The sequence below is a fragment of the Salvelinus namaycush genome, chromosome 22, assembly GCF_016432855.1.
Source record: "Salvelinus namaycush isolate Seneca chromosome 22, SaNama_1.0, whole genome shotgun sequence".
Lineage (NCBI taxonomy): Eukaryota > Metazoa > Chordata > Actinopteri > Salmoniformes > Salmonidae > Salvelinus > Salvelinus namaycush.
Genome location: NC_052328.1, coordinates 21,007,629 through 21,075,940, shown reverse-complemented (window position 1 = coordinate 21,075,940; position 68,312 = coordinate 21,007,629). Strand labels below are relative to the sequence as shown.

The 68,312-nt window shown below is 41.4% G+C and overlaps 2 protein-coding genes across 3 annotated transcripts; one reads left to right on the top strand and one right to left on the bottom strand.

Moving 5' to 3' along the window:
- The first annotated feature begins 38,630 nt into the window (after positions 1-38,630).
- On the top strand, positions 38,631-40,340 carry sfr1 (SWI5-dependent homologous recombination repair protein 1). Of its 2 annotated transcripts, none has more exons than XM_038960570.1 (3): positions 38,631-39,006; positions 39,332-39,730; positions 39,852-40,340. In XM_038960570.1, the coding sequence occupies exons 2-3, from the start codon at positions 39,344-39,346 to the stop codon at positions 40,041-40,043; spliced, it is 579 nt and encodes a 192-aa protein (XP_038816498.1). In that variant the 5' UTR covers positions 38,631-39,006; positions 39,332-39,343; the 3' UTR covers positions 40,044-40,340. The 2 variants fall into 2 exon arrangements, with proteins under 2 accessions (XP_038816498.1, XP_038816497.1); XM_038960569.1 differs by having other exon boundaries at positions 38,632-39,001.
- On the bottom strand, positions 40,241-61,210 carry cfap43 (cilia and flagella associated protein 43). The gene is made up of 36 exons (XM_038960184.1): positions 60,105-61,210; positions 54,187-54,440; positions 53,970-54,066; positions 53,696-53,866; positions 53,389-53,539; positions 53,091-53,235; positions 52,727-52,809; positions 52,199-52,315; positions 52,031-52,105; positions 51,699-51,847; positions 51,464-51,567; positions 51,209-51,361; positions 50,754-50,917; positions 50,383-50,547; positions 50,001-50,131; positions 49,600-49,780; positions 49,084-49,194; positions 47,858-47,983; positions 47,601-47,705; positions 47,389-47,505; positions 47,052-47,246; positions 46,309-46,515; positions 46,102-46,191; positions 45,793-45,873; positions 45,479-45,607; positions 45,240-45,359; positions 45,034-45,141; positions 44,429-44,515; positions 44,246-44,334; positions 43,948-44,158; positions 43,519-43,631; positions 43,135-43,294; positions 42,805-42,969; positions 41,016-41,096; positions 40,753-40,906; positions 40,241-40,517 (listed from the first exon to the last, which is right to left on the bottom strand). Exons 1-36 carry the CDS (start codon positions 61,208-61,210, stop codon positions 40,342-40,344), a joined length of 5,871 nt encoding a protein of 1,956 aa, XP_038816112.1. The 3' UTR covers positions 40,241-40,341.
- Positions 61,211-68,312: the final 7,102 nt, after the last annotated feature.

The window sequence follows — 68,312 nt, the reverse complement described above, 5'->3', positions numbered from 1 at the left end:
TACTTCTAAAGAAGTCCATGAGGTCAGCAGTCACGTTGCCGTAAGCCCCAATGACACGGCTATACCCGGGAGGTCCAGGAGGCCCAGGGGGTCCTGGGAGGCCTTGGGTCTCCCAGGAGCCTCCTCGCTGGTGACCCTCAGACAGGAAGTCCTGCAGTAAGCCCTGGTCTGGAGTAGCAGAGGATAGACTGTTTATATACTCTGTTTGTACCTAAAAGGTCACAGCACCGTCTAAGCCACAGTGCCAAGTCAATCAAAGCCTCAAACCCAATCAAGTCTCAGCACTTATACTGTAGAAGCACACAGTTACAGAGACACACTATTGCTAGTCATTCACTCACTCTTGATGTAGTCTGTCACTCTCAAGGCAACATTGGAGTAGTCTAGTGGCTCTGTCAATCTCCCAATGTCACTCTGGCGCTGCTCAAGGTCAGAAGAGTAACGTGGGTCACTCTGGGCATAACTCTGACGGTTAGTCTGAACCCCACCAGGTTCTCCAGGGTCTCCTTTGTGACCACGGGGACCCTGAGACCCAGGAGGACCTGGTGGGCCAATGAAGGAGTGCCGTATACTGTCACCTGGGAAATAACACAACAATAGTTAATGTGATGTAGAGTGTCAGGTTAATGTCTATTCCAATGGATAGGGAAGAGGTCAACACACTGCTGAGGTACGCCTGGAGCTCTGTGCGGATGCTTTCTCGCTGGTAGTTTCCGATGTTTCTACTATCTCCATAGGAGACTACTCCGTGAGAGTTCCCTGGGGGCCCCTGAGGTCCTGGGGGGCCGGGTGGGCCTGGAGGACCACTGTACCCAGAACCTGAGATGAGACAGATGTCAAACCTTCATGGTCTTTGTCTACTGAGAGCAGAAGGATGGAGAACCTCTTAACTGAACCAGACTCACTTTGGAGGTAATGCTGGACGTCCTCTATCCTTAAACCCCCTGAGGCTGAGCTCCTGTAAGATGACCCTCCTGGGGTACCAGAGGGGCCTGGGGGTCCCGGGATACCTGGAGTACCAGGAGGACCAGGGGCTCCAGCAGAGCGTCCAATCATCGCACGGAATTGTGAATCTTAGAAAGCGGGAAAGTAGGAAGAAGACAAAGAGTAAGCAGTAAATCAAACATGTTTAGATGATCATAAACACAAGATACCTCTGTAAACCCCAGAGGGTGAGGTCTTACTTTGCAGGAGTGCGGAGATGTCACTAACACCGCTGGAGGAGCCAGGTAGCCCTGGAGCCCCGGTTGCACCCGGAGGTCCAGGCTGCCCACCACCGATCCCGCGCTCTATAATAATAATTTAAAAAACACCATCCACAAGGTGAGAGATTGAAGCCTGGTCCATAAGAAACCCAAAGACATTCATGTTACCCATCCTGTGCGTGTGTTTTGCTCCAGTAGCCCCTACTTACCGTTCATGATTCTGAAGACGTAGGTAGCCACTTCCTGTGGGTCGTAGTTTGCCGTACTGCCTCCTCTGGCTGCTGGTCCTGCTGGGCCTGGAGGTCCGGGTGGGCCCATTACGTATCGCCGTACGTCATCCCCTGAACCAATCAGTCAATCAGTCAATTGTAAGTATTTGTATGTTTTTTTATTGTCCCAAACATAGTTTTTACAGGTTTTTCTTTTTGTACATTCTAGACACATATTACATACATGGCACTTTTTTTCACAGTAGTTACGAAGTAGAAATTACATAGTATACATTATATATTGTGTTTTCAGTCATAACTATCAACAGTAAGTTGCTATGGATAAGAGTCTGCTGAATGACCATGTAAGTACTCACTCTGTAGCATGACAATGAGGTCGTTGACAGACATTGAGGCAGAACCAGAGCCAGACCCAGGAGGTCCTGGGGGGCCTGGAGGACCCTGAGCACCACCGCCGAAGCCTGATCCTGAACCTGAAACAAGACAGTACAATCATTAGGCTGCTTCCACTCTTCCACAGAACTACAAAATTGGACAGGAAATGAACTTACGCTGCAGATAAGCGATGACACGAGAAGATATGTCCTCCACAGAACTAGAGGATCCAGAGGATCCAGAGGATCCAGGGGCTCCTGGGGGTCCAGGGAGGCCACGGGGGCCGGGAAGACCAGAGGACATACTCCTAGCATTAACTGCAAAGGACAACCAGCACAGGTTAATCTAAGTAGAGTATAAGGCAGCTCTGTCACTATATTTCATATGGGAATTATTACTTCATGACTTAGTGTTCAATGCGCCTTAGAAGAAGACTCTTACTTCGGAGATAGTCGTTGACATACTGACGCAGATCAGGAGGAGCGGAGGCTATGCCTGGAATGCCTGGGTGTCCGGGAGGACCCGGTGGACCAGGAGGACCTGGGAACCCTGGGCTGGCCGCCACAGTGCCTGTCAGAAATTAGATAATTAGATACAATAGTCTTTATTTAATGAGAAGTATCTGCATTCATGATATGGTCAGCTATTTAAAGTTGTGCACATTGCTTCAAAAATTGTTGTTAAGTATGTCTTGATGATCTAAGTTTGTCTAATGTTGTGGGTGGAATTTTGACAGCAGGTCAAAGATGAGTGTTTACCTCTTGCAGAGCCAGGAAGACCAGGAGAACCGGGAATTCCAGGTTCGCCTTGGAAATGTGAAGAATAAGACAACTAGTTATTTCAAAGACTGAGTCTAGACCTGCTACTTTTACAGGTACCACAACCTTCAGAAGCTCAGTGTATTTGTTCCTAATTACGATTCCCAAGTGTTGGTAGTTTACCTTTCCGTCCCTCTGGTCCAGGAACCCCTGGAGTCCCTGGGGGCCCAGGTGGCCCATGTGTTCCACCGTATGGTACTGCTGTGTGGAACAAAAGAGCAAAGCAATTCATCAGAAATCTTTTGTTCTACTATACATACTTCTAGACTTCTGCCCGTTAGACTATGGTCTATAGCAGTGGTTATCAAACCTCTCCTCTGGGCCCCCCAGCCGTTCCATGTATTTGATCTATTCCAGAGCTAGCACCCCCTGATTCAACTTGTCCACTTTTCATCAAGCCCATGACTAGGTGAATTAGGTGAGCTAATTTAGAGATGAGCTAGTCTGTGGGTCCCAGATGAGAGGTTTGAGAACCACTAGACCAGTGGTAGACTATGGTGGGCCACAATAAATTCTCATTACTGGGTCAATAACCTCCTGTATCAGAGTTGGTCATGTTTTTTTTTCAATCGCTGTTGGCTTAGCCTTGAGTTGGACCAAGATAAGCTCACCTCTTTCAGAGCCTCCTCCTGGTCTTCCTGGGCTCCCTGGTAGACCAGGCTGGCCTGAATCTCCTACAAGGGAACATGGGACACAGGGATGAAGGACAGAGGATTAGCATTTCCAATGGGAACAACCAATGTGGATCTAGATAAGTAGTTCATTCTGTTATATGAATTGATTTCCACCAAATGTAGCTTTTTAGATTGTAGGGGGACAGACCACGTACCTTGGTATCCTCTTGGTCCTGGTGTACCTGAAGTAAGAATATTTTTAAATACTTTTAGATGAAGATCATAGGACTAGGAGATTACGTTTGTGATGATAAACAGAGCCAGTTTAGAGTATGCTGTCAGTATGCATCTGTAATGCCTCTGACAGGCAGGTGAAAGGTGTCTGAAAGGCTTACCAGGTGATCCTTTGGGCCCAGATGGCCCGGGAGGTCCAGGGGGTCCAGAGAAGAATGTTCCTGAAAGAATTATAGTGACAAGCACAGCATTACAATGCAGCCAAAAAAAGCTCTAGAGAAATCTTGGGTCACTTCTTTAACTCGATTGCGTTATGGGTTTGGTCATGTAAGTCATGTTGTTACGCACCTGAATTGGGTACAAAGCTTCCTGACTCTCCTTTCTCTCCTCTAGGACCAGGTCTGCCATATCCTGAGAGGCAGAAGCACCAGGAAAATCATACGATGACATCAAGACTCAACATTTAGCCAAATCAAATAAAAAAATACATCAGTAACTTGTGTATTGTTGATTTTCATTCTTAACATGGACACACTTCTCACAGGCTTACCTGGCTCTCCTGGGGGACCAGCTGGTCCTGGGAGTCCTGATCTTGAGTCACCTGCACGTCCAGGGGCTCCAGGGGGTCCAGGGGGACCAGGGGGACCTGCTTGTGCAGCAGCACTGAACTGTCCTGGATGAGGACATCAAGAAGAACCATGAGGTTACACAAGCATCTGACTGTTTTATCCGCAACGTTATGTTTCACTGTGTTGGACTTGAGTGATACTTTTCAATGTGTGCATGCTTGGGCAATAAGGCAAGCATTGCTCGAGTCCACAGTGTCTTCTATAACATGCCATTTACATCAAAAATGTTGATTTGGTTGAAAAAATATGAACTTATCCTTTAATTAAATTATAAGCATCATTGTAATGAGTACTCACTCTCAGCTCTGGATGAGCTGACGGTTTCACTGGTTTTCACTGAGATACCTGCCTCTCCCTGGAGTCCCTGAATACCCATCTCACCCTTCAGCCCTCTCTCACCTTTAGGACCTGGGGAAATAAGCATACATACAGTATGTCCAGGACTCTTGGCCAGAAAAGAGATAGCATGTATAAGACCAATAGTTTAGCTATCCACAGATCCATAGATTATCTGACTTACCAGACTGGCCAGGAAGACCAGCAGGGCCAATGGGGCCTGAGGAGATTGAAAAGTTGTATTAGAAAACACTGTTGTGTTATACATGTCATTCATATTGACCAAAACAACATAGGTTTACAGCTAATTAAACTACGTACCGTAGAAACTACATGGTATCACTATTACAACTTTGTTATGTTGGGGTTGTGACAAACCGCAGTGCTACAAAGCTAAACAGGAAGTCTATGTCTGACCTGATAACCCTGGGGGTCCGGCTTGACCGGGTGGTCCGGGGCTTCCTGGGGGGCCGGGGATGGCCACAGAACTGGATCCCCCTGAGGAATCACCACAAGCAGTTTTAGGTACACACTGACAGTCATACAGATGTATAGCTACTGTAAACACATCACCGCTGTTATGCAATAGTCAACCGGTTACCTGCATTGATGATTCTTCCTGGTTCTCCTGCCTGACCTAAAAGAAAGTTACACAGTCATCACAATATCAAAGTTTAGAGCCCTCCATTTTCTAAAAACAACGTATAGGAGTCAGCTGTTTTACCCTTGGCTCCTGGTTGTCCAGGGTTCCCTGGTATTCCTACAGTGGGAAGAACACTTTAGATGAAAACTGATGACAAGAGTGATGAAAAGACTTCACTTGAGCTTGTCGTCATAATTCTGTTACTACACTAAATCCCAACTGCAACAACATACCTGGTGGCCCTTGAAGCCCAGGTGTTCCTATAGGGAGAAAGATCAGTTAAGATACATTTCAATCTTCTCTTTCAAGTGGATACAATGTGATCATTTTCTGTAGAAAAGCCAAGTCAGGATGAACAGGAATGTAAATAAGAGAGGTGTTCAGGGAATATTGAGCGTGACACAGTAGCTTACCTGGTAGGCCTGAGTCCCCTGCAGGCCCAGATGGACCTCTGATCCCTGGTAACCCAGTAGGACCGTGATCACCTGAGGATGACATCATCATTATATAGGCCTATTGTACATAACACTTGACGTATTATTTCCTGTCTTTTTACATAGAACATATTATTCCCTCTACCTCTTTGGCCTTTGTCACCATCAATTCCAGGAGTTCCTGTTTAAGAATTAAATAAATGTATTAAACCACGTTAAGCTCTAGAATGAGTTTGGGGAGAATGGTAGAGATTCAAAGCGCAGCCAGCCACTCACCTGCAGATCCTTTGGGTCCTTTCTCTCCGGCTGGTCCTGGCAAGCCTGATAGTCCTGGGTCACCTGAGGGAAAACACAGTTGATTGGAATACAGTACTGTCAATGCCACATGCTGCATCATGGGTCATTTAAATCCTGAATATGTTGCTTGGGATAAAAGTGCTTTTCGTATATCTATATCACGCCAGCTACGCACCTGCGGCACCACGAGGTCCTTTCTCACCATGGTCACCTATTATAAAAAATAAAGGTTACTACTTAGCTACTGTATATCATATGGAAAATACACAGGCATGTTACTGACTATCTCTTAGTGGCAGTGGAGGCTGGTGGGAGGAGCTATATGAGGACAGGCTCATTGTAATGGCTGAAATGGAGTGAATGGAATGGAGTCAAACATGTGGTTTCCATATGTTTGATGACCTTTAAGTTTTTATTGAAGACTCATCTCTTCAGTAGGTCCAATGATTGAGTGTAGTCTGGCCAAGGGGTGTGAAGGTGAACGGAAAGGCACTGGAGCAACGAACCATACTTGCTGTCTCTGCCTGGCCAGTTCCCCTCTCTCCACTGGGATTCTCTGCCTCTAACCCTATCACGGGGGCTGAGTCACTGGCTTACTGGTGCTCTTCCATGCCGTCCCTAGGAGGGGTGCATCACTTGAGTGGGTTGAGTCTCTGACGTGATCTTCCTGTCCGGGTTGGCGCCCCCCTCGGGTTCGTGCCGTGGGGGAGATCTTTGTGGGCTATACTCGGCCTTGTTTCAGGGTAGTAAGTTGGTGGTTGAAAATATCCCTCTAGTGGTGTGGGGGCTGTGCTTTGGAAAATTGGGTGGGGTTATATCCTGCCTGGTTGGCCTTGTCCGGGGGTATTGTCGGACGGGGCCACAGTGTCTCCTGACCCATCCTGTCTCAGCCTCCAGTAATTATGCCGCAATAGTTTATGTGTCGGGGGGCTAGGGTCAGTCTGTTATATCTGGAGTATTTCTCCTGTCTTATCCGGTGTACTGTGTGAATTTAAGTATGCTCCCTCTAATTCTCTCTCTCTTTCTCTCTCTCTTTCTCTTTCTCTTCTCTCTGAGGACCTGAGCCCTAGGACCATGCCTCAGGACTACCTGGCCTGATGACTCCTTGCTGTCCCCAGTCCACCTGGTCGTGCTTCTGCACCAGTTTCAACTGTTCTGCCTGCGGCTATGGAACCCTGACCTGTTCACCAGACGTGCTTGTCCCGGTCCTGCTGTTTTCAACTCTCTCTCTACTGCAATGGCTGTCTCTAACTCTGAATGATCAGCATTGCTTGATGTTTGGGGTTTTATGCTGGGTTTCTGTATAGCACTTCGTGACATCGGCTGATGTAAAAAGGGTTTTATAAATACATTTGATTGATTGAAAATTTGATTGATGCATTTGACACTGTTTAATTTATTCCATTCCAGCCATTACAATGAGCCCGTCCACCTATAGCTCCTCCCACTAGCCTACACTGCTTAGCGGTCATGGATAGATCAATGTTTTCCCCTGCCAAAAGTAAAACAGCACAATAGATTGTGTCTCTATGTTAACACATAATTCCTAAGACATACCTTTGATTCCCTGAAATCCAGCAGGACCCCTCTCCCCTGTAGCAGAGAAAATGCATTATTGAACAGTTCAATACTCGTATTCATTAATTCAATCAATGATCACTGGATCAATTAGCCCCACATAATGTAAGGACATACTGTACCCTTCGGACCAGGTAGTCCTGATTCTCCACGGAAGCCTTGAGATCCTGGTTGGCCTAGAAGCATATACACAGAACAAGGTTTTAACCTTTCACTGAATGTGCTGTGGAATAATTCCAAAAGGCCAATGCACACTTAATTCAAACTTTCATGTAGGCTACTCAGAGTTTATATCTCAAGTTAGGATTTAGCCCTAAGTGAATGAAGGAGACTGACCTGGCGTACCAGGAGTCCCCGGAGCACCCCCTGAGCCTGGAACAGAGATTTAGAAAGGAGATTAGAAACCTGATAGAGTGTATGCAATACCCTTCATTTTGAAATACACTTCAGAAGCACAATTTTGTATGGCCACCCTCAGTTTGACATTGGTAGTATACTGTAAAAAAGCCAACTTAACCAATTGCTTAATCAGCGTTATTCTGTGAGTTGAGGGAGACTTAAAAACAGTGGAAGCTGCTGAGGGAAGAGCGGCTCATAATAATGGCTGGAATGGAGCAAATGGAATGGCATTAAACACCTGGAAACCATGCGTTTGATGTTTTGGAAACCATTCCACATATTCCGCTCCAGTCATTACCACCAGCCCGTTCTCCCCAATTAAGGTGCACCAACCTCCTGTGCTTCAAAAGGACAAGAATCAAGCTAATGTGTTAAAGTTTGTTTACTCAACAAACTCTGCTCGAAGTGAGCTGAATATGAAAAAGCTGATTGAGTAAAATTACAAATTCATGTTTGCCTTTGAAAGGCAACGCTGTAAAAAAGCCATTCTTGACCAATGGCTTAATCAGCGTTATTATGTGAGTTGAGTGGACATCAAAAGGACAATAATTTTAGCTAATATGTTAAAGTTTGTTTAATCAACAAAGATCGACGTGAGCTGAATTTGAACAAATTACAGGAATTACTAATTCATTTTTGCTCAAAACCACAAAAAAACACGCCCATCATTATCATATTTTCCAGCATACTCTATTGCAGGTTGGTTTTCAGAATTGCTTGTTTCAATACCTGTCTTTTTGTGTGTACATTGATTGGTTGATTAATCTTATGCTACACAAACATAAATACATACATTTTTCTAAACTAATCCAATCTGTTAGTAGTTGCCGTTTATATTAATCTTCTCAATGCAGGTTGAGGGGGATTAAAAGCTCCAGTTGTTGGATATCCTCACGCTGGCTGGATTCCAATAGGAATAACCCATCACTTTGTAAGCCAACATAATGTGACTTGCAGGTTTGATGTGGACTGTAAAAGAGTTTCAGACCACTGGGTTAGGTGGGTCAATTCAATGTCTATTCCACGTTGGTTCAACGTAATTTCATTGAAATGATGTAGAAACAACGTTGAACCAGTGTGCCCAGTGGATAGGATCTCAAAGAAAGACCTTATGATATACAATTACTATACCAAACATTAGGAACCCCTTCCTAATATTAAGTTGCACCCCACCGACCCCACCTTTTGCCCTCAGAACAGCCTCCATTCGTCGGGGCAAGGACTCTACAAGGTGTTGAAAGCGTTCCACAGGGATGCTGGCCCATGTTGACTCAAAAGCTTTCCACAGTTGTGTTAAGTTGGTTGGATGTCCTTTGGGTGGTGGACCATTCTTGATACACACGGGAAACTGTTGAGCCTGAAAAACCCAGCATAGTTGCAGTTGACACAAACCGGTGCGTCTGACAACTGCTACCATACCCCGTTCAAAGCCCCTTGCATTTTGTCTCTTGCCCATTCACCCTCTGAATGGCACACATACACATTCTATGTTTCAATTGTCTCAAGGCTGTAAAATCCTTCTTTAACCTGTCTCCTCCTCTTCATCTACACTGATTGAAGTGGATTTTACAAATGACATCAATAAGGGATCATAGCTTTCACCTGGATTCAACTGGTCATCTATGTCATGGAAAGAGCAGGTGTTCTTAATGTTTTGTATAGTCAGTGTATGTAATGTATTGTCATGCATTTTGCACTGGGAAATATGCAAATGAGTTTGAATAAATTCTCAAGTTAAATTGTATGTTCACTCAACCTAAAATTTTAAGTTGAGTGAACATACAATTCAACTTGAGAATGTATGTTGGTTCAGCTATATGCCCAGATGTTGAGCCAACTCGCAATCCTGTTGCAGCTGGTTTCGTTACAAATATACTTTGAATCAATATTTATTTTACAGTCTATCAAACTCATTCCACGGAGGGCCGAGTATCTGTGGGTTTTTGCTCCTCCCTTGTACTTGATTGATGAATTAAGGTCACTAATTACTAAAGAACTCCCATCACCTAGTTGTCTAGGTCTTAAATGAAAGAAAAAAGCAAAAACTCACAGACCCTACTGTAGGTCCTCCATGGAATGAGTTTGACACCCCTGGTCTAGAGTGAAGCGCTACTGTGTTTATGATCCTCTCTGAGACACACAGTCCCACTCATAGCCCTACCTTTGGGCCCAGCCGGGCCGACTGGACCAGCAGAACCAAGAGATCCTGATTCACCAGGAGAACCTGTGAGAACAAACCCAAATTGATGATCATTTAACTATTTTTTACCTGGAAAGTGGACCATGTAAGTATGCAGTCTATATAAATTAGGAAAATCTAAATTCACAACCTACCTTTATCCCCCTTCTCTCCAAACCCTGAGGGTCCTGGCTCCCCTCTGGGCCCTCCAGGCCCCTCTCGGCCTCTGAGCCCTTGTGGCCCCTCAGCTCCATGGTCACCTACACACACACATGCACATGTATAAGCATACACATAGTTTGACTTGTAACCCACTTGTTTAAATGGGTCCATATTAGCTTTTTGATAAAAGCTGGTTACAAAATGAATCAACACAAGTAATAATTTAAAAAAGGGTTAACGTTATTGTACCTTGACTTCCTTTTTGTCCTTTGGGTCCTTCGTGTCCTGGGTGACCAATGGCACCTGGAGGACCTGAAGTCAAAGGTGAGAGGTCAAAAATGTGTGACATAAGTACCAAGTTATTCTTAAAAGTCATACTGTACTGTCAATTAAACTAGTACTGAATCAGCATAATGGTAACTTCCACATTATACCCATTGTCCTTACCTGGCAGTCCTGGGAAACCATTGTCACCTGAAACAAAGAAAATAAAGTTTACACACTTGGTGACAGAAAACTTCAAATTAAAGTACAATAAATACATTTCTTTATATAAGTCTTAAAAAAACAAACCTTTAGTTCCATGATTCCCTGCTTCGCCTGAAGCAAAGTAAACAGAATACATGAAACAAAGCAGAAAGAGCATTGAGACAGAATAACTCCTTAAAGTATCTGTGTAGAGACATAATTCTTTGAATATCCTTGGATTACACAATTGTCTCCATTGTTTGTACTCACAAAATACACATACTGACAATATTTTCACAAGAGATCTTACCTTTAGTTCCCGGCTCTCCTCTGTCCCCTTTCATTGAAGAGGTAAGAAGGGCTGTGAAACAAAATAAGCACAAATAGGGGGAAAAAATGAATGCTCAGTGAATTCAGTAAATATTTAATGTACATATACCATAAATGGTGAATGTATTTCTTATGTTCGAGTTCTAGTCATGTTCATGTGTGTACAATACCTCTGAATGACTGAGACTGCATCTCAGCTCTCAGTAGTTGCTGGATGGTCCTCTGGAGGCCAGCATTGTCCGTGTGCCCGGCGATGCCAGTGCCCGTGCCAGTGCCAGTGCCCATCCCCATGCCCAGGCTGGTATCCAGGTTCAGGGTGTTGTCGGAGCGGGCCGCGCCCCCAGTGTCCATGTAGGTGCCAGACTGGGGGTTGTGGATGTCGTTATTGGAGGCTGACAGGCGGCTGGTGTGAGCAGCGGTGGAGGTGGACTCCAGAGCTGCCACTCGAGACTTCAGATTCCTCACGTCCTCCGCTGTGGAGGGACACAGAGTGTGAGAAATGTTTCTAGAGGTAAAGATGATTGTATACAAATTCACTATGTTCGGTATCTCTACATGTTTTGACTATATTGTGTGCATTGGTCCTAGTTACATCTTAATTATACAGATGTAGGATCTTAATTTAATCACTCTTTTGTTGCAGAGAGCTTCGTGATTTACATAAATGAACTGAAAACCAGCACAAACACACGGTTTTATTACAGTTTTTTTCAATTGCTAATATGCATTGGTCAAAACTGAAGTCACAATGTCAAAACTCTTCACACAGTAAGTGAAAAAGAAGTGTATGTGGACCAAACTGTGAATAATTTGTCATTGCTTTCACACAAAATGCATTCAATGACCACATTCTCCGAAATCCATGAACTCTTTTCTCATTCATACTCCACCACCTGCAAAACTATATATTTCCAGCACATGTTTTCAAATGCAAACACACTGTTTCCAAAACTGTTAAAAACACATTCAAAACAGAATGATGGCAAATGTCGCGCAGTTCTGCAGTAAACATATAAACATATAGAAAATCTCAGCAGAATAGTTGATCATTCCAAACACAGCTGATTGCAATTTTAGCTGAAAGCCTACCCAAGTGTCCTGTTCTTAGTCTCGATACCAAACAGGCAAAAGAGGACGGCTTCAGAATAATTTTGTTTGGAAACATGGATCAAGGAAGACAGGTTGGTGGGGAAAGAAGAGTGGCAGGGAGAGGGAGGGCAACGGAGAGGAAGACAGGTTGGTGGGGAGAGAAGAGTGGCAGGGAGAGGGAGGGCAACGGAGAGGAAGACAGGTTGGTGGGGAAAGAAGAGTGGCAGGGAGAGGGAGGGCAACGGAGAGGAAGACAGGTTGGTGGGGAAAAAAGAGTGGCAGGGAGAGGGAGGGCAACGGAGAGGAAGACAGGTTGGTGGGGAAAAAAGAGTGGCAGGGAGAGGGAGGGCAACGGAGAGGAAGACAGGTTGGTGGGGAAAAAAGAGTGGCAGGGAGAGGGAGGGCAACGGAGAGGAAGACAGGTTGGTGGGGAAAGAAGAGTGGCAGGGAGAGGGAGAATACGTGGAGGACAAAGGAGAGGAAGACCAAGAGCGGTGGTCTCTGATGAGATAAGGGCCACAATTTTTGACCATGTTGTAAACCATGGTCTCTCTTTGAGAGAGGCCGGTTTAAGGATGCAACCAAATCTGCAGCATTCAACAGTTGCATCAATAGTATACATTTTCCGGCAAAGCAACAGGTGAGATGTGCATCCTTCAATGATAATTGAACTACATACTACAGTACAATACAGTATGTTCACATTTTTACATGTACTTACATTTAGAAATATATTGATTGTTTTGTGTTTTTCAGTAGGATCCAATGGTTGCCTCCCACAGGAGGGAGAGGCAGAATATTATCAGATGGGCAGGAAATTTCCATTGTTGACATGGTAATTGGCAACAATACAATAAAACGGCGGGAAATTCGGGACAGAGTGCTGGCAGACTAGATCATTTTTGAGAATGTGACTACGGTCAGCACAACGACAATTGCCAGAGTCCCAGAGAAACATAAAATAAGGATGAAGCAATTGTACACTGTACGCTTTGAGAGAAACGTTGAACCTGTGAAAGAACTCCGGTATCAATATATCCAGGTAAAATGTTGGTTCAATAACCAAACAGGATACACAGCTATTCATAATGTCAAGTACTGTAAAACTGTGGATTTACTGTATTTTAGAGAGTAATGGAGATGGAAGCCAGGCAAACTGCATATACATTCATCTTTGTGGATGAAGCTGGATTCAACCTGGCAAAAACACGCCGCAGGGGAAGAAATGTGATTGGACAGAGAGAAACCGCGGATGTCCCAGGCCAGAGAGGCGCTAACATCACAATGTGTGCAGCACTGTCCAATGATGGTTTGCTTTTACACAAACCACTCATTGGCCCCTACGATACAGAGGCTCATATATTTTCTGGATGACCTGCATAATCGACTTGTGCCGGCGAAGGAGAGAGGGGCAAGAAACTCCCCTACCTTCGTTGTTGTGTGGGATAATGTGGCATTCCACCACTCTGCTGCAGTCACAGATTGGTTTGCTGCACATCCCAGGATGTCAGTACTATTCCTGTCTCCATACTCCCCCTTCCTGAACCCCATAGAGGAGCTTTTCTCTGCTTGGAGGTGGAAGGTTTATGACCACCATCCACATGACCACATGTCCTTACTGGATGTGTAGACACTTCTCCTGAAGACTGCCAGGGTTGGATTAGACATTCCAGAAGATACTTTCCAAGATGCATCGCCAGAGAAGACATAAGATGTGATGTTGATGAGAACTTGTGACCAAATGCAGGAGAGAGGGAGAACTAGAACCCTCACAGTACTGTACAGTATGAGTGATTATACTATACATGTTGATGAGAACTAGAACCCTCACAGTACTGTACAGTATGAGTGTTATGTACTACATGTTGATGAGAACTAGAACCATCACAGTACTGTACAGTATGAGTGATTATACTATACATGTTGATGAGAACTAGAACCCTCACAGTACTGTACAGTTTGAGTGATTATACTATACATGTTGATGAGAACTAGAACCCTCACAGTACTGTACAGTTTGAGTGATTATACTATACATGTTGATGAGAACTAGAACCCTCACAGTACTGTACAGTATGAGTGATTATACTATACATGTTGATGAGAACTAGAATCCTCACAGTACTGTACAGTTTGAGTGATTATACTATACATGTTGATGAGAACTAGAACCCTCACAGTACTGTACAGTATGAGTGATTATACTATACATGTTGATGAGAACTAGAACCCTCACAGTACTGTACAGTTTGAGTGATTATACTATACATGTTGATGTGAACTAGAACCCTCACAGTACTGTACAGTATGAGTGATTATACTATACATGTTGATGAGAACTACAACCCTCACAGTACTGTACAGTATGAGTGATTATACTATACATGTTGATGAGAACTAGAACCCTCACAGTACTGTACAGTATGAGTGATTATACTATACATGTTGATGAGAAGTAGAACCCTCACAGTACTGTACAGTTTGAGTGATTATACTATACATGTTGATGAGAACTAGAACCCTCACAGTACTGTACAGTATGAGTGATTATACTATACATGTTGATGAGAACTAGAACCCTCACAGTACTGTACAGTATGAGTGATTATACTATACATGTTGATGAGAAGTAGAACCCTCACAGTACTGTACAGTTTGAGTGATTATACTATACATGTTGATGAGAACTAGAACCCTCACAGTACTGTACAGTATGAGTGATTATACTATACATGTTGATGAGAACTAGAACCCTCACAGTACTGTACAGTATGAGTGATTATACTATACATGTTGATGAGAACTAGAACCCTCACAGTACTGTACAGTATGAGTGATTATACTATACATGTTGATGAGAACTAGAATCCTCACAGTACTGTACAGTTTGAGTGATTATACTATACATGTTGATGAGAACTAGAACCCTCACAGTACTGTACAGTATGAGTGATTATACTATACATGTTGATGAGAACTAGAATCCTCACAGTACTGTACAGTATGAGTGATTATACTATACATGTTGATGAGAACTAGAATCCTCACAGTACTGTACAGTTTGAGTGATTATACTATACATGTTGTTCTTGTTTGTAATTATTATTGCAGCCCTGAAATTTCAAGAATAATTTTTTTGTATCAACTTTTTATTTTTCACAAGTAAATTACTATGTGCAAAGATATAGAAAAATAAAGGCTATTGAAACAAATTGCTGCATTTCTGATTAATTCTTGTTACATATACCTTAGTACAGTCAATAAAGTGAAATGATGCTATTCGTATTCCATAATCAAATACTGATTTATGTGACAAATCATTCAAAGTTCAAAGAGAAAAGTTCATCATTGATGTAATGCTCCCTGTTAGTGTTTTGAGGTCAGTGTGTTATGAGTGACAATGTATGTTTTCTGAGTGAGAATTGTTTTGAAAAAGTGGCATCAGTATTGACCGATGCTTGTTAGCAATTGAAAAAAACTGTAACAGTATTGCACTTTTAATGTAGCCTACTTTTGTTCAGCTAATAGCCTAACCAAACGTTCAAATCCTGTTGCTGCAGGATTATTTTACTATGACCATACTGGTCAAATTAGGATCCTACATCTGTAGGTCATAAGGTCAGGGGAAACTCTTGTCCCTAAGCATGACTGACCCAGGGCAATGAGTCCAAAGAGCAGGCCCAGGAGCAGCAGGGAGAGCAGGAGCAGTCCTAGCAGCCACTTCCACCAGGAACAGCAGGAGTCCTCACACCCACAGCAGCCCCCACCTCGTCCTCCGCTGCTGTAGTAGTCCCCCTCTTTTTGGATCTCTGACAGGGAGGGGGAACAGAGAATATGATGGATGGGTTATGGATGAAGTGTGAGATACAAATGGCCAACTACTGATATATTTAAATCACAAATACCTGCATATGTTGCTTTGTCTTTTGTTGACACTAGGGGTGATCCATCTAAGGGATAAAATGGTGATGTATCAGCAGCAGTCTCTGCACTGTGTGTGTGGACGTTTTTAATTCTTGCCACTAGGGGGGTGCCATTTCGACATAGCACAAATTGGTCTCCATATTAAACTGCCTCTTACTCAATTCTTGCTCGTACAATATGCATATTATTACTACTATTGGATAGAAAACAATCTCTAGTTTCTAAAACCGTTTGAATTATGTCTGTGGGTGAAACAGAACTCGACTTAGAGCAATTTTCCTATGTGTATGTAATAATGCAGAATTTTACTGGCTGCTCTCAGACCTGTGTATTAATTTGCCTGTCCTCTATTGGTTGAGATGCACTGCATACGCCTTCCCCTGGTTGTTAGCGAATAGGGAGAGTTGAAATGGAGTCGCTACGTAATTCAGAAAGTCTATAAATTGGTTGGAACCGAGGTGACCAACCTTTTGGATTCTCGCGCTGACGCACAAAGGGTCTTGGCATGTCTTTTTAGAAGCTCCCGTTTTAGCTCCTATATATATCCGGCTCTGTTTTTATTCGATATAGGCTTTAAAGACATCATAATCTTGTTATTTTAAACCGATTTATATCAGTTTAGGTCAGTATACTGCAATTTTCGGGCATTTCATTTTGTGGCGTTGTAGGAAGTTGAGTATCTCTCTCTCGAATTCCATTCTGTACTGCTAATTACAACGTGGAAGGAAACATTCTCCAACCCAGCAACGATTCTTTTGGCCAACGGACACCTTTACCAAGATTCTGATGGGAGTTCAGCTAATAGTAAGTACTATTTATGCTGATAATTCGTGGTTCTGTTGAAAAAGTAAAATGTATCCGACGCCATTTTTTTCAGTGTAACGTTGCGCTATAGCACCATGTATTGCACCCAGTATTGCGCAGTAAGGTTAATTTTAAAAATGTAATTCAGCGATTGCATTAAGAACTAATTTGTCTTTCAATTGCTGTCCACCCTGTATTTTTTAGTCAAGTTTATGATTATTTACTGATTAGACTAGGTGACGCTCCAAGATGGCGACCGACATTTTCTGTCCAGCTTGGCTTACTTTTCTCATTGTATAACCACGATTTTTGTGGCTAAATATGCACATTTTCGAACAAACTCTATATGTATGTTGTAATATGATGTTACAGGAGTGTCATCTGAAGAATTCTGAGAAGGTTAGTGAAAAAATTAATATATTTTGGTGATGATAACGTTATCGCTCTCTTTGCCTTGAATCAATGCTCGGGTAACGTTTGCACATGTGGTATGCTAATATAACGATTTATTGTGTTTTCGCTGTAAAACACTTAGAAAATCTGAAATATTGTCTGAATTCACAAGATCTGTGTCTTTCCATTGCTGTGCGCTGTGTATTTTTAAGAAATGTTTTATGATGAGTAAATAGGTAATACACGTTGCTCTCTGTAGTAATTCTAGTCGCTTTGGGGAGATTTGTGATGGTGGCTGCAATGGTAAACTAGGATTTATACCTGAAATATGCACATTTTTCTAACAAAACATATGCTATACAATAAATATGTTATCAGACTGTCATCTGATGAGGTTGTTTCTTGGTTAGTGGCTATTTATATCTTTATTTGGCCGAATTTGTGATAGCTACTGATGCAGTAAGAAAATGGTGGAGTAAAAAAAAGTTGTCTTTTGCTAACGTGGTTAGCTAATAGATTTACATATTGTGTCTTCCCTGTAAAACATTTTAAAAATCAGAAATGATGGCTTTATTCACAAGATCTGTATCTTTCATTTGGTGTCTTGGACTTGTGATTTCATGAACATTTTATTTTATGATATCCCTGTAACTTTAGGCTAGGCTATGCTAGTCAGCTTTTGTGATGGGGGGGATCCCGGATCCGGGTTTGGTAGGTGTTAGAGGTTTTAACTAGCTATACTTGTGGGGATCAGAAGTTCCTACAAGAATAGTAAAGAAACAATTTGACCAACTGGGGACGTTTTTAAATTTCTAGGGGGTTTAGGGTTAAGGTTAGAATTCGTGTTAGGGTTAGAATTAAATTGACAGTTAAGAGCTAGAGTTAGTTTTAGGATTAGGGTTAGGAGCTTGGGTTTGGTTTAGGGTTGGGTTTTCAGGTGTGTGTGTGTGTGTGTGCGTGCATGTGTGTGTGTGTGCACATATAAACATGGTGCTTACAGTATGAATTGGACTCAATTGACTTCAGAAGGACTGGTGCAGTCTCACTGTAGCTGGACACCATTTTCTCCTTCTTTAGAGAATCACCAGACAGTGAACCTGTGATAATATACACATAAATTAATATCACATCAACATTAAAAAGCAGTGAATACTCCGATATTGAATGAGCTGTCTTACCCCCAACACTGCGAACACTGCTAGTGAAGTGTTTTCCACTGTCTTTAGTCAGGGTGAGCACCTCAGTATCTCTCTTGACTGGAACATTCTCCTTCTGCAGCACAAGGTACTTTAAGTCTTTCCTGTATGCGTCATCAGTGTGAGACCTCAAAGCGGACACTGGGGAAAAACAAATAGTCCTTTAAAAACATAAGTTGCCATAAACATGGTTCTCTAATTCAGTATCACGAAATCTATACATTAAGTTCAGCAATCCTCTAAACTCCAGACTTACTTGCAGAGGTTGACACTCCTGTGCTGACGAGACCACCACCATTCGATATGTTCTTCTGCACCCCATATCCTGCTTACACACACACACACACACACACACACACACACACACACACACACACACACAGTGTTTTTTTTTTTTTTTTTTTTTTTTGGGGGGTGGATCAGCTTAATATTGCGGAAAGAATGTTGCTTCCAATGTAATTGTCTGCATCATTTCCAATCCCCCATATTTTTTTGGGTAAATATATATATCCATTCACGTATGCATACATATACACATATATACATACACATACCTACATAGACATACATACTTTTTTAAAGAGTATACCTTTATTATTATTCCCCGCAAACCCTACCACCGATCCCCCAATTGGAGTAAACTGATAAACATTTCTGTTTTTACCTTCAATTTATACATCTTATACACATTTTACAGACACAGTCTACTTTATAATAGTTCTCTCTTGTTTGTTCTTAGTCCTTCCTCTATTTCTGTTGTCCATCCAGTTTGATTTCCACTTGTAACTGTGCTATTTCACAATAGCTCCGCACCTATACACATTTCACAGATCCCGTATGCCCTACATTGTTTATCTTGTTATTAGTCCCACCCTTCAGCTCCACTCAACCTTTCCCATCTATCTTCCAACATCATCCATTTCGGATTTTTATTTGCCATATATTTTTCAACTGTGCTGTGATGCTTCACAAAAGATTTGAATCTTCCTATTCTCATAGCTTCCACGGATTGTAAATTAAAAATAAACATTTTTGCTAAAATAATTATTATATTATTGATTGATTGACTATGGCTTTTCAAATCCCCCAGTATTGCTATCTGTAGCGTTAGTTCTACGCAAATGTTGCAATTCTTCAACCATTCCTGGACCTGTGACCAAAAACGAGCTACATGCGGACAATACCAAAATAAATGGTCTAATGACTCTGCCTCCTCACAGCAGAATCTACAGAGCTGGGAAGATTGTATCCCCCATATATATAACATTCTATTAGTTGCAAGAATTTTGTACAATAATTTAAATTGAAAAATTCGAAGTTTTGAATCCGGCGTTGTTTTGCGTATCAATTCATACACCATGTGCCATGGAATGGGTACATCGAAAATCTCTTCCCAACTATTTTGCAATTTATATGGCACAGCTGTAAGTTTTTTGGTCCTTAAATGAAATTGGTATATGTTTTTATTTATCACACTTTTCTTTAACCATTTATGTTCTTTAATATAAGGCCGACATACAAGTTCCTTACTTTTATCCCCTTCCACCTGCCTCTTCCATTTTTGTGGTAATGCTGCAATTAATTGGTTGTAATTTTGGGTAGAGCAGACATTTCCATATGTCTGCGTTAGCTGCATGTGTGACATTACTCCACCAGTCCTATTTATGATATCATTCACAAAAATTATACCTTTTTTAAACATTTCTTCGATAAATACAGTTTTTTTATCAATTACTATATTTGAATTTAACCACAAGATTTGTTGTACTATTTGTTCCGTCCTTTCAGGTGGATTAAACTGAAATTGCAACCAACTTTCTAAGGCTTGCTTAAAAAATAAAGATATTTTGGAGATTATTTCCTTTTCAAGCAACCGAAAGTGAGCAGGTGTAATCTGAATAAAGGGAAAAAGGCCCTTCTTGAACATAGGATGAGACATTCGTACCAATCTACTAGAGAACCAGTTTGGATTTAAGTATAACTTTTGTATGACTGATGCCTTTAGTGAGAGGTCTAATGCTTTAATATTTAATAATTTCTGCCCTCCGAATTCATATTCGTTATATAAATAGGCCCTTTTAATTTTATCTGGCTTGCCGTTCCAAATAAAATTGAATATTTTTTGTTCATATAATTTAAAAAGCAGGTCACTAGGTGTAGGCAAAACCATAAGCAAATAGGTAAACTGTGATATGATTAAAGAGTTAATCAGGGTGATTTTCCCACAAATAGACAGGTATTTTCCTTTCCATGGTAGCAAGATCTTATCTATTTTTGCTAACTTTCTATAAAAATTTATTGGAGTGAGATCATTTCTTTCTTTTGGGATTTGTATACCGAGTATGTCCACATCACCGTCAGACCATTTAATTGGTAAACTACATGGCAATGTAAAATGTGTATTTTTTAGTGATCCAATACGTAATATGGTACATTTATCATAATTTGGTTTTAATCCAGAGAGGATAGCAAATATATCTAGATCCTCTAAGAGGCCGTGGAGAGATTCTAGTTGTGGTTTTAAAAGAAAACATGAATCATCAGCGTACAATGACACCTTAGTTTTTAGGCCCTGGATTTCTAATCCCTTAATATTAATGTTTGATCTAATTTTAACAGCTAACATTTCGATGGCAATAATAAATAGATATGCCGATAGTGGACAACCTTGTTTTACTCCTCTAGATAGTTTAAAACTTTCTGAGATGTAGCCATTATTTACTATTTTACACCTAGGGTTACTATACATAATTTTTACCCATTTTATAAGAGATTCCCCAAAATTGAAATATTCTAGGCATTTATATATAAACTCCAGTCGTACTTTATCAAAAGCCTTTTCAAAATCAGCTATGAAAACCAGGCCTGGTGTCCCCGATATTTCATAGTGTTCTATTGTTTCCAGTACTTGCCTTATATTATCTCCAATGTATCGTCCATGTAAAAAACCTGTCTGATTAGGATGAATAATATCTGACAAAACTTTTTTTATTCTATGCGCCAAGCATTTTGCTAGGATTTTTGCATCACAACACTGAAGTGTAAGAGGTCTCCAATTTTTTAAATGGACTGGATCTTTATATATACCACTTGGGTCCTGTTTCAGTAATAATGATATCACACCTTCTTGTTGCGTGTCTGATAATCTATCATTTATATAGGAGTGGTTAAAACAAGCTAATAATGGTCCTTTGAGTATATCAAAAAAATGTTTGTATACTTCCACTGGTATGCCATCCAGTCCTGGAGTTTTCCCATCCTTAAAGGCCCCAATTGCATCAAGTAGTTCCTCCTCTGTAATTAGGCCTTCACATGAGTCTTTCTGTACAGATGTTAATTTTACATTATTATTAGGGAAAAAATCCATACAATTAGTTTCAGTTAGTGGAGATGGAGGAGCCTGAAATGAAAATATATTCTTAAAGTACTTTACTTCCTCTTTCAAAATATCATTTGGTGAATCATGCGTGACTCCATCATTTGTAACAAGTTTTAATACGTTTTTTTTGGTAGCATTTCTATATTGAAGATTGAAAAAGAATTTGGTGCATTTTTCCCCATATTCCATCCAGTTCGCTTTATTTTTGTAATATATTACACTGGATCTTTCTTGAATAAGTTCCTCCATTTCTTTTTGTTTTTCCTCTAACTTATTCTGTGCCTCTATGGTACCGTTTTTATTGTTATCTAACTGTACTGTTAGTCCTTCAATTTCCTTTGTTAATATGGACTCTTTTGATCGAAATTGCTTTTGTTTTATAGATGAGTACTGAATTGCATGGCCTCTAAAGCCACACTTAAAAGTGTCCCATACAATATGGGGATCTGCTGTACCTATGTTATGTCTAAAAAAGTCAGTTATAAATTCTTCTGTCCTAGTTCTAAACAATTTATCATCTAGTAGGCTTTGATTAAATTTCCAATATCCTCGCCCACGTGGAAATTCTGTAAGAGTAATATATATGCCAATTATGTGATGGTCCGACCGCATTCTGTCCCCTATCAAACACTTTTTAACTTTTGGTGCCAGAGAGAATGATATAAGAAAGTAGTCAAGGCGACTAGCTTGATTAAGCCTCCGCCATGTATATCTCACTAGGTCAGGGTATTTAAGTCTCCATATATCCACTAATTCCAATATATCCATGACATTCCTGATTTCCTTAAGTGCCTGAGGGTGATAGTTTGTAGTGTGATTTCCTTTCCGGTCCATAGAGGTATTTAAGACCGTATTAAAATCTCCCACTATAATAATAGAGTCTAGTGTTGCTTGTAGAGTTGATACATTCTTATATATATTGTCAAAGAAGCTTGGATCATCATTATTCGGACCGTATAGGTTAATAAGCCATATATGTTTATTGTCCAATAACATATTTAAAATAATCCATCTACCTTGAGGATCTGTTTGGACAAGTTGCACATTTGGATCAAAGTTATTATTAATTAAAACCATCACCCCTTTTGAATTTCTTTGCCCATGGGAGAAATATATTTCGCCCCCCCAGTTCTTTTTCCACAAAACTTCATCTAAAACTGTCGAATGGGTTTCCTGTAAACAATAGATATTATAATCCTTCTCTTTTAGCCAGGTAAATACTGATCGTCTTTTCTTATTATCTGCTAAGCCATTACAATTGTAACTGGCTATACTTATTTCACCACTTACCATAATGAGACACACCTTTCAATTATTTTTATCAAAATATATGTTTGTAAACGTCCTATTAAAAAGTAACATAATGATTGAGTGTCTATATAGTTGTACCATGACATTTGCATCTCCACTAAGCAAACCTCCAATTGGTCCCCACTATTCCACCCGCCAAAAGCCCCCATCTCGAGTTGGGTTGTCATCCCAATGACCGGCAGACCACCCCCGACCCCCCGCATCGCACAGCCCCGGACCGACTGGGATCCATCCTTCGAAAAGTGCACACAGCGCCATCCACCGAACCGAAGCAGATCCATTGCCAAATGCATTTCCATCGCCCTCACCTCTATTTTTATTACATATTGCTGTGAATCATCCTCTATAGTCCCTAACATCTTTTACTTCTTCCTTCGCAACAGTTGTGGGATACACACATACACCCACACACATTCAGCCCTTACCCCCACACAACCATAAGCTCACCCTCTCAACAATTGCACCATCCCAGAGCCCAACTCAAGATGGATCATGATTTACAAATGTACTTGCAGTTGCAGCTGCATGAGAAGGCCTGCAAGACCGCGCAAAAAATGAGCATAAATGTAGAGATTTATTTACCATTGTCACATCCTAAATGATGGAGGTCAAATGTACACCTTCTTCCTGAAACACCCACAATACGGTCATCCATTTTGACCATGTTCCCAAGCATCTCCATGCAGTCCGACTTGATTTCGTGCCACCAGGGCCACAATAATATACCCCCTCTCTGAATGTCCGAGTGTGACCCCCTCCCCATGGGTTACTGCAGCTAGTGTTGCCAGCACTGCCACTGCCTGGGTGGGGGCACCCCACCGGAATCCCCACCGGCTAGGTACAAGGTCGTCAAGGTTCTCATTAGCAGCTTTGAGAATTTCCTTGTTTATTATGCTCTCCCTTTAGGGGGCTTTGGCTTTGCAGGACCAACCCTGCCAAGCAGGCTCAGAATCTTGAGGGGGCAGTGCTGCTCTTGGTCCCTGACCTCATTTTGGCTGCATACAGACCGCTTACAGCATGCACATAAAACAGTTAGGGACTTCTCCTTAGTATCTGGGCCATTCATGTGGGTGTCTAGGGTATAGGGCCATGGACCGTACCATTAAAATAGGATAATAAATAATTAGATATAATTTATTTTAAAAATGTAGTTCCCCATGATAGGACAATAAATAAATAAGACGTATAATTCATTATAAAAGTATATCCATCATCTGAACAACATTGAAAGCCCTCTCATACCCGGCCCACAGCAATACACTGGCTCTGGGATATGCAACTATTTCATTACTCACTCACTCAACTTTCCAAACATAACAAATAAAAATAAACACACACCACACCATCCACACATACTGTGCCTTCTGTTTACTTAGTTTTTATCTTCACTATGTAGAAATAGTGCTTGTGTTCAATTAGTTATATATGAAGATTTATAGAAAAGCTATATTTTGTATTGTATTGTTACAATCAATAACCGGGCTTGAATTGTGTTTATTTTCCTCATCTATGAGAACTTTGTAATTTTTAAAATAACCATGGAGTAGTCTTTGTGTCTCTGAACAACTGGTTATCAATATATAATTTATCAACGACGAGAGCTACTCGTTTCGCTTTTAATCTATTTTCTTTGAAAATTGGATACAGAACTTTGCGCCGTTCTGCAATTTCTTTCGGAAACTGATCATTCATGCCAATTTTGGTCCCAGCAAGTCTTTTACCCAGGCTTTTAACCATTATTTTATCTTTAAATGAAGCAAATTTGGCAACGATTGGGCGTTCGTACCTCTGCCCTCTCTGTCCGAGGCGGTGTACACGTTCAAGTTGGATCTTATCGATAACTTCGTGTGGAATCTGAAGCGCTGCAAAAAGGAACTCTCTAACTACAGATTCAGGAACCTCTCCTTCTTTCTCTTGGATACCTGTAAGTACCAAATTCTCTCTCATGGATCTAGTTTGTATGTCTAGTAAGCATTCCTTCAGAACGGTGTTCTCCTTTTTAATTTCATTCATTTCGGTTTCAATTTTATTGACTGTCCCTTTTAGCGCGTGTGTTTCCTTCTCCAATGTCGCAGCTTTTTCATCACTCATCTCTAGGCTTGCCTTCAACTCTTTTATATCTTTACTAACTAATTCAAGTATACCCAGTTTGTCATTTATTGATTTTAACAGATCGGTTTCGACCTTTACCATTGCCGGTGGTGAGAATATTAAATCATCCGTGTCGGTTGAGGAGTCACGTTTTCGTTTTTGAATCGGTTCCCCTGTCTTACTCTCCGTCATGTTTGGGTGTTGCTTGTTTTCGTAATATTTGTCGATAAATGTCTCTAATCTTAGGATTTGTTTTGTGTTATTATCCAGATTGAAGGTTATCACCCACCAGATTATTTAGTGCTAATATTTTAGTCTAATTTAGCAGATATTTCGAATATTATGTTTTATCTTGAGGTGCTCTACATAACTTCGTTCAGTCCGCCATTACCTTTACGTTACCTTTTACACACACAGTGTTAATTACATGAGTGTCTAAGTCTGTTAAAATGTATACTCTGTAGGATGAGGAGGTTCTACTATCATACCTGTCAAAGTGCCTGAATGTGCGTTAACTCCACTGGTGGTGAGGACACTACTGGACGTGGGTGCCAAGTTATTCTGGAATCCATACACTGCAGCAGTCACAGACAACACACAGAATTATACTCAAAGCTGTGAGGCTTTATGTTGAAACAGAACATTTGCTTTACATTTTCTGAAACATGAGAGAATGCACTAGAAGAGCGCTTGCTTAACTGTGAGGTGAAGATATACACCCAAAACAATTTACTGAGTTCAGACGAACCAATAAGAATCATGAAAAACATACAGTATGTAGTACCCAATATAGCTAAGTGGGGGGCACTGTTCTGAAGGCAGCATCTGCCGTCTTATTGGATATAATTGAACTGGATCCAAATTTGGTTGCCCTAACTTGCCCAGTCCATCATCCAGAGTGCTGCCCAGTGCTCTCATTGGTTGTCTCACCTGACAAGGAGGAGGGTGAGGTGGTGTTGAGCAGGGAAGACCCCAAGCCTGGAGACATGTTGTTTGTGTTGCTATGGTAACCGTATGCGCTGCTGCTGTTGCCAGTGGCAGAGGAGATGGGCAGCGTGGAGCTAGTCCAGGAGTAGGAAGAAGGTAGGCCAGAGTCCAGGGTAGTGGTCTCATACTGCCCAGAGACTAGAGGGACCAGGGAAGAAAGAGTCTGTAAATTGAGGCTTTTTATATGTCCCAATAGGAGGAGGTAAGGAGACAGCAACAGCAAAAACCATCTCCAGCCATAAATGTATGGTAAACCATAAATAAATATCATCTAACCATCTGACTCTTGATCCTGCAGGTGTGTGTTCTTGTTTAGCATGCTGCAGGTGTGTGTATCTGGCCTGTGTGTGAACTGCGTAGCCTACCTGACTGGGAGGCCTGAGTGGCGATCTTGGCCTCGACGGTGGCCTTCCTGGGGACAGGCAGGGTGGAGGAGGTGGAGGAGCGGGTGGGGCTGACACTGTTGGAGCGTCCTCCCTTCACCAGCCTCTTCACATCATCCAGCTCAGTCCCTGTGTGGAAGTCAACTGAGTCAGTACTGCTATTACTGAAATAGTAACCTCCCATCACAACTGATCCACCAGATCAAAATGAATCAACTAAAATGGTGTCCAAATAGCTCTGTCAGATAAAAATAAAACTCCCCATGCTGCTATTCATTGCCACAAAATATCTAAAAAACAACAGCATGACATATATTTGATGAATTGTGTCTAGAAGCCATTTCCCTGAAGACATATCAACTCACATCTGCCAGCACTGGGAGAGGCACTCTGCAGTCTGGCTCTGATTTCACTCTCTGGAATATCAAACACATTATTATTATTACTGGTATTTTATAGTCCCCTTGTCATTATCAGTCTGACAGGGTAAGGGAGGAATAGAGGTGAGTAAGCATAAATAAATAGAAGTATTGGTATACCTCTGCTCTGGCTCCTCCCTATTCTAGTGGCACCTGACCCTGCTGAAAAGAAATACACATATTGATAATACGTAGATTTTGACTAAATTGGATTTTATTGAAATGTCAGTATGATCTCTATAGTCACAATGTAGCTACAATAAATACTCTTATACATAATTCTAAAATGTATTGATATAAAACAGTTACCATAGTCTTTCCGTGTAAACTCGGGGGAGGAGTTGCCACTTGAGCTTCCTGAATGAAAACAGGTCAAGACAGATTAGTCATTTACATTGACGCACATTTAGAAGCTGCACATACACGCACGCACGCACGCACGCACGCACGCACGCACGCACGCATGTACGCACGCACGCACGCACGCACACACACACATCAAAGGAGGCTGGTTGGAGGAGCTATAGGAGAACGGGCTCATTGTAATGGCTTGAATGGAATCAATGGAACGGAGTCAAACACATTGTTTCCATGTCTTTTATGTGTTCGGTGTCATTCCATTGATTTTATTCCAGCCATTACAATGAGCCTGCTCTCCTATAGCTCCTCCCACCAGCCTTCTCTGACACACACACACACACACACACACACACACACACACACACACACACACACACCCACACCCACACCCACACCCACACACACACACACACACACACACACACACACACACACACAATCAACAGTGTGATTGGCTGGACCCTCCCTTACCGTCGTAGCCTCCTGAGCGACTGGCCATACTCTTCCTTTCCAGGAAGCCAGGGGAGAGACCCCCAGGCAAGGCAGAGCTCTGGGCCCTCCTGGAGCCCCCTGACGAGCTGCTCTTTACCTTTGACCCGGGGCTTCCTCCATACACTCCTCCATAGCCTGAGCCACCCCCACCTCCACTGCCAACACCTCCGCCGCCTCCTCCACCTCCCCCACTTCCCCCTCCACCACCTCCCCCTCCACCATCTCCACCACCCTCAGAGTAGTCCCCCATGTAGAACCCTGATGAGGAGCTGGATCCTCCGGCATTGACACCCACAGAAGCTGGGAGGGGCAGAGAACATGGGTTAATCCCCCTAAGTATTTTCAGTCATAGCCTAATGTCCATGTTCCAGATTAAAAATGTACAAATTCAAATTTTAACAGATCTATTCTCACATGAGGAAAAGTTAGTTCCACTGCTGTTCTGGGTTAAAATGTTCTTTTCCAACCACAGGCCTCCAGCATTGCTGGACATAGTCCTGTGGGTACTACTTTTTGATCCACTGCCACCCTCTGGTAGATAAAGAGATACATGGCCACATTCTTCAACAGTTCTTTCAATGTGTTAGAGCAGTCCAACTCTCAGAATTTTCACCAAAACGTGGTATGAAATGATAATCAAACTATTACAAAATCTGCATTACCAATACCTTTAATCAAACAATTTAACAGTTTTGAGGGGAATTGAAGAGTACAGAAAACTTACTTGGGGGTAAAGATACCAATCTACTTGTCGAGGTTGTAGTTTCTGTCACAACTGGAGACAAAGAGAAGAAAATCACATACAAATGTGTATTCAATTTATAAGATCCTATATCTGTGTTTGATTATCACATTTTACAGTCACAAACAGACACTTGAAAAGGGTCGATTTGGGATTCAGCAGAGGATTTGCAATAACTTTAAGAAGCCACTGGGTGGCACCCTGTATCTACAATATCGACTGTCCAATTCAATCAATTCAAACAAAAACATTCCACTACACCTCCCTGGCCTACACCCTTCCCCTAGCAACAACCCCCTCTGTGTTCAGGATCTACCAAATAGGTGCAAGGAACATAGTGATGATGACTTCACCCAGCCCACTAATAGGCTGACTGGAGATAATTGCTTTCATCCAGACATTTCACATCTGTGTATTAAAGGTGGAATTAGAAGGGTTTATTCAGACAGGAATGGAAATGGATATGCAACTGGAAACACAGTAAATCACATGACTAGCAGTTGGTGACGATCATAGATCTCTACTATACAATAGGCGTAATAATAAATATCTCAACAAGGTATACATTAGAATTAGGCAATTCTCACCCTTTCCCCCGGAGCTTCCTCCTGAGTGGTTTCTCTTTCTTGTTGTTAGATCATCCATCCCATGTTATCTGTTGAAGTGAGACCACATTTAGGGAAAATAATATGTCAATAGCATTAGTGTATTAACTGACTTCAATAACTGAACTAAAAAGCTTTTAGTTGTGTGGTCTAGATTTTTTTGGGTTACCATTGTAGTTTTTTGCTAAAATTAAAGGTTAACAATGAGAATAAACAGCTTAATTTCTTAAACCAGTAACACTCTCAGAAATACAGCACACATCCAAATATATGTCTGAACACGTACTGTACTCCTTCATTTCATTTTTATATTCCTGAGGGCAGAAAATCACCTCCCGCAGTCACTCCTTTCATGAAAGCACTTATAGATACAGCTCATTACAAACTAGATAACCTCAATTGATCTCAAATAACAACATCATTGATAGTTTACCAGAGTATTAAGTGCAGATTAAACACAGACTGATAACATTTGTTTTGCTTTTCAAAGAGTTATCAGCTTGCAACTGCAACTTATCATTTTACAGTAGATACTGAAAATTGGCCTATTTAAAGTTTCCTCTTGGTTTAGTTAACATGCACAGCACAGCATTATCATTCCTACAATATAAATTATAATCACACAAACGGTTCACAGGCCTACTCCGACAAATCATAAGGTATTAAAGCGAAATCAGGGATAGTCCTGACTGGGCCTCAAACCCGGGTCCAGCGACTGTTTCACCAAGAGAGCCAAACCTCTTGACGAGGTTGCTACAGTAGGTGTTGGGTTAAGGTCACTACATTGTAGAGGACCTGGATTTTCAGATCGGCCTTCTTGTGCAGGCATTACATGTTACACAGAGATCATCCATAATTATTGTAGGGAGTAGCCTAGTTTGGTGATTTACAAGCAGATTCATTAAGCTTTTTGAGCTTCTACTATTTTTTTGTTGTTGCCGTGTGTGTTAGAGGCATTTACACATTTACAGTCAGTGCATGAAATTGAATAGCATAACTATTTAGCCTACCCCAGGAAAAGCCCTCAATTCCCAAAGGAGATTATGTACGCCTGAGCAAGCAGCTTTTGAATGGGCCTGAGGCCTGGGGTAAAATAACTTTGCAGTCTTCTTTGAAGATCCCATGGTAACCAAAGAACAAAAAACCCTGGTGCATTGTACTGTTCTGAGGACACAAAGGATCATCCTTTCTAACTGTTGCTCATCTGAACAAAGGATCATCCTTTCTTATTCTGGCTCGTCTCTATACCACACCCAGATCTATAGAATGCATTGGAGACTTTGGGCATTTTGAAAATCAGTTTCAGACCCCAATCTATAGACCTACTATGATTTAATATCATTTCCATTTCATTAGGTTAGTCTACTGTACACGTAGCTTCAGTTTCTGTGTCCGCACGCTCAACTCCAATTTCCATGGTCAAAACTGAACGTGCTAAAACAGGGACTAGAATACCTGCTATCATTCTAAGACAGGACATAAACACTGCACAAACTGCACATCTCAGAACAAGTTTTTTGTCATTGAATAACGTAGCTACATCCCTGTTAGACTGTTAAAGCAAGAACATTCATTCTGTATGACTGCTTATTATTAGCCTATGTCCGTGAGATAAAAAGGCTTAGCCCATGTAAAAAAAAATATTAAAAAATAAAAAAGAATAAAGTATTTGTTTAAGCGAGTCTGTCACAATTTTTTTGCTCTTCAATTTCTTCAAAAGAAAAGGTCCTATGCCTCCCATAAATGTAGTTGCAACAATAAAAATACAGCAAACCCAGAATTTAGAAAACCTGCAGGTGCTGTCAAACAACAAAAACATTGATCATCATGAAGTGGACGTGTACCTTTACATAGTGTCTCAACCAAGGAACTAGACAACAGACAAAATAGTCCTACAGAAGAAAGTGATACACCAATCTCTAAAATTATAGGTGTCCTAATGCCAAGGTATTTAAAGTTAGTGACGCCTAAAGCCACACAACCATAATTAACCTGCTGTCTTTGTGTCTTGGGGAACTAACTAGCCTACCACCTACCTTACAGTAATCTACAGCAACAATCAACAGCTAAATCAAAATTTTTCTCCCAAAAAGTATTTCTGAATTATCAGTGCAATATGCGCTTTTAAAACCTGCAAGTTCATCAAACAGTCAAACAACAAAAATATTGATCATCATCAAGTGGACCCGTGGCATACCTTTAGTGCGTGTCAATAGGAGAATCTTCAGTCAACTTCTGAAGAAGATAAATAAAATCCACTAAGATAGTCCAACTGATATCCGTCAGGTAGTGAATGTTGTTGATGTTACTGTTGCAGGGTAGTGAAGTGGTTTGTCCTTATACCTGCCTCTTTTTTTATTTTCTCTCAACTTTCTCAGGCAAGTCATAACAGGGCAATGGGCTTTTGTCCCAATCCAACCACACCCATCACCGTTGCTTGGCAGGTAACCGGTAGGCTACCCAGCACGGCTTGAAAGAAACAGTGCCCTCGGGAATGACCAATTAACTTTTCAATCACACTCAAAACATGTGCATACTCGGAGATAGGAGGTTGAGTAGTGTCTAGATATTCTAGAGCCTTTAACTGTTAAAAAGCAAACCAAAAATCTGCTTTTGAATAGTTTTTGTCTTCTTTAGACTGACATTCTCCCTATTTTACTTTATAATTCTAAATGAACTTTTTCAGACTTATATACATTTCACACGCACGCACGCACGCACGCAGGCACACACACACACACACACACACACACACACACACACACACACACACACACACACACACACACACACACACACACACACACACACACACACACACACACACACTAACCTCCCAAGCCTGAACAAGACCTACTTTAATACTGATTTCAAAGTTGCAGAAACATGCAGTTGAATTGAAGGGTGCCGATTTATGATAGTGAAGTTGTTTCCCTACAGTGTCTTATAAATTGGCTTACTGTGTGTATAAAGTTCCATAATCTAGATAGCTATGCTTTGTTGATGATTGAGAATAGGAAAATAAAATTTGATAACAAAGGCTCATTGAATTGTGTGTTCTACCAATGTCCATTGAGTCCAATATAACAAGATGGAGCATGTGCAAATGCCTTTTCATTTATTCCTTATTGCTGTGAGGGGGAGGATGGAACAAATGAGGATGTTTCATTAGGAAGGCTGCCCAGGATCCCGGCAGTCACAAGTCTTCTCCTCTGCTGTCCTGAGGGGTTGGTTGGCTGCCACCCTGCTCTCGTCGTGTGGGTACCAGTCTCCACCCACCACACCCTCCAGAAACAACCACCCACCCTGCATGACTCACTCCGGGATACACCTCTTAATCTGCAATTATCACAGAAAACGCATTGTGCTCTTCAGCCTTTGAATGATGAATGATTCACAGGCTTGAATGATGCATTGCTGAGAAATCTGTGTTTGCGCCGAATCGGCTATTTAATGTCAGAAAAAAAAGTGTGGTAGGAGTTTTTAAGTGGTTCTTCACATGCATTTGGTATGTGGATGCCATCAGCTTCTTCACTGATAGTTACCATAAAAGGACACTGGTATTTTTATTATAGTATACACAAAGAGGAACTTGTGATTGTGGATTCATCTTGCTTACACAGCATCTTAACCGATGAATTATAGATAAAGATACAGGAGAAAGTGATAAACTCATCCCTAAAATTATAGGTGCCCTAATTCCAACGTATTTTAAAGTTAGTGATGCCTAAAGTCACACAAACATAATACACCTGCTGTCAACACCACCACTTACTTTACAGTAATTAAATGTAGCCTACCAGACTACTGTAACATGAGTGTCAGAAAATGTATATGGGTAAATCCATTTGAATACAATACATTTTGTACAGCGTCCCTTTTGATTTAAAGAAAACTTTAAATCAAAGTTTGCCCATGTTGGTCAGAAAGTGACCTTTTGAACCTGAATGACAAAACATGTAGGAGATAAAGGCGGTCAAAGTTGACCAATTTTGCATACACCAACATACCATGAGATATGTATCTTCATGGAAAAGATAAATGGTTTGATATAATTTAAAAGCTTACAAAAATGGTTTTCAAACTATTCCATAATTTAGTTTATAAAAATGTCTTTAACCTTTAATGTCAATTATCTAAAAATGTGTGAACTAATTTTTTGTTTCATATTCGAATACAGTACCAGTCAAAAGTTTGGATACACCTACTCATTCAAGGGTTTTTCTTTATTTTTACTATTATCTACTAGTGAAGACATCAGAACTATGAAATAACACATATGGAATCACGTAGTAACCAAAAAAGTGTTAAACAAATCAAAATATATTTTATATTTGAGATTCTTTAAAGTAGCCACCCTTTGCCTTGATGACAGCTTTGCACACTTTTGGCATTCTCTCAACCAGCTTCATGAGGTAGTCCCCTGGAATGCATTTCAATTAACATGTGTGCCTTGTTAAAAGTTAATTTGTGGAATTTCTTTCCTTCTTAATGCGTTTGAGCCAATCAGTTGTGTTGTGACAACATAGGGATGGTATACAGAAGATAGCCCTATTTGGTAAAAGACCAAGTCCATATTATGGTAGGAACAGCTCAAATAAGCAAAGAGAAACGACGGTCCATCATTACTTTAAGACATGAAGGTCAGTCAATCTGTAAAATTTCAAGAACTTTGAAAGTTACTTCAAGTGCAGTTGCAAACACCATCAAGCGCTGTGATGAAACTGGCTCTCATGAGGAGCGCCACAGGAAAGGAAGACCCAGAGTTACCTCTGCTGCAGAGGATAAGTTCATTGGAGTTACCAGCCTCAGAAATTGCCGCCCAAATAAACACTTCACAGAGTTCAAGTAACAGACACATCTCAACATCAACTTTTCAGAGGAGACAGTGTGAATCAGGCCTTCATGGTCAAATTGCTGCAAAGAAACCACTACTAAAGTACACCATAAGAAGAAGAGACTTGCTTGGGCCAGGAAACACGAGCAATGGACATTAGACCGGTGGAAATCTGTTCTTTGGTCTGATGAGTCCAAATTTTAGATTTTTGGTTCCAAACGTTTTGCATGTTATTTTGTAATTAATACGTGTCACATATCAGTTTGCAAACAATGTAAAAAATAATATATATCATTGAGTTAATAAAGCCGCATACAAACATGGTCTCTTTTTTGTTTTTTTGAGCAAGGCAGCTCCGAAATGCAGGTGTTTCAGCCTATCTCAGTGCTTTCTGTGGTGGTGAGGCAAGCCAGCAGAAAATACGGAGCGTTGCGCTGTGATTGGCTCAGTGTTCTGTCACTCATGAGGACCTTGAAAATGTTAGCCCTTCGGCTGCTGCCATAGAAGTGCCCATCCAAGAAGGCTCAAGGTCATTGAACCCAGATAAAATGACATCAAATCACTTTATATGTACAGTAGCTTTGATTGGACTGATCATGTCAACATCATACTTTCACAATCTTAGCTAACAGTCATCATCATGAATGAAGTCGACAATCTACTGGCAAATCATTTTAATCCTTGTCATATGAAGAGAAATAATGGAGAGAAATTATAGATAAAACGTATCGGTGCTCATCGGCCACTGGACATAAACATTACACAACAAGTTGGAAATCGCAAATTCAACAATGAGTGGTTTGGAAGGAATCAGTGACAGTGGCTGTGTGGTCCCAAATCTGTGATTAAGGGGCTCTTTTCCAAGTTTAAAATGATTAACATTCAACATTGGCCATGCTGTCAATGAAGCATGATTTGTGACCCGCTCAAAACAACTGTTAACTCGGAGGACCGCCGCACCACCTTCCTGTTCAAGTGAGTACACCATGAACAATGTGAGTCCAAAAATGTATTGTATGCTGCTTCATAAATTATGTAATATGCCAGGGATATATGTATACTGTAGCTAAGAAAGTAATACTATGTGTATGTTGTGTAGTAAGATGTTAGTAGCCCATGTGCCTCACATTAATAATTTGGTCTATTTACCCCTCTTAATTCCACCTACTGTTCTGAATGTTCTACTGTAGCCTATAATCTGTTTTAGAGAAATGTAATCATTGAATATTGTAAGAGCTTTCATTGTCTGCTTATATGTCCCCTTTATTTATCCTATGGTTCTGACTTGGTGTAAGAACGGCCCGTGTTCTGAATTCTGTCGCTGTACATTTCAAAAGTGCTAAACAAATAGTTATATTGACTAACGTTGTTCTAGCTCGCTCATTAATGTCTTAATCGAAATTATGGATTGCTTCTTATACGCTAGTCGTCTTCTTATGTCATAGTTTGTACATCTAAGTTGTCATTAGAAACCACATTTGTTTAAGCAAGTCAGTCATATCAGCTATGTTTTTTTTAAAGGCAGTAAATGAGACTGAATGAACTGTTTCACTGCCAGATAAGTCTCTGCTGATAGCCAGGTGTAGCAGTGGTAAGATGTTGGGACTGCTGTTGGGACAGCTTTATGTAGGCTCTAACAGTTTGTGGGCACCGTTTGTCACCGTTATAGCACAATTAATGTATTATTTAGTGTTGTGTTGTGTAGTGGCTTTGCTGGCATGCATTCCACTTCTTTTTTTTTACGCCACTGATTGAGAGTGACTTTTAATGCCCTTAAACCATGAATAGGTTGATGATTCACCACTCAATTAAATCGTATGATTATGTAGGTGTTGCCAGGATACCGCAACTTTACCTCAGATACACCAGAAAACATCAGGGATGGTACACTGGCTAACTGACAGCAAAAAGGCTGGGTAGATGGGCTTAACATCACAGCCCATAGCAACAAAGACATCCCACCAGAGATACTGGTAGGCCTACACACCCTATTTACATTCATTAATTATGTAAGGAACTTTGCCATTTGTTTTCTTAAATTATTGTGTGTTTTATCTATCAATCTCTCTTGGAAAGGGTCTAAAAGCAATTGTCCTATTTACGGATAAAATGCTAAATGTTCTTTATCTTTAGCCATTTGGTTCCCCCCACAATCTTCTAGATCTTTCCTCTCCTTGACATTTCCATTCTTACAGAAGCTCTGACAGAATGAATGCTACCATTTGAAATATATGCAGACCTGAAAGATGGACTTGGTCATTGAGTACTGTTTTTATTTCTTCCCATGTCTGCAAATCTTTGAATAATAACAAGAGTATGCATATAGGTCGTTCCATGAAAATGAGTGCTTTTGCGTCCCTTTGATATTTTAATGAAAAACTATGCACCAATAATGAATTTTAAAAGCATGATATATGAATAAAGACTTGCTAAAGTTACAAAATTGTGCATTTTGACATGTCTCTCCGCACACCCTCAATCACTTCTAGGAAGATTTTAACCCACTTCACACCAACATTTCTCCAAATGTTCACCATCATTGTAAAGCCCTAGTTATTTTGTTGCTTTGACAAAGTAATTTATGAAGATTATTATTTATTTCATGTGATTAGTGATTAATTTACGTCTGTCCCTCATTTTAAGCTCAACCCTGTTACATGAACTGAACTCTCGCTTTAATTATGGTGAAGTTATTCCTTTAAAAATATTTTTTTCAAAAGAAACATTGAACATTGAATAGTCAAATCATAGTGTAAAGGCAGGTGAGCTGGTTATACTTTTTTTGGCCATTTTCTGATGTTTTGTGGTATAAAACTGAGCGGGTCAAGCATAACACGTCAACCCTGTTACCCATAGATAGACAGGTTAGAAATAATTTAACAATTTTTATTTGTTTTTTAAGCTTGCATTCAATTTCCCCTCCCTGTTTGTACGCAACACGCTTCTATTCCCCCTGGCACAAGGATTTATGGCTGATTTAAGATGAAATCGTCAACCCTGTTACAGTCAACCCTGTTACTTTATTTGACACATAATAGGCACTTACTATGGATTTTTTTTAAATTTAAGCTCTTAAAATGGGAACATTTGTTTTTTATGAAGTTGAACATGTGCTCTTTATGACAGAATGTTTAAATTATTTTTATTTTTTTTACCAAGTAACCATGCTCAAAACTGCACGAATTGGTGGATGACCCATATACTGTAGAAACATGTTTATTTATCTAGTCCCACTTTGGAATGTCTGATGGTCTCTGAATGTCTATATTCTCTCAACAGTCCACAAAAAACAAGTCATGCTCTTCTGTCAACAACGGTTTAATTCCTGAAGAAAAAAAGTTCTGTCTGCTTACTCATTCAGACAGAGTAATCATCATCAACCTTCATCTCTAGGAGAATCAACCGCAGTATAAAAAGTAAAAAATTCCCTCCCTTAAGGTGTGTAATATCAGACAGCCAGATGCTGATGTTCAAGTCAAGACAGGATATAATTTCAATCCACACCTCTCTCCCCAAGGCGATAGAGACCAGTATTAATGGTGTCTTTTCGTAAACACTAACTCCGCCATGATTTGTTGGACAAAGCCTATGTGGAAATTTATTTCGTTTTTGTAATGTTTTTGGGTAAACTCCGAAAATAAGGTCTGTGGTAAACACAGGCTTAGGAGATCTTATACGTTTTGTTCTTTGAGATAATTTTCATAACTTTTTATGGATTTTGAAGCATTAATGTAATCAGAAAAAGCACATAAAGTCTTCATAATTCATAAAGGTCATGTTAACTGACTGATATTATTTCATACAATAAAACATATAAGATCTCCAAAGCCTGTGTTAACCTCAGACCTCATTTCTTTCCAATTATGTGCATAAACAAAAAAATGCATTTAGTATTTGACACGGTTATTTTATTATAAACACTTTAATGCATACTTTTAAACTATATTACATGAGCTAAACATAAAAAGTTTGAAAAAATATATGAAAACATTAATGTTGAGTACTAATGTTACTTAAATGCATGTAATTTTGTCTTTGAACCATTTAATTGAAATACTGTTGAATTCCTATGGAGTACGACCGGTGGCTTCAAATCCTTTCAATGGCCAACACATAGCATGAGCAATCCAGGGATTATACACATAATTGATTCTTTCACCATTTATTTTCCCCATAGGAATGGCTGAACAAAGCAGAGTTTACTCATTTCCGTTTTTAGGACTACAAACTGGCAAACTCTATTGAAAGACAATTAATAAAATAAGGCATCGCAAAACTCTCACAAATTGAAAAACATATGTGGCCATATTTGAGATTAGCGAATAAATCCTTTAATAGGGAATTTAAATGTTTTTGTTGAGCTGAACGTAATTGCAACAAAATATTGAAGGCCTGGGCAACTAAAATAATTTGGGGGAAAAAAATATTTCTTCAACACTACTGATTAAATAAAATAAAGCAATATGTGTTGTTGATTTCTGTACTAAAACAAAATAGATTTTCCAGTTGAAATATTCATAAATACATTGGCCTGAAACGTATTAAATCTGCTTTAGGATTGATATACTACAACTCCCATAGTTATTTTCTGTAAACAGGAAATGTGGAGTCCAACTTTCAACCAATCAAAATGTTTTCCATTAGTTACCACAGCCACAAAATCAAAATAGGCTATATCGTAAAAACTCATGGAAACAACAATTGGCTTTTTGATGTTAATGTAAGGTTAGTGTTATGTATAAGTTAGCAGTGTGGTTAACGTTAGTTTTAAAATCCGATTTTAAGAAAATAAATTGTAGAAATAGGCGGGGTTATGACTTTGTGACTGTAATAATGACCAATAAAAGCTTGGAGGTTTGCATGAGCTTGTTGTTAGCAAGCTAATCCCGTGAATAACTGACGTGAGGCCAATTTGTAACCTACGCGTTGTGTTTATGGATGTAGCTTGTTGTAATTAAAGAAATGGAGACCACACCGAAGACAACCAAATCAAAACCTGTGTACGGCACACCCTGCTATTCAAAATCAAGCCCATGTGAATCCAGTAGTGTGCAAAAGGTAAGGTAAGGACGGTCTACAGTACTAGGCATGTTGCAATGTAATTTACAGTGAAATCTAGCTAGCTAAGTAGCTAACATTACCTAACTAATATATGTAGCAGCCAGTAGCTAATCTGTTTCAAACCCCTCTAATTGTGCTGAATACACACACAAAGATAGCTACAGTATAGTTAGATACCATTTCTTAACGTTTCTGTCAAACCCCTCTAACATACATATTTAACGTACTGATGTTTTTCTACATGGATTTTTCGTATTAAGTAATGAGCCTATGGCATGATTCTTGCTGTTGTTCAGTGTCATTCACAAGTGTCAAACGTTCTCTCAGCCAAAACAGCAGATGAGTTCTTCTCTAAAGGAACGACTGAAAAGATCAAAACGTTCCTTCACCTCTCCTGTTTCCGTGGCCAAACGTCTTAACATCGATGATGACCAACTACCCTCAACAGCAGACAAAGAGTCCGAGCATGGTGCCAAAACAGACAGACAGAAGAATACTGACATCAACAGAAATGAGAGAACGCCCAGTGAATGTCCAGAGACCAGTGAGAGAACGCCCAGTGAATGTCCAGAGACTAGAAGGGCTGGGGTCCCTGGCCCCATGCCTGAATCAGCTCAACCTACTCCTATAGACTTGCTACAACTACGAGACCAATTGAAGAGAGAGGTTAAAGAAGGGACCGAGAGACTACGGCGACTGAAGATGGTTAAAATGTACAGAAGCAAGGTAACCCCTCAATGAAAATGCTAAATGACATGGGTGTTCTCATAGTAAAAAAATGTTGTATAATTGGATGTGACTATTCAACCACTGTTTATTGTATTCCCCATCTCTCACTTCTCTCTAGAATGACCTGACACAGTTGAGAGTTTTGATTGACAAGTGGCGGAGTTGTAGTCAGGCTGCATTGTATGAGCTCCAGTCAGATCTCCCCATAGATGGCAGGAAAGCCAGCATCTCCCAGCTAATTGACCTCTTTGGTGTAGAGGACAGCATACTGCACTTTGACCGCACAGAAGAGGACTTCACCAATGCATAGACCCACATGCCTTCTGTTCATATCGTCACAAATAATATTAATTGTTGATCTCAAATTTCCTGCCTCAGATTTGCTGCCTTCGTTCAATCTTATGTACTGGATGTTTTTCAACCTAAATTTACTATGATCCACAAGTAATTAGAGTGAAAAAATAACATTAATTTGCCACTTCATCAGTTTAATTTCATACTGTTACCTACCATAGTAATTTATTTTATTAGAGTTCTATATTTAAAGATGAAAATCAGTTTGTGACGTTTTGTTAAAAAAATGTAAATAAAGTGTTTCCTAAATCTTGTCAGTTATGTTTTAGCTGAGTGAGAGCGGGGAAGGACTTCATCCTCATGCGTTCCACCTCTGCCCTGAGGGTAGCCACCTCCTCAGCCTGGGTCCTGGCTAGATCCACCAGCTTCTTCCTCTGGATGATCTCCTGGTACCTCTCCTCTGCATCACTCTCATGGTTCTCCTCCATGGCTGAGCAGAGCAGCAAATGGCATCACAGTTCATTAGATGATTCAGTGGAAGTGTTATAGGAAATGAGGCATCAAGGGGCCAGTTAGGGGTTAAAAACAACAATGCAATGGAACAATATCCACCACATGTACACAGTGATACCTATAAAACTCCTGATAACATCACAGTTGAAGTAATGATGTACCTAAAATTGTGTAAACCTATACTGCAATGAAATGTGTAATTATTACAGTACCTATGGCTTCACAGATGTGCCTCCTCTCAGCCACAGTCACTTGCATGTTGGTCAGCTGCTCATCCAGAGCAGAATTCTTCGCTGCCTTCATTGCTGCCTGTCTGTTCAGCTGCTTGATCAACTTCTTACAGGTCAGCACATTCTTTTGGTGAGTCTGAAATACACAAGCATTATAGCTGATATTTTAAGCACTTGAATAAATGTGACAATTCAGTGAAATTAATGTAATCGATATGAAATTATATTAACTCAGTTCACATTACCTTTTCCTGTAATGTTATGGTTTTCTCCAGAGTTGAAACCTGCTTTGATATGCGGTTGTCATGATCCGTCTCACTGAGATACTTGGGGCAAAAAAGCTTTGTTTAAATAATGATCTCTTAGTTTGTGTGGAAAAACATGCCTATTTCATTGGCAGTGACATAGATTGATTCTACATCCCCCGAAAGATACAAAGCTCTCACTGTCAAATGTCAGAACAAAAAAGCAGGTTGATCATTTTATAGCTTAAAAACAGGTGTAGTGGTTCAGGGTATTTTTGATATGTCAATGGTTTTTGGCCATGTGGAAGAGGCAATGCAGGTATTTTACAGTGTTACACTGCAGACACTTTTTCAGCGTAACCTATATTACAGCCAATAAGATGTCTTGAGGCCTATAGAGGGTTCATACTTGTACCTGCAACTTTGGTGTTGCTAGCATTTTGCTCAAACCAGCTGAGCTAACCAGACCACAGGTTTCTATTATCACATGTACACTACTGTTCAAAGTTCTAAGTCACTTAGAAATAGTTTTGAAAGAAAAGCACTCTGTCCATTTTGAAATAACATCACATTGATCAGAAATACAGTGTAGACATTGTTAATGTTGTAAATGACTATTATAGCTGGAAACGGCCGATTTTTATTTATTTATTTATTTTATTTAAATTTGATTTATTTCTGTACGCATATGTAGATATTCCATGGAGGCCCATTATCAGCAACCATCACTCCTGTGTTCCAATGGTATGTTGTGTTAGCTAATTGATCATTAGAAAACCCTTTTACAATTGTTAGCACAGCTGAAAACCGTTGTACCGATTTTAAAGAAGCAATAAAACTGGTCTTCTTTAAACTAGTTGAGTATCTTCAGCATCAGCATTTGTGGGTTCGATTACAGGCTTAAAATGTCCAGAAGCAAAGACCTTCTGAAACTCGTCAGCCTATTCTTGTCCAGAGAAATGAAGGCTATTCCATGTGAGAAATTGCCAAGAAACTGAAGATCTCGTACAACGCTGTAGGTCAGCATCCCGGAGTCGCCTCTTCACTGTTGACACTGGTGTTTTGCGGGTACTATTTAATGAAGCTGCCAGTTGAGGACTTGTGAGGTGTCTTTGTCAAACTAGATACTAATGTACTTGTCTGTCCTCTTGCGCAGTTGTGTACTGGGGCCTCCCACTCTTTCTATTCTGGTTAGCCAGTTTGCGCTGTTTGGTGAAGGGAGTAGTACACAGCGTTGTATGAGATCTTCAGTTTCTTGGCAATTTCTCTCAAGAAATAGCCTTCATTCCTCAGAACAAGAATAGACTAATGAGTTTCAGAAGAAAGTTCTTTGTTTCTGGCCATTTTGAGCCTGTAATCGAACCCACAAATGCTGATGCTCAACTAGTCCAAAAGCCAATTTTATTGCTTACTTAATCAGAACAACAGTTTTCAGCTGTTCCAACATAATTGCAAAAGTGTTTTCTGATGATCAATTAGCCTTTTTAAATTTTAAACTTGGATTAGCTAACACAATGTGCTATTGGAACACAGGAGTTATGGTTGCTGATAATGTAGATATTCCATAAGAAATCTGCTGTTTCCAGCTACAATAGTCATTTACAACATTAACAATGTTAACACTGTATTTCTGATCAATTTGATATTTTTATGGACATAATGTGCTTTTCTTTAAAAAAAAAAAAAAGATATTTCTGTGACCCCAAACTTTTGAACGGTAGTGTACTGTATGCCTTTGCAATTAACTATTGTTCCAGGGAGACCTGTCCCATGGTAAGCTTTAGTATACCTCCTGCAGCTCCTGAGAGACTCGCAGCATCTGAATGTCCCTGGCTTTGTTGTTCAGGTCCTCCTTCTGCATTCTCATCCTCTTGTGCTCCCACTCCTGCTGGATGATGCCCTTACGGAAGTCCTTGCACTCCACCATGCTGGCTATCTTCTGCTCTCCTAGAGCCTGACAGAGGAGCACAGGTCAATGCATAGCCTATGCATCTCATCGGTGGAGTTCCTCATGACCCATTTTTGCCCTGTTTTTCCCATTTACAAATGTTTAACTTATGCTACAATGTTAGCATGACTCTGCTCAGGTAAATGAATAAAGAATGTCTATGGGTCTCACTCTGATGGTCCCGTTGAGGTCCTCCACCACACTCTTATGGAGCAGCAGAGAGTCAGAGTAGTCCGCAATGAAGTCTCCGTTCTCCACCTCCACCTGGCCCTGCTTGATCAAGATCTGAACCATGATGTCCAGGCGGAAACGCATCTTCTCCTCTCGTAGCCTGGAGACATCAAGAGTTTAAAGACCATGAGCTATCAATGAGTCACTCCTGAATTAGCTTTGCATGCCAAGCTTATTTGTGCTCAGACACACAGCTGTTAAGAAAGACTACACCTGTATAAAGTGTTCAAAAGAATCATGGGGTGGAAACATTTGTGTTTAGTGAAAAATGTACTGCGCTTTTAAGAATATAATTGATGTACTCTCACGGTATGACACTCTTACCCATTGATGTCATCCATGAGACTTTTCATTTCCAGTCTTGCACTCTCATCCTCATCGGTCCTTTTCTGCAGAAAGGCCTGCATTTCAGCCAGAGTCAAAGCCTTAACTTTCACCTGAGTAGGACAAGACACAAAAGATGACATTGAAATAACAAAGGGAAATTAACTAGAACTACTACAATGTTTAACAAAATGGGATAATTAACTGTATCCAATTGCTCTTTCTTTGTTCCACAGTCTGTATGTGTCCTGCGTTACATAACACTTTAATAAGGCAGACTTACCCTGTAAGTAAAGTAAGTTTATATATTCTATGAAATATACTGTAGATTTCAAGGTGCTGGAGAACATCGATGACAAGGAAATGCATGTACTGCCACTAACATTTCCTCAGACTACCTCACTTGTCCCCTGGCTGGTTTTCCATTACCTGCTGCTCACTCTCAACTTTGGCTCTGCGGGCCAGGCAGAACCTCTCCCACACAGACAAGTCTAGGCTTTCAGGCATGTTCTCTGGAGCGTCCAGCTCCTCCATGGCCTTCATCATCTGACAGAGACCCTCTGCTGCCACTGGGCCCGGCAGGGGCCGCTCTTTAAAGGGGCTGGTACTGTTGTCTGCCTGGGTCCTCATCCTCTGGACCCTGGGCAAGAGAGTACTGGGATGTTGCACCTTTTCTAAAAATCTGAATGGCAACAACTGTATGTACAGTCTCTTTTTTATGCAGTACCTGGGTCTGCGCTTGTATAGCTTGTACAGCTGATCAACAACATGGCCTGGGACATCAAAGAACTCCTTCCTGAATCCCCTGTCGAGAAGCTAGGGATACACAATATGTCAGATAGTACCCAAGAACAACAAGTGTAGAACAGTACCTGACATGAGATAGTAGACGTGCTACTGCCAGTCGTACTTTGTCCTCGGCCACAACATTGTCGTAGGTCTCCCGGAACATTTCTACATCCTCTTTGTGCTTCTTAAGCTCTTCTCCAATCTCATTCTGTCAGGAGAATAAGGCATGTTAAGAGATGGGAACGCAAAGTACAGGAAGTAACAAGAACAGTGTTGAAGGCAAACCAATTCAGATGCCACACATGTTGGAGCTTGTAAAACACAGTCTAAGACAGAGCAACAGGATAATATCTGACTGGAATGTGTAATAATATGGTTGTATATAATAGAGATAGGATAGCTAACATAAAATTATCTCTAACCCAACCACAGGAGGCTGCTGAGGGGAGGACGGCTCATAATATTGTCTGGAATGGAATGGCATCCAACACATGGAAACTCACTCCGCTCCAGCCATTACCACAAACACCAACCTCCTGTGAACTCAACCATTGTAAATCCCTTCCCCATGAGAAAGATACTCAGCAAATAGAGCATGAATCAGAGGAGGCTGGTAGGAGGAGGTATAGGAGGATGTGCTCATTGTAAAGGCTGGATTACAATGAGCCCGTCCTCCTATAGCTCCTCCCGCCAGCCTCCACTGGCATTAATATAACGACATCTCACCTTGTAGACCCTGTTTTTTTCTAGCTTGAGGCTGAGTTCTCGCTCTCTATTGAGAACCTCCTCCTCTATCAGAATGGAGTGAACTAGATTTGTAATCTTCAGCTCTTCCTACAAAAGAACATAGCAAGAAAACAACAATGGCACATGGAATGTACTGTATATTTCTAATTAAATCTTGATCTGTGTGTGTGTGTGCGCTGTCTTACCTGGTATATAACCATCTCAGATTTCACCTTCCTCTCAAAGAGCTTGGTCAAGGTTTCATCAAACCCCTGAGTGGAGTCCATGATGGACGTCTGTAGTTTCTTCATTTCAGCTTCCAGAGTCTGGAACAAGACAATGGCAACTGAACTTGTGTTGTATATCAAGTCTGGGTCCTATTATGATGGTGTATTTCTTTTGAATACAACATTGAAAAGCAGATGTTTTCACACAAAAATCACACCTTTCTGTACTTCTCCTGTTCCTCGCTCAGTTCTTTGGCTTTCTTCTCATACTCTTTATAAATCTTTTTCTCTTCCTCTGTCCACTGAATGTCCGGTTTGGATACAATGAACTCAGGCTGAGGCACCTCCTGCATGTAGTAAAGTACAGGGTCAGAAAATACATTCAAACACATTCTCTACAATCTGTCATGCACATACTTTTCTTCAGGACAATCACGTTTAATAAATGTTTATCATGTTAACAGTAGATGTATTAAATGTTAATATTGGATATTAAATTCATTTCCATATTTAATTTTGACCACCACCATACCACTCTCAAGATGTCCTCTTTTTTTAGCTCGAGTACTCCACCCATCATTTCATCCAGAGCTCGCTCTCTGATATTGTCACTCTAAGGAGAAGGAGAACCAGAATGTCTGTTTCAATGGGGACCCAAGCCAATAACATCAATTCACACTGTATTTTTACTAAGAAAACAGCTCAGTTTTCACAATTTATCGGTTAGTGATTAAGACCTTGCTTGGGTTAGTAATGGTTTATCGGCTGTTAGAATGATCGGCTGAGAGTAAACATTTAATAAGTGGGAGATGGGAAAGGTAGGAAGCTAGTGATACAGTACCTTGGCCGTCTGTCGTCTTTGTTCCTCCTCTTTCTTCTTCTCCTCCTCTTTTGTTCTCTGCTCTGGGGTGAGGTACTTTTCAAAATGAATCTGGAGACGGGGTCATAAGTCATAAATTATCATTTGATGTGCAGTAACTTGTGTTTTGGTGGAAATCTAAACCATTAAAGTAGGTCAATAACAAAAAAAAACAGTTTAAAGTCTAACCTCAGAGTCCTCCACAGACAGTGCCCTCTCTGGCCGCTCGTTGTCAGACAGGCTGGGCTCCCACAGCTTCCTCTTGAGGTCCAGCTCTGACATGATCTCCATGATGCGACGATTCTTATCTTTCACTCGGTTAATCTCCTGCTCCTTCTGCTTGTGCACCCCCTTAAAGTCTGTGTTAAAGGCTGTCTTCACTTTGTAGATGACATCCTAGTGTATGAGTGAAGGTGAGAAGTCAAATGGAGAAGGAGGCTGTTATAGGCAATTAGGTGAAATACTTAGCTAAACTCAATGGTTATTAAATGCTAAACACTAATACTTTAATCATTAAAGGGCAATTCCACCACTTTTCAACCTCATATTCATTATCTCAAGCACAATACCAGTGTCTACATATGTGAAAATGGTGTTTCTATGTTTTGTAGTAAAAAAATCTATAAAATGATTTTCAAACACTGAGATTCACGGTGACATGAGGAGCAAGAAAATACCCTGTCTTTGGCAAAAAAAACTTGTTACAGGTTTTGCAAAACATAGTTTTTTACTTTTAATCCTACCCTGGATTTTTTTATAATTTCAACCACAGATCATAGAAATGTGCCGTGTTCACATATGTAGACACTGTTGTTATCGTGCTGGAGATAATGAATATGAGGTTGAAAAGTGGTGGAATTGCCCTTTAAATGCTGAATATGTATACATTGGTTATTAAAATCCTAGTACATATTGCCAAACAGTTTGTTTACCTGTAGCAAAGTGATCTGGTTGATCTTCTGCTCTCTGATGTGCAGGTTGAACTGATTGTAGAGGTAGGGGTTTGAGCCTCCATACTGGGCACTGAGGCTACCTGTGAGGGAAGCACTCTCCATCTCACGACCTTCCTCCTCCTCCTCTTCTTCCGCCGTGGTCTTGCTATTCTTCTCTAGAATCTCCTGCTGGAGCTAGAGTGTTTTGGAAGAGGATGAGTGGCATGTAAAACAAAAAAAAACATATCGCTTGGCACTATTGCCAGGTGTATAAAATTGGCAAAATCTCTAGCAATTGCACTGTGACTAAAGGGACATACAGCACATTCTAACTCACATTACTGTCAGCCCATTCAATCTTCCTCATACTCTCCACTCTATGAAGTTCATCCAGCTCCTGCTGTGTCCGCTCCTTCATGGGGTAGTTCTTCACCTCGTGTTCAGTGTGGAAGGCCTAAGGTAAAAGCCAACAAAACACACAGTCTCAAAACATATCTGTTGCTGCACCTTTGAAAACCAACTCCATTTTGGTTGTGACTCTCAAGTTACCTTGATAGCTTGCCCTTTGATCTTCATGGAATCCCAGCATTCTCTCTTAAGGACGTCACGCAGGTAGCACTTGGCTAGGTTCTCCAACTCAATCTCATTTCGGACCTGTAAGGGAGTCAGTAAGAATACTATCACACTGTGTGTGTGTGTGTGTGTGTGTGTGTGTGTGTGTGTGTGTGTGTGTGTGTGTGTGTGTGTGTGTGTGTGTGTGTGTGTGTGTGTGTGTGTGTGTGTGTGTGTGTGTGTGTATGTTTTACCCTGGTGACCTCCTGCTCCCCCTCGGCTTGCAATCTCTTTTGCTCATCTACATCCAGGTTGAACTCCTGCTGCTCCAGCTTCTCCATGTCAGGCAGCGTCTCGTTCTCACGCATCATTGCCTGGATCTGGGGCCGACGACATGGTCACATTAGCCATTAGCATTTTGATGATATTGTGTCTAATTTTACACTCACGCATGATTCATTAAGCAAAGTAAATAAAAAGAGGATTAGAGCTCTGCTTACTGTGTCACGCAATTGTTTGATATTTTTCCTCAGGCTTTTCTTTGTCTGTGAAAACTGCTGTATCTCCTCATTGATAACCTGTGGACAGTATAGTGGGCGGCAGGGTAGCCTAGTGGTTAGAGCGTTGGGCTAGGAACCGAAAAGTTGCAAGTTCGAATCCCCGAGCTGACAAGGTACAAATCTGTCGTTCTGCCCCTGAACAAGGCAGTTAACCCACTGTTCCTAGGCCGTCACTGAAAATAAGACTTTGTTCTTAACTGACTTGCCTAGTTAAATAAAGGTAAAAAAAAAAATAGTGGTAGTAGCAAGATGTGTGTATTGTCTGATGACAATTTGTTGTTCTGTTTAGTATCCCCATACTCAAAGGACTACCTGAAAAACGGTACATTGTTTTGCCAGCATATCTGTCAACACTGACTTTCACAATACATCAGCTATAACATTACACCCTACTAAATCCTTCTATACTCAACATGATGGGACTTGAATGGAATCAAACACATCACCCACACAAATAATAAAGCAGGTAATGGCACAGTGGCTGAACGTTACCCAACTATGGCTGTTTCATGTTATCTAACTGTTATCTAACTGTGATCTACAATGTGCAAACCCACAACACAATGAATGCCACACCTTTGATATCAGTTCAGTGTTATCTACAATCTCCGAAATGTTTACCTGCCTTGCTCCCAATCTGCGCCTGATCTTTTCACACTAAAACGGATTAAGTTCATTAAGATGTCGCTATCACCCAGGAAGAATGTGCCAACAGCAACACAGCTGTTTTGTGAATTAGGTATTGAAGTATTTGTCAAGGGCAACATCAATGTTTCTCCCATCAGTACTGGGGTGAAACTGAGTACCAAATCTATATTTAACTATGCAAGTCAGTTAAGAACAAATTCTTCTTGACAATGACGGCCTACAATGACGGACTAAAGCTCTTGTGCTGAAGTGACATCAGCAGTGTTACTGACCGCTTCCAGCTTGTTGTCCAGCCAGGTGGAGTCTGAGGCTGTGGCTGAGGGCAGGTTGGTGGAGCTCTCATCCTGTTCCGTCACATCAACTATCTGTCGCTTATCATTGGCCTAAAGACAGGAGGTGAGGACAAACAAATTAACTACATTTCATGTGTGAATATGAAACATCACATATCTGATTCCAGAAGATTTGATGGATCTGAAATGATCTTCATTACACTGATGCAAAGGACAAGCCCTGTGTGAATAGCATCAACTAGGATGTATTTAGCTGGCGCAGTGAGGCGTAAGTTAAGATGGAGGATGTAAAATCTATATGAATCACAGGAGGCTGCTGTGGGGAGAATGACTCGTAATAATGGCCGGAACGGAGCAAATGGAATGGCATCAAACACCTGGAAACCATGTGTTTGATGTATTTAATACCATTCCACTAATTCCGCTCCAGTTATTACCACAAGCCCGTTCTCCCCAATTAAGGTGCCAGCAACTTCCTGTGATATGAATGGTAACCTTGGCTACCTCTGCTCTGTGTAGATCTGCAGACCCAGGAGGGGACAGGGCCTCTGGGTCCCAGTCAGCCATCCTACTGAGAATAGGGTTCTCTGATGTTATCACACTCTCCTGGTATTTGGCTATAGACTGGCTGTACTGTGTAGCTGCATTCGCTTTGCCAACACCTGCCATTTTCAGCCTTCATAGAAAACAGAAAAATACATAGACAGAATACAATGTCTTACAAATTAAAGTAGTCCAATGCATTATAATGAAAGAAAGGTTCTCCTTGTTATAGTAGAAATTGTGATATGTTTTAGAGTGATCTAATAATCTTTGAAATTCCACATCTACATGAACTACAGTGCTCTCTGGTGTTCAACGCTGCATTACCTTCAGACTTGTCCCCGTTGACTTACCTTAGTCTTGTACAGACCATAGAGCCATCTTTCAGGCCTGTAGTGATCATTGTCTGACTGTCTGAGGTAAAGGACACTGTCCTCACCCCTCCCAGCCAACACGAGTGGCACTGCATCTGAACATACCGGTCCTGTACATGACAATGACAACATACTCAGGTTAATAGCATTACGAGTGGTTATAACACAAAGATAATGTGTTTTAATCAATCTTTTTTTTGTTCTCACAGATTTCCTCTTTTGAGATTCACTCTCTTAAGAACAATACTACATTTATAATACAATACTGTTTTTTTTCTTCAGTATATTTAAAATGAGCTCTATAAAGCTGCATGTTATGTTCAATGTAACATGCAAAGCCTGAAGTGAAACAAGGTCGTACTAGACTGGAGATCTCTCGGATGCGCAGCAGTCCGTCTTGGCCCACCGAGGCCAGCCAAGACTGGTGGGGCGACAGGAGGACAGAGGCGGGGCCCATAGGGTGACCCTCCACCTCCTTCTCTGGGGTCAACTGGACCACTTCCTGGTCAGAGGACCATTCTGTGCTCTAGGAGACAGACATGACACAGTGGGCAAGTGTATTGTGTTGTGTTTATGCAAATGTTATTGGTATTGTGTCAAATTTGGTCATAAGTCATGACCAAATAAAAACTAAACAGCAAACCACCCATCATCAACAAATGTTCAGATGTTAGATATAAGATTTATGGGGTTTTAAACATAAGTCCGACTGGTAAATGCATGGGACCTTACCTCAGGTAGCTGGAATCTCTGGAGAGCTTTTCTCTTTTGGCAGTAGCCAAAGATCTTATTGGCTCCCAGGGCAGAGGAGCTGAGTGCGTGAGGGACCTCATATGTGCACCGCTGTAGGACATTATTGGAAAGACATCCTCTCAGGTCTGCACACACTCCTGCCCCTGCAAAGCAACAGCAGTACACAAATTCCATTCTATCTCAGTTCCAGCGTGTCAATACAGGAATCAAACAGAGACAGGTGTGAAATAAAATGGAACAGACCCAAAGTCAGGCAGGATGATAGGCAGGATGATGAACAGTTTCTTTCTGTGGACACACACACACACACACACACACACACACACACACACACACACACACACACACACACACACACACACACACACACACACACACACACACACACACACACACACACATACACACACACACACACACAGCCCAGTCAGTACCTGTGAGCTCCTGCACAGGCAGAGTGAGCAGTGTAAGCAGACTTCCCTCCCCTCGGCCTATGTCCTTCTCTCCAGCACACAGAGCCAGCAGTTTGACCTGCTTAATGTCCCGGCTGTACTGGGTAGAGAGGGACACGATGGCTCCTTTAGCACCTGGAGAGAACAACACTGCTTAAATCAAACATAATGGGTTGAAATGAGTTAAAGAAATACCAGGAGAAACATATATGGACTTTTGTGGAGCATTAAATGTACCTGTGTATCCGATTACTTCAAATTCTCTGGAAGCCCTTGCATTCAACACATATATATTTGCATCCGAGGTACCAGTGATAAGGAAGTTTCCTCCTTGATCAAAACTGTAAACCAAAAACAATATGAAATCCAACATTACTATTGAACACTGATAACTTTGAAAGGCTCTTTAACATTTTACAATAAGGACAACCAAAATGCAAATAACAACATTAAACCCATTGGAGATACTTGCAGTAGGTGGTCCACAGGAGTGTAGTAGAGGTGAACACTGTGCACCAGACGAGGCTGCTGCTCCCTGGTCAGCTCAATGAACAGGACATGCCCCGACACTGTTCCCACGGCAACGTATTGAGCAATCGGACAGCAGGCCAAACTGGTCACCTAGACACAATAGTAGTTGATTTAAGTTTTTTAAATTATTGGTCTATTGTCCATGAAGTTTACATGAGACTTTTCACTTAAATACTGTAACAAGCACAATTCACAACTGACTATGCCTACTTACTGTATTATTTAGCATAGCTGCCCTAATACTATTGTAATTGAATGACTATTAACCTTTACTTGAAGAGATATAGAGCCGATGCAGAAGCCAGCATCTAGAGACCAGAGCTGCAACTCTCCTGAGTCCCTCACTGACTGTAACAAGGAGAGAAACGCCAACATCATTATAAATGAGGATCCATTACAAAACATTTACATCAGTTAAACATGACATCAATGATCTCTTACCACACATAAGTTATTATCAGTGTACAGTGAAGCTGCTGCCACAAAGTCTCCACTGAGAACGTCCAGGACTTTCACCACCTTCTCACACTGGGATCGTTTATACCTGTAGATGCGCCCCTGGAAAAAAGAAAAAGCATACAATAACAAGAGCCAAGAAATAATTAAAATATGTATCCATAATACAGTACAATGTATGCACTCACTGTACTGGAAGCTAAGAGCAGTGTTTCATAGTCTGGAGAATATATTATGGTTGTGGCTGGTTCCTCCAATGTCCAAGTTTGTGTAACCTCCACTTGGTTCCCCTTAATTTTTAAGCAGCGTAGCACATTCTCCTGTAGAATAGAAAAGCCTATTTTAAACGATATAAATCTGGAATATGTTGTTGTTGGCTCTAAATAGGTGGTTTAACAGATCAAATGGGAATGCATCTAAGTAAGTTGAACTCTGAGAGCCAGACTTCATACTACTGAATTCGCTGGATATCATGTATCCATCCTCCAATCAATGTGAAAAGCAGTTTGTTACCTTTCCTGACACAAAGAGTCCATCCTTGTGCAGGGCTAAGCTCTGGAAGCTACCCTGCTGGAACCCAGGAATGTCATCTGCAGCTGAACAGTAGTAAGCACACATATTTTATCATATTGATATGAACATGCAATATAACACTACACATATAATTGTGATCATTGACGTGATATGTCAGTGCACAATTATTCTAACCAAGTAGATTATTTTTGGCAATGTTTCTAAAATTGGTGACTGTCAGTACATTTTTGTTCCCCATGAACCTCAATATGTGTGTCTGACTGATACTCATCTGGAGTGAGAGCCAGTACACAGCAGGTCCCCTGGGCCAGAGTAAAGAGTGCTATGAGACAGCAGGGTGTACCTGAGGGGTTGAAGAGGACAGAGACAGCCAGAGAGTCTGGGTCAACCTGCAGTAGGTGGCCTTCCTGACAGCCCACATAGAGCTCTGATGAGGCTGTCCAGCAGATGGTGCTAGGTCTTAGCCTGGTCTTGATGCGCTCTTTGGGCTTTCAAAACAGGGATAGTGAACTTGTTTTGAGATTGAGAAGAGTAAAACTGCACATGTTTTAATACATTTTCTACATAGGCTACTCACTACAGAGTGAGACAAAACCTGTGCAATTAGTTCCTGCGGTTGAGAGGTGTTAAGAAGACAGTACCACAAAGGTTTCTGCCTTGTCTTCTGCAAGCCCTGCGATGGCTGAGGTGGGCATCTGAGGTCCGAAGTAGGTGAGTATTCCAGTGGGGACATGAGAGGGGTTAATCTCCCTCTCAACCAGACAGCCATCAGTCGCAGGGAGATCTATCACACTGACAATTGACAATGTAATTAATAATAAATTAATAACACATGAAATGTACCCATACAATTTATATTGAAGACACGGATAACATTTATTGTAGGTATCAATTGTGATTATTGAAATAACCAGCAACATTTATGTAGTTACAATTAACCTCAATTACCCTGGTTTCATTATATGAAAGCTGTCACTCTTCTCAATGTTCCAAACTGTAAGGGATGATGATGCACTCAAAGAGCAAATCTGGAGCCAGTTCATTGGGTTAAACACCAAAGAGGTGATGTCTTTTCCAGCTTGTGGTTGGTTACAAATTGGATCCCCAGTTTCCCAGTTCCTACAAAAAAAGTATTGGTATTACCACAAATAGTGAGTGTACAAAACAGAGGTCATTTAAATGAATGTGTAAGGAGGATATTAAGTGGAGTGGTTTCAATTACCATACTGTTATGGTGTGGTCTGGTATTGATGAGCAGCAGGCCAAATAAGGACCAGCATCACTTAGTGCCAGAGATGTGTAGTCTACATGGGCTGTTCCTGTAAATGAGAAAACACTTTAGTAATATTGCTAACTGGAGGAAGTATTTGAATAGCTAATGCAATGTATATAACTCTTTAATCATGTTAATAATGTCAATGTTTCAGATAAAGACTTACCCTTCAGTTCATTCTTCAGAATAAGTTCAGGGTAGTTGTACACAAATATGGAGGGATTTAGTTTATGGTTGGAGAATGCAAGTGTCCTGCAATGTCCATTTGCTGTGAAGGCACCAATACCTCGACCAGGACACTGCAGCACACTTCTAATGTTCGTCTCTATATTCAGGAAAACGATGTAATTCCCACAAATGTAGCAGGCTGTTTTCTTGTCAACAAATTCAACATTTTGGCTTGTCAAACCCTGAGCCCACCTAAGAAACAAAACACACAGACGAAGAACCCTTTTTTCTAAGAGTGCATTATAGTAGCCAACGTTAGCTAGTAACGTTAGTTACTGTAACGTTAACGTGAATATAGATACATCATTTATATAGTTTGCTATCTAACCATCTCGCTAACACACATCATTTTAGATGAACTAAGATACACCACGCATAACCAAACGAACAAACCAATGCATGTTAACTTACCTGACTTCTAAATTTCCCAATACATCCATTTCTGGAAATGTACTGAATAAACTGAGCTGTGCAAGACAACTAACAGCTAGCATGTAACACAGGAGCAAATGTTTGGTCTTGTTGCCTTGACAACTACAATTTCTCTTCCCGCACCATCCCCTTACATGCGTTTTAACCATTTGTTGATTTCTAAATCCGTCACACCCAGGAAAGTAAAATTACATACAAATCTTTGACCACTTGTTCTTTGAATGTAAATTTGTGTCAGAATTTTGGGAAAACCTTGCAGAATACTTATTTACCATTATGAACACTACCCATGTTTTTGAAATGAAGGATATAATATGTTGCTATTGCAATGATAACAAGACCACTGAAATGATTGTGAATTTTTTATTCTTGTTGCCAAATACTTTATACACAAACGAAAATTCCAAAATTCTATACCAAAATTACACATATTTTTGATTGAATTTAACTATCTTATTAAAACATTAACCCCAGTGAATAACAACAACAATAACATTTTCCTGAATCATTATAATGATATTGTTTCAGAGGGATTACAATGCCACTAGAATTGTATATATTTTTTTATTATTTCATTGATATTTTTTGTGTTTTAGTATTTTCTGGTTAATACTTGCATCCTGTTTTGTTTGATGTAAGTTGTTGATCTGTATTATGAATTAAAAAAAGACAAAAGAAAAGAAAATTACCAAAATACCGCGGCTATGGGCTGTTCTTAGTCACGACTCAACGCCTGGATACAGCTTTTATATTGGCCATATACCACAAACCCCTGAGGTGCCATATTACTATTTGAAACTGGTTACCAACGTAATTATAGCAGTAAAAAGAAAAGTGGTGTCATACCCATTGTATGTCAGCCAATCAGTATTCAGGGCTCAAACCACCCAGTTTATACTTGTTATTAAATTTGTTAATTAAAAATAAAAATAAAATTATTTAAAAAAAATCAAAAATCTTTGACCATACCACAAAAAAAAATTGTTAAGACAGTAACTCTGTGTTAAATCCACAGACCTCGGAAACATGGTCAAAACAAAGAGGAGAACGTAACATTGGCAAATATATTTATAATAACTAACACTATAACTAGCTCCTTGTTCTATCTGTGACTTTAGTAAAGAAAATAATGTTACCTTGGTATTCATTTCATTTTACAAAACATGTGCACAAGGATTGTTTGCATTTTAATGTTTCTATACAAGTGTGCAACATGTTCGTTTGTCACTCAGAGACTCGGAGTAACCACAACTGCTCATCTTCCATGGCCTCTGAATTTATTTTGCCAAAGGTAAGAAAGACAACTTCTAAAATCTATTTAACCCTTGTGTGGTGTTCGGGCCTGTGGGACCCATTTTCAATGTTTACTAAATTAAAAATGATACAATTAATTATTTTTTCAACCTGAGACTCACTGGCCTTGGCTCATTTTCTGTGAAGAACATGTAAAATAACACATTTTCATTGAGTGCACACTGTGAACCCCCCTACACATTTATATTACATATGTGGTGTTCGGGTCTTCTTGGACCCGAGGGTAGGAAAAGTGTGTGTGTCTTCCTCCTCCCTGGGCCGGCTGTTTCAACATAGCACCAAGCACCTGTCTGTCTCGCTGCCAGTCTGCCTGTCTCCCGCTTTTCTCATACTCTTTAACCTTTGTACTGTGTGAAACTACACAATATCTTGCGGGAACTTGCACAATACTATTACAATACATTATTTCGAAACATTGTAAAAAATGCAGTATTTTCCCACACTCTACCCCAGCCTGAGCTCCCACCTCAGCTGTTGAATACACGGAACAGGCCTATCAATTCCTCTAAGAACGTCAAGGCAGACGCATTGTCTCGGCTGTATGACACAGAGGAGCGGTCCATGGATCCCACTCCCATACTCCCAGCTTCGTGTTTGGTGGCGCCAGTAGTGTGGGAGCTGGACGCGGACATTGAGCGGGCGTCACGTGCAGAGCCCTCTCCTCCTGAGTGTCCAGCTGGTCGTCTGTACGTTCCGTCTGCTGTCCGCGACCGATTGATCTATTGGGCTCACACGTCACCCTCCTCTGGTCATCCTGGGATAGGTCGGACGATGCGCTGTCTTGATGGGAGGTACTGGTGGCCCACTTTAGCCAAGGACGTGAGGATTTATGTTTCCTCCTGCTCGGTGTGCGCCCAGTGCAAGGCTCCTAGACACCTGCCCAGAGGTAAGCTTCAACCTTTACCCGTTCCTCAACGGCCGTGGTCGCACCTGTCGGTGGATTTTTTGACTGATCTTCCACCTTCACAGGGTTACACCACGATCCTGGTCGTTGTGGATCGGTTTTCGAAGTCCTGTCGTCTCCTCCCTTTGCCCGGTCTCCCTACGGCCTTACAAACTGCAGAGGCCCTGTTTACACACGTTTTCCGGCACTATGGGGTGCCTGAGGATATAGTGTCTGATCGGGGTCCCCAGTTCACATCAAGGGTCTGGAAGGCGTTCATGGACCGTCTGGGGATCTCGGTTAGTCTTACCTCAGGTTTTCACCCCGAGAGTAATGGGCAGGTGGAGAGAGTTAACCAGGATGTGGGCAGGTTTTTGCGGTCCTATTGCCAGGACTGGCCGGGGGAGTGGGCGAAGTTCGTGCCATGGGCAGAGATGGCCCAGAACTCGCTACGTCACTCCTCCACTAACCTCACTCCTTTTCAATGTGTATTAGGGTATCAGCCGGTTCTGGCTCCTTGGCATCAGAGCCAGACCGAGGCTCCTGCGGTGGACAATTGGTTTCGGCGCGCTGAGGAAACCTGGGAGGCAGCCCACGTCCACCTTCAGCGCGCCATAAGGCGCCAGAAAATTGGCGCAGACCGTCGCCGCAGTGAGGCCCCGGTGTTCGCATCAGGGGACAGGGTCTGGCTCTCGACCCGAAACCTGCCCCTCCGCCTGCTCTGCCGGAAGCTGGGTCCGCGGTTTGTGGGGCCGTTTAAAGTCCTGAGGAGAGTGAACGAGGTATGTTATAGGTTACAACTGCCCACTAATTACCGTATTAACCCCTCGTTCCATGTGTCTCTCCTCAGGCCGGTGGTGGCTGGCCCGCTCCAGGAGGCTGAAGTGCGTGAAGTTCCTCCGCCTCCTCTTGACATCGAGGGGGTCCAGGCGTACTCTGTTCGATCCATTTTGGATTCGAGACGTCGGGCGAGGGGCCTTCAGTACCTCGTGGACTGGGAGGGGTACGGGCCGGAGGAGAGATGCTGGGTTCCGGTGGAGGACGTTTTAGATAATGTCAGTTAACATGACCTTTATGAATTATGAAGCCTTTATGTGCTTTTTTAAATCATATAAATGCTTAGAAATTCACAAAGGGAAGTTAGCTGATAGATTGTCTCATAGAACAAAACGTATAAGATCTCCTAAACCTGTGTTTACTACAGACCTTATTTTCAGAGTTTATCCAAAAACACCATTAATTTCCACATAGGCTTTGTCCAACAAACGATGCCGGAGTGAGTGTTCCTAGAAAAAGACGCCATTAATATTTCTCTCTGGAATATCTGGTAAATATAATGGATAATCTGTGCTTCTGCCAAGTCCCCTAACCAGATGTTCCTGTTTTCAGGAGATAATGGAAAGAGAGCCTGTGAGGTTGAATCCGCTTTTGGACGTTAACAAACCGACACTCAATTTTAACTCGTCCACATTTACTGGATTGGTTGAACAGTGCAGAAGAGAACCCTGACAGTTTTATTTTATTTTTGTCAAGACCAGCATATTGGGGGAATCTAGTTTCAGGCGTTTCTGTTAGGCCTGCTACATTAGGTTAGGGGAGAGATAACCAAATAGAGAAAGAAGATAAACGATCTAAGAGTACAGGACAGAATGTAAATAAACGACCGCAGGGTTCACATATTCTTGGAATGAGAATGTTTAAGGCCAAGAGTTTTACCTGACTACTTGACCAGACCAGGAAAAACTCTGAGCCTGTATTTCAGCCTTCTGTATGTCAGTTAATCAATGACTAAAATAGAGACATGGGCAAATTTATGGATGCTGAACTGGTGATGCATGAGACATTGGCGAAGTGATGCGTTGTCTTTATTAAAACAGTAGGTGGCGACTTACACAGATAAAATCCTGGTTTTCGTCAAACCATTGCAAGGAAAGTAGTGTTGTCTGAATAAAACTGCACAAGATCAAGGAGCTCAATAGGTGTGTAGTGTAATGTGTACTTCAATAATGTCACGTACTTTAAGGATTTTTGAAATACTGCACAGTACTGGCAATAAATTGGCCAATCTTTCACAGCAGCAATGATACTGTGATTTCTGGAACAACTTCAGAGAAGGTGATGGATGTATTGTAACGTCTATTGATACTAGACACCCTTCATTCCCCCATTGCTTCCCACTGAAACATTCTGTGCTACATTGTGGTGTTCTCTGTCTCTGACTGTGTATGCTGACCCTGACCGTGTACCGTATCCATGATCTTATTACCAATCAAACTCACACCCTAGCTGAGGACAGTCAATGTACGTAGTTGTACAATTTCAACTGGATATCCACATATATGCATTAAGAAATTATAGTAACCTACTGGGATAGTGGTATATAATTATAAAATAACTTATTGTTTGCTTTTAATGTATTTCTTTAATTAATGATCTCTTAACATAATAGAATAGAATATAATACCTTTATTTTCACAAGAACTTACAAGATATTAGACAGTACAATATTAGACATTAAATACATTCACCAGAAACAGAATCTATTGTGCCAGGTCCGCAAATTTTTTTAAAAAAGCAATAAGATCCTATCTGGATAGACAGTCTGTAAGGCTACACAGGGCCTCTCTACTCTATAATGCAATATTGAAGAATAACATATTTGTTTGTCTACACTACATTAGTCTGCAGTAAACCTTTACAGACACAATTGAAAATGTGGATTTGAGACAGATGTTTGTCATGTTAGGCCTACATATTTATAGGATTTACAATCAGCCTTGACTTTTTCTTTCTAGTTTTAGTATTGTTGATCATGCAAATCCCAGTAGCCAAATTAAGCGCAGACATTTTTAATACTAAAGTATTAAATTGTTACTGAATATAATCTTGTCCTAGATTTGTCCTAGTGGTATAGTGAATATATTTTCCACATTAATCAATCATAAACAGGTGATGCAAATTTGACTAATTTGGCATGCCGTTCTGGTTAATTCAAGCCTTTATTGGAAAAAAAGGTCTAGAACCGGCTAACAGCACCTTCTCCATCAAGTCCATCCAGAAAGTCAACAATTTCCTCAGCTCTGTCTCCTCCATTATGGACAATGGACAACAAAACACGAACACTGCTGTCACGTTGGCCAGTGGGTAGCATAATCTCTACTGCCTTCTTGTGGATATCAATTGACCTGGAAGCATCTTGTTTGGCATAAAACAAATATTGGGCATACCAGTTGTAGAATTTTTGTAAATCCTGTGGTTCCATTCCTTCTATTTCAAGAAGCAGGTCCTCAAATATTTTATCTGCTCTATCAATTCTGCCAGATTCTTTGTACATGGCAGTCAGTTCCAGTTTTACTGCAAGGGATTTGGGGTAGAGTGTGACCACCTCTTCATAAAGGTTGACTGCATTTTCAATCAGAATATGCCTCATTGGGTTCCTTTTCTCTTCCGGAGAGAAAATCTTCCATTTGTAACACTTCCCAAGATGCCTCTTCAGCTGGCGTGAATTGGGGTGCCTCTCCAGGGTCCTTCTTGCCAGGTCAATGCTTGAATCATGAGAGATGTAATCTTTGAAAAAATCTAGCAAGATTCCAAATCCACCAAAGCTGTCCAAAGGCTTCTCTATCACTTCCTTTGCAAGTTTACATGCTTCCTCAACCTGGCCACTCTCTGCAAGCCTCTGCAGGTACATCACTGTGATGTACAAATCTTCTGGTTCCAATTCTCTAGCAATCCGTAGGTGCTCCAACATCTCAGATCGCAGCTCCGGGGTAATGTCTTTCCTATCAACAGATTTATTAAATGCCATGGCGTAGCCACAGCGCAGCACCTTGTTCTCAGGATCCCCTTTCAAGGCCATCCGGAAGCAATATAGCGCTGCCTTCCTCTTGCTTACATCAAACTTATTCAAAGTCCAGGCCCTTTCGCCCCACACTACACCTGGGCAGGACGAGGGGTTGTCCCGCAATAGTCTCCCCACCTTCTCCACATAGGTCTCGCTCTCTGTTAGCTCCCCTTGGTGATAGTGCACCCAGGCCAAGTTCCCATAGTGGACCACCAGACTTAGCTCCACGTCGTCTGGGCTGTTTAGGCGAATGGCCTCTTCAGCCTTCTTCAGGCAATGAAGAGCGTCCTCTGTGGAGCCCAAAGCGTAGTGTAGGTAAGCCAGGAGGTTGTACAGATGACCCGTCCAGGAACATTGAACCCCCTCTCTGCTGCTGATGTCTATCATCGTTTCTCTGAGGCTTTGAAGTTTAGATCTGCTGTCGTCCAGCTTCCAGGTGAAGTGGCATTCCAAACCCTGCAGCCTAATTTTCAAGGAGGTCTGAGCCATTCTGGTTAAAAAAAGACGACATTTTAATTGTATAATTTTTTTTCATGAACAATACCTAAGAGAGATATTTAAGACCTGGATGGTGAACCAAGGACTCATTTCAGTCATGAGAGAGAGAGAGAGAGGGTGCTAGAGAGATATCACTTACCTCATAGTTGGACAAGAGAAAGCCATCTTGTGGTCTCTGAGTTTCAACACAGAGCAAATGAGTGTCTGATTAGATACCTCACAGATTCTATCCTGATTTTATACTGTATGGACCACATTATCATCCAATGGGTGAGTTATGCTGATATTACCTCACATTAGAAACAACTATCATAGTTTTGTTTCTAGCAAATAGAAACTAAAGCAAATGAGTGTGTGCCAAGGGCTGTTACGGTGACCGTATTACCACCACACCTGGAGTCATGAGTCATGAAGGCAGTCAAATTCCACTTGACCGTTTAGTCACGGTAATTAGTCTTATCCAAGCTCTGATGCTGCTGATGGTCATTAGTAGCTTACCAAACATGCTAACTGCCTGGTACTCAGCACTCTATTGTCCCTCTAATCACTCTGACATCAATGCAAACGTCATCAAAAATCGAATCAAACACTTCATGAGAGCCCATGAGCTCATGTTGCGCAACATTTCTATAGGCTATGCAATTGCGTAAGAAAACAGAGTGGTGGCCTCAATTAAAAAGAGGTGGATTCCATCAGCTTTCTATAGGCTTACAATATTCATTTCTCAACTTTCCTAATATTAAGCAAATTGCTTCTCTTTACAACAGGAGTATAGCCTACCTGGCTGGCATTGAACCTCCTTTGCTCCATGAACCTCCACAATGAACCTCCATTTGCTATTTAAGTGCATGGATGACATGTCTTTTTTCCCTCTGCCCCTGTTTTGAGACAGGTGCATGATAATGGTCCATGTTACAGTATGATATGTTGGGTAAAATAATAAAGACAGACACAAATGTCAAGTTCAAGCATTGTACATGTCCCTACATACGGGGTCTGGGGAAAAGCCTAGCTATCGAACACCTATCAACTAGACTCCGTAACATCATCCTTTTCAATAGAAAGTGCAAACATAACAGCACAACATTAAGTTCTTAACAGTCAAGTCATAACAATTGAAAAAGCATTACATTTTCTATTTACTTCAGTTGTCATCTTTCTCTTTGTTTTTTTGTTTTTTGTTTTTTTAATAAACAGAGGACAAGTTACCACAGTCCCTTGCTTACAGAGTAAGCCTTTCCGGTGGCTTACACAGTTGACCCACCCGTAAGTATGGGCTCTGACAGGGGTAGGATTAAGGCCACGAGCTGGAGAGCTTGGTGGGCTAGAAGCCTCACCTTCAGTTGGCTCATGTCACAATTCTGCGCCCCTTGCCTTTAGGCCTGGACTGAGATCCAGCTCATCTAGGTGAGTGAATGGCGTGTTCTGGTTTGTTGTCTGCTCTGCTACGTGTAGATCCACCTGATTGCGACGATAGAGGGAGCCACCAGGTAAGAACGTGGTGCAACACTCTGTAGGCATGTACCCAGACTCCAAAGTCCTGTGTGGTATCCCGGCAGCGGTTTCATCCTTATTGTTTCACCCACCTCCAGCTCTGGTAGGTCTCGAGCAGTCCAGTCGTAGAAGCACTTAGTGAGCTGCTTCTATGGCACAGTTTGTCCGTGACGCCAACCATGACACATGGCTCAAGTAGCTTGTTAGCTACGGGGATGGTAGTCTTCAGAGGTCTGGACAGCAGGCGTTGCGCTGGGCTGCTGTCCATGTTTCGGTGGGTGTGTTCCTCCACTGTAAGATGGCTTTCCAGGGGTCGTTGCTGTCACGCAAGGCCCTTCATCACAGGTTTTTTGCAATCTTGACAGCTGACTCTGCCTTACCATTTGCCATTGGGTGTGGAGGTCACATGGTCAAACTCCCATTCTGAGGCGAAACGGTTGAACTGTGCAGTGGGCCATTGCCCGTGATGACCTTGTCAGGCTGGCCTTACCTTGCAAACTGCGCCTTGAAGCACTTTATGACTGTCTCTGCAGACAAGTCAGGGAGCCATTCAATTTCTCAAAAGTCAGTGTAGTGTTCAACAATGAGAAGATAGTGCTTTTGTCTGTGGCTGAATAAGTCCATGCTGATGATTTGCCAAGCCCTTGTGGGCAGTTTGTGCGACATCATGGTTTCCTTTTGCTGTTTATGAGTGTACTCGTTGCATGTGGTACAGCTGCTGACAAAGTCTTTAATTTCTGCTTGCATGTTTGGCCAGTATAATGTTTCACGTGCCTGGCAGTAGCATGCGTCACCTCCAATGTGACTGGAGTGTATGCGAGTAAGCATCTCTGGATTTGGGGAAAATGACATTCTGACCTCTGAACAAGATGCCATTTTGCACGCTGATCTCATCTCGAAAGATCCAGTATTCTCTCACTGTGAAAGGTGTCTCCTCTTTCAGGTATGGCCAACATGTGAGAACCATGGACTTCAGTGACTGTGACGTTTAAGTAGTCTGCCTGATTGATCTGTTGAACATCTTGTTGTTCCTGCTGTAGCAAACAGATGGCATGCTGCTGATAGGCAGTGCCTCTGCCTGTACATTGTGCTGTTGCCCTGCTCATTGTGTCACTGATGTACATCTCTGGTCTTTTCTTGTAGACAATCTTCAGGCTGTAGTTTTGCAGAGTCATGAGCATGCTTTGAAGCCTCTTGGGCGCGTTGAGGAGAGGTTTACTGAATATGGCAATGAGTGGTTTGTGGTCCGTTTCATTGGTGACCAGCTCTCGGCCATATAAGTAGTGATGGAAGCACTGGCAGGAGAAGACTATGCTGAGGCACTCTTTCTCAATTTGTGCATGTTAGGTGGGGGTGAGCGATCTCAAAGCGAACGCAACGGGCTGGCCTTCCTGTATATTGCCTTGTTATTGTTATTTTATTGTGTTGCTTTTAATTATTTTTTACTTTAGCTTATTTGGTAAATATTTCCTTAACTCTTCTTGAACTGCACTGTTGGTTAAGGGCTTGTATGTAAGCATTTCACGGTAAGGTCTACACTTGTTGTATTCGGCGCATGTGACAAATAAAGTTTGATTTGATTCCTGCATAAGGCAGCATTCAAGTCCACTTTTGCTGGAGTCCCGCAACACTGGCATGGATGAAGCCAAAGATTTCATCTCCTGCACTGTGGCCTCATGTTTGGTTAGCCAGCGCAGAGGCTCACAGACTGCTGATAGGTGTGGCATGAACTTTGCAAGATAGTTTGCAAAGCTGATGAGACGCTGCACTCCTTTTGCATCAGACAGATTTGACATGACGAGGATCGCTCTGACTTTGTCTGAGTCTGGCTTCAGGCCTTTGACCGAGAGAATGTGGCCATGGAAGTGGACGTCTTTCACCTTGAACTGCAGCTTCTTCAGTGCCAGGAGCTTCACATCGTGGTCACGTTCTGCTTCTTTTTCTGTATCACCACAGCCAACGATCAGCACCTCATCAGTGATGGGTTCAATGCCCTTGAGCCCAGCCATTAACTTGTGCTGCTTACGTTGGTATACCTCAGGCACCACTGAGACACCAACAGGAGCTTGAGCCAGCGTTTCCAACCCCAGGAGGTCCAGAAGGTAGTCATGAAGCTGCTTTCTTCGTCCAGCTTGCATTGAAGGAATGCATCTCGGGCGTCCACCAAGTTGACAATCCTGGCCTTGGGTAGCTTGTAGAGGACATCCTTCAGTGTCAGCATGATGTAGTGGGAGCTTGATGATTGGTTCAGATGCTTTGGGTCGATGCAGACCCTCAGCTTCTCAGTTTTTTTCCACTATGACCATATTGCTGATCCAGTCAGTTGGTTCAGTCACAGATGTCATGTGGCCATCAGCCTCATACTTGTCCAGCTGGGCCTTCACATCCAGTTTCATTGCAATGGGCACATTGCGAGGAGCACACTGGACTGGGGGGAAGCTCTCATCCAATATTTAAAGTGTACCTCCCCAGGTACTGTTTCAATGGCCTGCTGAATACATCGTCATATCTGCTTAGTTGTTCTTTGGACAGGAGTCCATCCATTCTTTAGACATGCTCCACGATGTTCAGGTCATTTGGCACGGTGAACTGCATCAGTCCCAGGCGTTTGGATGTAGAGCCTGAGAGGAGAGGATGTTGACCGGTTTTCACGATCTCAAACTTCAGCTTGTGTTTGTGTCCCCGAATAACACATACGGTCTCAAAGATGACCATAGAGCTCATTAGCTCTCCTGAGTACAGCTTTAATCTATTGCTGGGCAAAATATGTGTGTCAGGTGTCAGATTGAATTTGTCTTTGTAGCTCATTACATTGCACGTAGCACCAAAATCCAGTCGACATTGTTGCAGCTTGTTGTGTAATCGTAGTGTCACAAACCATTTCTTCCCTCTTGAGGGTACAGCCCTAATGGATTCATGCATGAAAATGTCACTTTCACGGTTCTGAACACTGAGTGACATCATCAACACAGTGAATCTTGCCCTCACTCACCCATTTTTTGCTTTTGAGACACTTTTGCAAGTGATTATTAGTTCCACAAGCAATGCAGGTTTTCCGTTGGCAGAGCAGTGCTCTTTGCCTTGTGCGTGCACATTTCCACAGTATTTGCATGCTATGGGGCTGTCTGTGTTCACCATTCATGGTGAATTACTCTGCCTCTATTGGTTTTGTCTGAATGTCTGCCTGGCAACAGCGTGAGCAGTATCAACGTCGGTGCGTGGGGTTACGATTTCCATTGCTCTCATTCTCATGTCAGTGACTTCAGCAGTGCGGCACATTTCAATGGCAGTTACTAATGTTAAGCCTCTCTCTCTTAGTAGACGCCGGCTCGTGTCCTCATTTGCAATTCCCAGTACTGTTTTGTCACGAATCAATTCATCTTTCAATCCCCCGCATTCACAAGTAGTGGATCTTTCTCTCAAATGGGTTACGAAGTTGTGTACTGACTCACCCTCTTCCTGTTTGCAGCTTCCAAAAACGAACCACTCGTAAATGACGTTCCTGACGGGTTTGAATTAATTCTCCAATGTATCCAGTATGGCCTTTGCATCACCCTGTTGTCGTGCTGTGAGGGTGAGATTGTGCCGGTAGATATGCCTGCATTCTCTGCCCATTAAGCTCCTCAGAGTTGCCGCTTGGACCTCGTTGGGTTTCTCTTGTAGACAGGTCGCCAGCGCATAGTTTTCAAATTCATCCCTGAAGTTGTCCCAATTAGTATTCCAGTCCCCTGTGAGAACCACGGGATTTGGTAGCGGAATGTTTGCTGCCATAGCGATGGAATAGGAGATCTCTTTGCCTTCAGCCATCCAAGTAGGTAGTGATGCTAGCTAGCCAGCTAACAACGAGTTGTTCAGTGGTGTGACTAACATTGGCAGTAGGAAACGGTGTGTGTTAGCATATGGAACGTAACTGCGCCTATACTGTACTTAGCTACAAAAATAACAAACATGTGGTTTTTGAGCCACTTCTGATACCATGTTTCAGTATGATATATTGGAAAAACGAATAAAGACAGACACAAATGTGAAGTTCAATAGCCTTGTTCAAGCATTATAGTAGTCCCTACATACGGGATCCGGGGAACAGCCCATCTAGTCAATTACCTATCAACTAGACTCCGTAACAGACCATTCTAAATCAAAACAAATTTCACACATATTATTTAGTATATGTAAAGACAAGATTCAATCAAGAATAGTCTGATTGGGGACAATTAGGGATGCACCGATGTGAAATTTTTAGCCGATACCAAAATCCGATATTTTCCTTGCCTGAAAACCCGATACGATAACCAATATTTAAAATTTTAGAGGCCTTTTAAGCGCTCTAGTACAGTTAAATAGTTTAAACACACACACTGACCAAAATGTTCTTTTGTTGGCATTTACGTATGTCCCCATTGCCAGTAAAACATAATCAAAACCTATTTTTTTCACTTACTTGCTGTGCTGTTTTGCTGTTCATTTGTTCAGTCGTTTCATTCTCAACCAGGATTTCATCATACATGTCAAGCAGGAAAGTTTCAGCTCTGTGTGTCCTTGGCTTCTCTTCCTCGGTGCGCACTGTCACTGTGTCCGTTTCCAACTTGTCCAGCTGTGTCTGTTACATTTCACGTAAACCTTGTTTCTTGTCTACATCGAAGTAGCGGTCCTTGTACCTAGCATCGAGCATGGTGGTGACACAGTATGAGGCTCAGAGAGAATGCCACCGAATCGCTTGTTCACAGCCTCTAGTAGAGTACTTTTGCAAGTTTAACCCCACGGTCTGTGTCGGCAGTTTTGTTGAGCAGGCATTTCAATGCCATGACAGATGGTATCACGTCTGCTGCAGACGCAGTTGATGAGCTTATTTCTCGAGTCAGTTGTTCGAATGGAGCTAGGAGTGTGTTCATGTTTCCAAGTTTCAAACATGTTCTCAAATGAAATTGAAATGGCAGCAGCGGTATGACTACCAGCACATTCTTGAGCATGCAATACGGCTTTCCTCATTACGAAATCCTCGTCGATCCACTGTGCTGTCAGACTCAGCATGCTCATGGGGTTGACATCGCTGGTCCAAATGTCAGTTATCAAGCTAATAGCAGTGACGCCCATAGCAAGTAGCTCATGGATGTGCGTTTCAACAATACTGTGTAACTCCGGTAGGGCAACACCTGAAAAATAGCGCCTACTTGGTAGTATGTACCGGGGCTCGGGGTGCTTGACCAGTCGGCGAAAGCCAACATCATCCCCGACAGAGAACGGTTGATTGTCAAGGGCAATGAATTTCATTATCTTGGCGTTAATGGATTTCGTCTTTGAGTTGTCTCGCTGAAATGTTCTTATTCTTTCAAATGACTGCTCGACTTGAACTTGTTTAGTTGTTGGAAGTGTGCCCTTAATTTTTTTCTGCTTTTGTTCTAAGTAGTTGCTGAACGTCTGGGGGTCATGCACTTTCAAATGAGTAATTAGGTTTGTGGTATTGAATGATTTCACTTTCTTTCCTCCTCGGGAAATAATAGCAGCACAAACGTTGCATATGGCCTTTTTGTTATCTTCCTTTGAAACTTAAAAATAGATCCACAGTGTAGACATTGTGGGCTAGGTTAGGATTGCTGTG

What these genes read in the sequence shown, in the direction of transcription:
- sfr1 (XM_038960569.1), top strand. Translation starts at nt 38,906, where the DNA reads ATGGAGACCACACCGAAGACAACCAAATCAAAACCTGTGTACGGCACA. An exon ending in AATCCAGTAGTGTGCAAAAG is followed by an intron (nt 39,002 to 39,331) that starts GTAAGGTAAGGA and finishes ACGTTCTCTCAG; the next exon opens with CCAAAACAGCAGATGAGTTC. An exon ending in TTAAAATGTACAGAAGCAAG is followed by an intron (nt 39,731 to 39,851) that starts GTAACCCCTCAA and finishes ACTTCTCTCTAG; the next exon opens with AATGACCTGACACAGTTGAG.
- cfap43 (XM_038960184.1), bottom strand. Translation starts at nt 61,210, where the DNA reads ATGGCTCAGACCTCCTTGAAAATTAGGCTGCAGGGTTTGGAATGCCAC. An exon ending in CTGATAATAACTTATGTGTG is followed by an intron (nt 52,106 to 52,198) that starts GTAAGAGATCAT and finishes TCCTTGTTACAG; the next exon opens with TCAGTGAGGGACTCAGGAGA. An exon ending in AGAGATTCCAGCTACCTGAG is followed by an intron (nt 50,548 to 50,753) that starts GTAAGGTCCCAT and finishes TCTGTCTCCTAG; the next exon opens with AGCACAGAATGGTCCTCTGA.